Source organism: Echeneis naucrates, chromosome 8, assembly GCF_900963305.1.
Source record: "Echeneis naucrates chromosome 8, fEcheNa1.1, whole genome shotgun sequence".
NCBI lineage: Eukaryota > Metazoa > Chordata > Actinopteri > Carangiformes > Echeneidae > Echeneis > Echeneis naucrates.
Genome location: NC_042518.1, coordinates 8773754 through 8833793, shown reverse-complemented (window position 1 = coordinate 8833793; position 60040 = coordinate 8773754). Strand labels below are relative to the sequence as shown.

The 60040-nt window shown below is 40.3% G+C and overlaps 5 protein-coding genes across 11 annotated transcripts; 4 read left to right on the top strand and 1 right to left on the bottom strand.

Annotated features, from left to right (window-relative positions):
- Positions 1 to 4664: 4664 nt before the first annotated feature.
- LOC115047538 (ethanolamine-phosphate cytidylyltransferase-like) lies at positions 4665 to 12721 on the top strand. Of its 6 annotated transcripts, none has more exons than XM_029508534.1 (13): positions 4665 to 4895; positions 9264 to 9352; positions 9795 to 9956; positions 10132 to 10198; positions 10278 to 10362; positions 10439 to 10480; positions 11046 to 11175; positions 11337 to 11419; positions 11510 to 11587; positions 11682 to 11747; positions 11824 to 11889; positions 11971 to 12059; positions 12156 to 12721. In XM_029508534.1, the coding sequence occupies exons 1-13, from the start codon at positions 4765 to 4767 to the stop codon at positions 12268 to 12270; spliced, it is 1203 nt and encodes a 400-aa protein (XP_029364394.1). In that variant the 5' UTR covers positions 4665 to 4764; the 3' UTR covers positions 12271 to 12721. The 6 variants fall into 6 exon arrangements, with proteins under 6 accessions (XP_029364394.1, XP_029364393.1, XP_029364392.1 ...); XM_029508533.1 differs by having other exon boundaries at positions 11043 to 11175; XM_029508532.1 differs by having other exon boundaries at positions 11028 to 11175.
- A 1644-nt stretch (positions 12722 to 14365) lies between these two features.
- On the top strand, positions 14366 to 21495 carry LOC115047904 (guanine nucleotide-binding protein G(o) subunit alpha-like). The gene is made up of 10 exons (XM_029509122.1): positions 14366 to 14404; positions 14663 to 14798; positions 14896 to 14987; positions 15073 to 15165; positions 15358 to 15518; positions 16755 to 16883; positions 19419 to 19548; positions 19641 to 19712; positions 20654 to 20741; positions 21305 to 21495. The coding sequence occupies exons 1-10, from the start codon at positions 14366 to 14368 to the stop codon at positions 21493 to 21495; spliced, it is 1131 nt and encodes a 376-aa protein (XP_029364982.1).
- A 516-nt stretch (positions 21496 to 22011) lies between these two features.
- LOC115047673 (neuropeptide B-like) lies at positions 22012 to 24393 on the bottom strand. Its single transcript, XM_029508762.1, has 2 exons — positions 22850 to 24393; positions 22012 to 22283 (listed from the first exon to the last, which is right to left on the bottom strand). The coding sequence occupies exons 1-2, from the start codon at positions 23093 to 23095 to the stop codon at positions 22155 to 22157; spliced, it is 375 nt and encodes a 124-aa protein (XP_029364622.1). The 5' UTR covers positions 23096 to 24393; the 3' UTR covers positions 22012 to 22154.
- Positions 23862 to 28175, top strand: LOC115047672 (carcinoembryonic antigen-related cell adhesion molecule 6-like). Of its 2 annotated transcripts, none has more exons than XM_029508761.1 (9): positions 23862 to 23987; positions 24067 to 24408; positions 24495 to 24734; positions 24961 to 25227; positions 26764 to 26866; positions 26944 to 26995; positions 27649 to 27776; positions 27850 to 27909; positions 27985 to 28175. In XM_029508761.1, exons 1-9 carry the CDS (start codon positions 23939 to 23941, stop codon positions 27989 to 27991), a joined length of 1248 nt encoding a protein of 415 aa, XP_029364621.1. In that variant the 5' UTR covers positions 23862 to 23938; the 3' UTR covers positions 27992 to 28175. The 2 variants fall into 2 exon arrangements, with proteins under 2 accessions (XP_029364621.1, XP_029364620.1); XM_029508760.1 differs by having other exon boundaries at positions 27959 to 28175.
- A 1788-nt stretch (positions 28176 to 29963) lies between these two features.
- Positions 29964 to 59073, top strand: rnf213a (ring finger protein 213a). Its single transcript, XM_029507685.1, has 67 exons — positions 29964 to 30120; positions 31425 to 31538; positions 32184 to 32335; positions 32980 to 33681; positions 33811 to 33968; positions 34102 to 34269; positions 34560 to 34756; positions 34839 to 35128; positions 35222 to 35481; positions 35621 to 35836; positions 35949 to 36138; positions 36218 to 36273; positions 36411 to 36573; positions 36670 to 36822; positions 36928 to 37026; positions 37112 to 37234; positions 37467 to 37650; positions 37855 to 38028; positions 38155 to 38307; positions 38396 to 39015; positions 39252 to 39411; positions 39525 to 39742; positions 40525 to 40662; positions 40781 to 40945; positions 41135 to 42398; positions 42492 to 42673; positions 42772 to 42927; positions 43024 to 46626; positions 46721 to 46845; positions 46940 to 47056; positions 47137 to 47261; positions 47367 to 47489; positions 47593 to 47654; positions 47803 to 47956; positions 48319 to 48460; positions 48540 to 48731; positions 48839 to 48969; positions 49061 to 49218; positions 49314 to 49520; positions 49679 to 49866; positions 50023 to 50143; positions 50228 to 50328; positions 50405 to 50587; positions 51054 to 51220; positions 51333 to 51435; positions 51524 to 51638; positions 51722 to 51929; positions 52055 to 52251; positions 52338 to 52460; positions 52543 to 52653; positions 52811 to 53053; positions 53144 to 53219; positions 53337 to 53371; positions 53477 to 53577; positions 53674 to 53830; positions 54012 to 54186; positions 54625 to 54719; positions 54820 to 55071; positions 55570 to 55702; positions 55806 to 55889; positions 55984 to 56164; positions 56390 to 56591; positions 56688 to 56765; positions 56889 to 57080; positions 57317 to 57406; positions 57503 to 57681; positions 58340 to 59073. Exons 2-67 carry the CDS (start codon positions 31439 to 31441, stop codon positions 58494 to 58496), a joined length of 15627 nt encoding a protein of 5208 aa, XP_029363545.1. The 5' UTR covers positions 29964 to 30120; positions 31425 to 31438; the 3' UTR covers positions 58497 to 59073.
- Positions 59074 to 60040: the final 967 nt, after the last annotated feature.

The following is a 60040-nucleotide window of genomic DNA, read 5'->3' as shown; positions in this document are numbered from 1 at the left end:
TAAACAATGGTTGCACCTGGTGCTGGATGCCCTCTAAATACATCCTACGCAACCTGAAATCAAATGGCTTCATTAATGGAGAGATTTCATTATTGTATTCACTTCAGCCATGTAATTGGCCTGAATTAGATTGCGGGAATAGAATGAGTTACACCTCAAATTAAGCTTTCACAGAGTAAAAGAAATGTGAAGCTAACTAACAGCTTTATTGTTTACTCTGGGATGTTTTGGGGGTTTTTTTCCCCCTCCAAATCTTGATGAGAAACCTTGCAATTTCTCAAGACTATAACAGTAAAATTGCATCAATGAACTTAAAGGATAACCGCCAAATGGCGCAGCATCGCTTGTGTGTAGATTTTATCCACTGGTCTTCAGATTGTCAGATTCAAAGGGGTAGAGTTTGGCTGAGGGTTTGTATGCACTAAACTCCTGCTTGTTTTGCTCAGGACAAAACAGGTCACTAAAAATTAACAAACCATTCTAGATGGGAAGCAGGGACGGCAGCTCTGTTCATTTTTTTCCTTTTCTTTTTATAATAAACATGTCATAAAGGGCTTCGATCCACACTCAGAAAGAGACACAGCATGACCACATAGAATTACAATCAACAGCAGCTGCCAGCAGCGCTCCTCTGTGCCAAGTGTCACATCACTCTCCGGGTCCTCTAAAAGGAATTTAACAGTGAAGCAGTTTTACACCTCAAGGTGAAAGTCGTTGTGTAATGACATTAACAGAATGCTCTTCATCCAGCTCTCACTCTCACTCTCACTCCTGCTGGTCAGAACGTCTTATAGTGTTGGCGAGGTGTTAATCTACAGTCACTATCAAAACTTTGCCTCAGCAAAACTCCATACCAGAGACCTGGGTGTCGGTTACGCTGTCTGTGCGCAAATATCCTATCCTCACTTTGTCAACATGCTCAGCTTTCTACATTGACTGGTTAACTGTGGGAAAAATATATCTTGACTCTTGACATAGCCCAGTCTTGATGTTGGCGTCCTTATTGCTGTGGCAGTCTTGTGGAGTGAATCTTTTTTCGTGTCAAGTGTCTTTTAAGGTGTTCGAGTGGCACCGTTGACCAATCTCTCAATCTCCACTAGAGATGACGACACCCTCTTTCTCACACATACAGGTGTATAGTATGTAGCTACAGTAGGTATTAATGACCATTGTGAAAAAGTGACCCTTATTATGCAACTCAGTGGAAAGGTGTGAAAGAGTAGATGTAAGAGTAATCAATATCGTCAAAGTGACTATGGTCTGTTATTTAATAATCCTTGCTGTTTTGTAGTTTGTTTGTTTGTTTGGTTGTTTATTTGTCCCGTCCCCCCCCACCCCGACTTTGCATATGACTTTCCCTCATGAAATAGCAGTTTGCCCTTGTTTATAGTAGCTAACATGTTAAAATTGTAATAGTGTATGTGTTTTGTTTTTTTTTTTGTTTGTTGTGTTTTGGTTTTTTTTTTAGAAATCATGGGACAGTTGCACTCAAGCCTTACTATCTAATGACTTGGTCATTATGCTCTTAAATTAGCTGAATAGCAGATGAATTGGACTTGGATATCTGAATGGAAGCATTGCTATGATTGCTATACAGTATGTTATGTTTTCTGCACTGAGTTAATCAGATTCTGTCACAAGGGCCACTTGCAATATCTTTTTTTTTTTTTTTTTTCCCCCCCTTTGGTATGCGTGTGTGCGTTTATATGTTTGTATGATTGCGGTTCCTCTGCTGCTACACCAGTCATTAATGCTCGTTGTTTGTTGTAGCACCATTCACAGGATTTCTGTGTTCATTTTGTGTTGAGTGTGTCTTTTGGAATTGATCTTAACACTGTAATTTGTTCTGCAGATTAAATTTTTAACTGGCTTTTTTTCTTGATTTTTCATTTGTTTTTAAAAGCAACGTGTTAGAGAGGATAAATAACAGCACTTGTGTGACAGTTGAATTTAATAGCTCTCAAGAAATCTGCTTTTTTTTTATTTCATGAAAATTATGCTTTGTAAACTGTTGACTGTGCAGGTTTTTCTTCTTACTCCATGGAGTGGGTCTGTGTTTCAAAGGCGTAAAAATCAGACTAAAGCGAGTAATACAAAGTTAATCTGTTTTTGTTATTTTTCTGTATGGGTTGTAATAAAATATTGCAGTACTTTGTATGAAAACAAACAATAGTTAATTGTAACTATTTATAAATTAAATTATTGTACTTTTTGCAATCTGTAGATAAGTACTATGTATTCATATATACAGTAACAACTGTGGATTTAAACGTGATTCTCTGAGGTGTCTAAGTTATTGATGTATATATTGTATGTTTGTTGATACAGCTTACTTTATTTTCTATAAGACCAATAAAATGTTTTGAAAAAGCATTCTTAGCATCACTCTTCTGTCTTCTGAGGCTTTTAAGCACTGTTGAAATTGGGTTTTGTCATGTTCTGTGGCGTCATTGACCCAGTTTGATACTTGTAAAAATAAACTGGCGGGGAAGGATTTTTGCCGTCCAGGGTGGGTTTTAGAAGACAGCGATCATTTAGATGGCACGATTTCTTTTTCTGTGATCCAAAAAAAGCTGCTGGGCGACCCACTTTGGCTAACCTCGGTGGACATATTTTTGGCCCGACACGAGTAAAACATTAGAGTCATGAAGGATGTCTAGGTGTGCGTGTCCTACATTAGGAGGAGTAGTGAGTTAGTCATCTCAGCTCTCCATGGGGCTCCTAAAGCCCGTCTGTCTCAGCTCACCTCATCAAACATCAGCCTCCTCAGCAGTGTTTCAACCCCAGCACACTCAAAACGCATCTCATGAGAGAACATGCAGAGACAAAGAGACAGATGGCTGAAGACAAGCTACGTCTTAAGCACTCCATCCTGCAGTCTGAACCTCAGTGTCTCAGCGCCGTTGTGGAGGAGGCTCCTACAGGTCTGCGTGACCTGTGCCTTAAAACAGGCTCCCTCCTCAGATGCCTGCCCCAGACAACCGGATGGCCTCCAAAGAGTTGATTAATTTGGTGGGTTGGGTTAAGGTGAGCTGGTGGGCAATCTAGGACAGCATTCTTCATCCTCACCCACTTCTGCAGCAGGTGCCTGCCCCAGTTCTGAGACCACAGCCTGCGTTACAATTAATGTTGCCATCCCCATCAGCGAAGCTGTTCATTTACAGCGTCTGCCCTGCCAAAGCTTGGCATGGGCCTCCACTTTGCAAATGTCACCTGGCAGAGGGCATGCCTGCATACCAGAGATACTGCACAGGGTGAGAGCTGTGTTTATTTTCCTTTGCATCAGAAATTATTTGGAGTCACTTAAAGGGGATGTATCCTCATCGAACGCCCCTATTTTTGGCTGGCCAGTGGGGAAAAGCAAGTGTGGACTTGTGTGCAGATAAAAGGCTTCTCAAGACCTGAAGATACGAAACATCTGTTCATAAAGTATGCAGTGTTGCTCTTTGTCAGGAGGTTTTGTACAGTTGCTCAACAAAATGTGGGCCTGGGTTTCCCTCTGCTGGCACCTGACCGTAAAAGCGCTCACAGGGTTTTTCCACAAGATGACGCCACACTCTCCAAACAGAAGGATTCCCTCTGAAGTGGATCCCTTTACTAAACAGCAAAGACATTCATTTCACCCCGCACATCCAGGCCTCACGCTGGGGAAATCTTTCCCAACACAAAACCAAGTCTTGCTTTCTTACTTTCCACTTGCAAGAAGCCACCCTTTATTTTACTTTATGTCATTGTCAGAAACACTGATCAGTTAAAGCAGCAGTTGTGAAGCAAATCTCGGGGTTTGTGTTGTAGTGCTTTGCTGACACTCAGCTCTCGAGGACAAAGGGAAGTTGTGTTGACTGCAGTGTATTACAACGCACCTAATGGTTGTGTAATATTCTGTGCCGCATTTATTGGCTTTAAATGCCAATGAACAAAACAGACGGCACAACTTATTACGAGCCACAGCTACCTTAAAATAACAAGTAATATTAATTATGAAAGAAATAACATGAATTAATATCTCAGATTGAAAGATTTGATAAGACTTTGGTGGCCAACACAAACTTTTAATGATAATTTAACAGATGGAGAGAATTCAGTATTTGTTTGGTTTAGTTTCTATTGGCCAGAGCTTCTCTCTGAGTCTGCATTTCTTTGACTATGAATCATTTTTCCTTTGTTGTTTTGTTGTTCATGCCATCGTAGGTTCTTTACAAAAGCAGAAAGGTGTTTTCATCACTACTCTGCTCAAAATTCATATATTTATCCCATATCTCTCAAACTAAATGAAGAGTGTAGTTTTCAACCGTCGTCTCCATCATTAATGCAGCTCTGGTCGGGTCTTATTTCTGTGGGATCCCTGATGTTCTCACATGACGCGGCTGTTATGTAACGATCACCGGCACCTGATCATCCGATTCAATCTCCGTCAACTCTTCCGCAATAAACTCCGAGCGTCACGTCGGACCTTTTCAAAATAAAACCCAACGTCTGCGGAGACGCGTAGGGTGGGCGGACGGACGGATCCGCTCTTCCGTCCCCGTTGATCTGCTTTCTTCGGCGGACTTGACGCACCGGTGCGTCGCTGCGTCGCTGCGTCGCCGGTGGAGGAGGAGGCGTTGGCGCATCGCGCTCCAACCGCTGCTGCTGACACAGAGAGCGGCTGTCCTGCACGGAAAAGAGCAGGACGCACAGCTGACCCGGTCCATCCGCCTCCCTCTCATCCCGCAGCTGGACGTCCTCCTCCTCCTCCTCCCTTTTTCACCAGCGTAAACAAAAATGATCAAGAACGGACACCACCACCACCAAGTGAACACGGCGGCCGGGAAAGACGCAGGGACGACCCCCGGCGCTGCAGCCTGCAGTCCCGAGAAGAGGAGGAGAAGAATCCGGGTGTGGTGCGATGGCTGGTGAGTGACCGACCGGATCACCGACTGTGTGGTCAAGATGCAGAGATATCTGTGTGGAGCACGGTTTGGCTGGACGGATCAGCCGGTCACGGTGAGGACGGGCCTGCTGCAGGTCTGACAGCGCCGCTGCCTGATCAGCGTGCACGAAACTTTCAGTCAGATATTCCGTTGTGTATTTAGCCCAATGAGTGGTTGATGACTTTTGTTTCACACTGTTACTGCAGCATCTTAGACTTTCTGTTAGTCCCCAGCAGACCTGATGACATAACAACATCAGAAGAGATTTATATTGATGTGCGTTGCATCAAAACATCAGTCAGTCCCTGAGGTTTTTATAAAAGCATTTATAATAATGAGAAAATTGGGTATTTTATTCCGAGCTAGCAGTTTTTTTGCTACATAGGAAAGAGCCATTGCTATTTTAATGTAATCAACAACTTGCACTTAATTAATCCTCAATTAAAACGCCCATTAACCCACACAGCTAACAGCTTTGGCAAAAAAAAAACAACAAAACAAAACACAACAAACATGTTTGAATGTATATATAGATAACACTTAAGGCACAGCCACTCCCACAGTGATGGGCAATGATCAGGGATATTGTTCAAGTGTAGTGATATCCACCAGGCAAATTATTGTTAACTGCTAATCTCACAACATTAAACAGAAGCCTATTGATGTCCTTACACAGCATTCAAATTAGACAATGAATGTGCATGAATTTACTGCAGAAACTCCTCCTTTCTGTCCATCAGTCAACACAATAAATTGTCTGTCTGGTCTCATGGTACACCTTCACCACGCTACTGCTGCGTCTCTAAGATGTTCAGTAGGTGTAAACAAACTTATTATGAAGTTCTAACAACGCCTCTACAGATAAGATGTTTTATTTAGACAGGATGAAATGTGATTAAAAACAGCAAGAATCATATGAGCAGGCCGTTCACATGGCGTGAAATACAGCACAGGTGATGGCTGACAGTGAACACATCGACTAGCCACAGGAAATTAGCACTTGTATTTTTTTTATATCAATATTATCTACAAACTTCTACAAATAACCCAACAATCAGCATTTCCAAGAAGTGAAAGTGAAATAGTTCTTTCCAGCATTCTTGTCGGGCAAAATAACCTTCCTTAACTGGTTTTAGTCCAGAGCCTCATGCTTTTACTCTTCGCTGTGTCCTCTTGGGCATGATTTTTAAAGCTTTTCGGGAAGGCAACAGCACCCATTTCAAAACATCCATTTAGAGCCACAGCGTCGTCTGTGTTTTGAGCTTTGATGGCCACTCATTGTGTGGCAGGAAGCCCTAATGCCGCTGAACACGCTGAACAAGTTTAATGAACTGCTGCGCGAGGAGCTCTTTTCTATAAACTAAATTTTACATTGATATTTGTCGTACTGTGCCATGTCAGACACATCTTATCTGTCTGCACTTCCTGCTGTGTTGTCTTGTATTCCTCAGAGGCAGGACACTTCCTTGCTGCCGCCTGCCAAACAGAATATGGAGGCCAAAACAATGACATGCTGACTTTTATGGGGTAATGCCATCCAATGATAATAAATATGCTTCAAATTTAGCCACTCTGATATCTTGCCATACAGAAGGTTGTCTTTTTTTCTTTTTTCTTTTTTTGAATATCGGCATCTTCGATGTTTACACCAACCCTCGAACAATGGGTGTAAACCGTCTTTTGGTTGCGTTTGTGGTGCACCATAGAGGGTCTTTCCAGAAACAACGTGTACAGATCCACAGAATTATTTTCCACTAAAGGTAGAAAAAGAAAAAAGTGAATTCCCCACCAGCATTGTATTGAGATGCAGGTACATTTTGAACAGCTGGCATTCGAAAAACTTGGGGGAACAGATGAGAGCTTTAACAATGACTGACAGGTCACTCAAAAACGTTTTAGGTCATTGTTTAGATTGTTTGGGTTTTTGTTTTTTTGGGTGCCAAATAGTTAACAACTCCACCTTCTCAAATATGAAGCTTTTATGCTGTTCAATTATTTGAATATTTTGCCATTAGCTTTTTGAACATTTGACAGCCATTTTTCATTGGTTTTTGACTTTTTTAGGGAAAGCGATTGATTTATGGACCCTTTAAGCCTTTAAGATGCCCCCTCATGGGGAAACACCAGATGCTGATGGACAGGAGCTGACTCCATCGTGCCACAGCAACAACAACAACAAAGAAAAAAAGGAATATTTGTGTATGAAGGCCAGGATTATGGTAGCTTTCTCTAGTAGAATTCCTGCCATTTAGGTGTGGCTGCCTATCTGGTTGATGGCATGTTGCAGAATATTTGGGATGCCAGAATATTAACCGGTGGGGTGAACACGCAAAGAGACCCAATGTCAACAGAGCTCATTTCATTAACCCCTCTAACCCCTCCAGCCCACACCTGCTATGACGGCTGTAGCTCGTACAGCCGTGCCCGTCACTGAGCACATTGTTTCCTGAAACCCTGCTGGCCATCGCCGTGCTCTTACTGACATCCAGCATTGTCAGCAACGTGAGAGGAAAATTCCAAGGAAAGAGTGCAGTCACTCCAGCGGCTGAGACGTCTCTGACCCTGCCCCTTCTTCCCCTCACAAAGCAGCAGTCTGTCCTTATTTGTGGCCTCGGAACATAATGACAATGGTTAATGACCAGCCGTCAGAGAGGCATCACCAAGAACGTGGTTAAAAGTCCAATTCCACTGAGTATTACAGGAGATATATGCAAACAAGACAAGAAAATGCTATTTACAGCGTCTGTGAAATAATGGAGTGTTGTTAATTCGTGGGCTTCTCTGAGACATTTGGTACTCTGAGAAGCAGCTTCTGAATTTTTCACAGAGCGGCCACCGGCCTGTTTTTTTTTTTTTTTGCACTGTTTATCGTGGTATTTTAATTTGATACTTTCCAATAGTGTAGCATGGCACTCATTGGACACCTGATTAAAATCTTAAGATGAAATCTTTCCTTTTCCCTATTGTCTTTGCCGGTATTTCACACCCATGCCTCATTATGTTTTGTTAGAATCTGCATTGAGATCTAACCATTTTTTCTCCTGAGAAACTTTGGTGTCGTTGAGGTGTCCGCTAACAGGCTGCACTAATTAATATTTCATCATCCCACGGTGTCACTGTCACGTTCCGTCCCTGCTTAAAGACACAGCAGGAACACGGTGACATGTTTGGCATCTTGATAGAGTAAGACCCCAAAAGCAGCCTCTCTGTGTTACGTAACTCTGTCTGGGTCTCAGCGTTTTCTTCTCTTTTCATTCACCTCCACAAACTCTCCCCCTTCCTGCATTCTTCTGTTGCTGCACCATCGTCTCAAACACACATGGATCTAATTTCAGCAGAGACGCAGTAAAAGTCTCGGCTTTAGACGCCCTTCTTCATGGCTCTTCATGTGTTTCACCTGTGTGTATTTAGACAAAATAGTGGAGTAGGTAGTAAACTCCAGTGTTTTTCAGTCAGGCTGTGTGTAGTGACAAAGCTACGAGGAAGGCACGCCACAGCCTAGCAGAGCTGAAAACAACATGTGATTGTGTTATCGTTTTGGCCTCGAACATACTGTAGCTTTGGCAGCGCTCGTCTGCTCTCTTATTGATTTTTTGGGGAATGTTAGTCATATTGTTGCTCTAGATCTGACTGTTGGGAGTACCGATGTGTAATTTATGGCACTAAAAAGAATGCAGCTACCAGTTTTAATGCTTTTTCCCCACTTTATCATCGCTCCCATGTCTTCACTCTCTAGCTAAAAAGCCGCATTGTTTGCGTAAATTATAGTAGATGTGGTCTCAAAATGACAGTCTTCATTTAATAAATCTTTGGGGATACCTGCCATCACCTTTGTGTCTATTCGATATCAATAGCGTGTTCAAAGAGCAAAAGAAGGAAAATATGATCAGACTGATGTTAGCTGATGTTAGCAGCTGGTGTAAATGGTAGCGATAGGAGGATAATGCCCATCTGCTCTCTGTTACTGTGCTAGATTACCATGTTGCAGTCTCAGTCTCCAATCTGTGCTAATCTAATTATCCACAGATGGTATGCTAGCCTGGGTGGAGAGAGGAGAGAGGGAAAGACACAATGAACGTTTTTTTTTTAATTTTTTTGCTTCAGGAACACTACGAATAGTTCTGCATGGTTTAACCTGCGCACTAAAACTCTGTCAATATCCCCCCAGCCTTTCATTTATTTCACTTATTTACTTAAGTGCATCCAAGAGCACTGACCGAGCAGAATTTAAGGGTGGCTGCCATTTTCATTTTCCTGTCATCAGCAATAAAGCATTGTGTTCTGGGGAAGAGTTGTGCACCTTTTCATTTTGATGCAACTTCTCTTGCTTCATATGTTTTTCCATACCAGCTATGACATGGTGCATTATGGCCACTCCAATCAGCTCCGACAGGCCAAGGCCATGGGAGATTACCTCATCGTTGGAGTGCACACAGACAGTAAGACCCTTATAGCATAATCGTTGTCCTTAGTACACGTACTGTACACCTTCGATGGAGACGCTCTCTCAGCCACTTTACCAGCATTTTTAAAGTCTAGCTCCTCTCTATCCACCTTTTTCATGTCTCTCTCTTCCTTTACAAAATACCAGGCATCGGCTGAGGCCTGTTGACTTAGGAGAGGTTGTTGTGACAGTCGGTGCAGCAACCCAACGAGTGTGTCTTACCCTAATGTAAGACACACTCGCACTCACATATCAGAAACCTTTCCCTCCATCGAAAACATCTCAGCGACAAAGGCAACGCTGCTCTCAGTCTTTGTGAAATGTCATGTAGATGTTTCAGAGGGGGACTCTCTCTCTGTTCTATTAATGTCAGTCTACATTATTAACCACGTGTCAACAGGATCATTTCAACATATTTTGTTGTTGTTGTCTTCAAGGTGAGATTGCAAAGCACAAGGGTCCACCAGTCTTCACTCAGGAAGAAAGGTACAAGATGGTGAGGGCCATAAAATGGGTGGATGAGATCGTGGAAGGAGCGCCTTATGTCACCACCCTCGGGACCCTTGACAAGTACAACTCCGACTTCTGTGTACACGGAGGTACAGAACGTTATTACACAATGTCTTTGGTTAGCCACACAAACAGATACATAATCATTAAAAATACTAAATGCAGTTCCACATTTGTAGCTAAATCATTGATTTTCAATCCAAAATTAATGGACATGACATTGCTTAGCTGATTTATGCAGACAGCATTTCGCTGTCATTTCAGATGATATAACACTAACAGTGGATGGTAAAGACACATACGAAGAGGTGAAGAAGTCAGGACGATACCGGTGAGCTTTCCTCGAGAACACACAAACGATAATAACGCCAGTCAGGATGGGACTGTTAATGTGTATCGTATTGTTACAGAGAGTGTAAGAGAACCCAGGGAGTGTCAACCACAGATCTGGTTGGCAGGATGTTGCTGATGACCAAAGCTCACCACAGCAACATTGTGAGTATGGCATCAATCTACCTGAATGATTTCAGTTTACACTGTGGGTCTAATTCATTCCTTCGGTTCTCTTTAGGATAGCTCAGACTATCAGCAACACACAGACAACTTTGGAAAGGTAGGTACCAAACATATATGCCATCACTTAGTCAAAATCAAATCCTCCATTTACTATCAAAACTCCGGATTCTTTCATGTTAAAGACCACATTCCTGCCTTAGTCAAGTCTTCAAATTTGCTGTGCGAGCCAAATGTCACCATTACTAAACAAAAGCCTTTACTGTGGTCCGACTTAATAATCACGTAATGGGCCTTGCCAATAAACTGTGAATACTAGTTCTGTTCCTGCCTAGGGAAACGAACCAAGAGTCACCATGCTGGGGATTTAAATAGCGTGAAAGCAGTGGAGGGTCTGTTCTCAGTTGAGTGTTTAAGGCTGGAAGCATAATGCTGTGGGTTTGGAAAGGGCTGAATAAATTCACTGAGGATGTGTGGGCCGAATTTCATTTAGCCACTGAAAAAAGGGGATGTTACTATTTACGCCACTGGATGGCAATGATGCGGCGCAGGTCCTTATTCGAGCCTGAACTGTTCAAGATATTGAAGTGTTAGCTATTGTCAGCAACTGTCAGTTTGTACTCATTATGTCTGTTTTTGGATTACGGGGGTCGCATGGTCAGAAGGGCCATAGTCCCTGGACAGGGGTGTCTCAGTTCCTGCAGACTTCACAGAAGATCATCCAGTTTGCTTCTGGCCAGGAGCCTCAACCCGGAGACACCATCATCTACGTGGCCGGAGCCTTTGACCTCTTCCGTATCTTTTGTTGACCACAACAGAAAATGAGATAATTTTTGGAAACAGCCATAGTTGTTGTGGTAACTGCAATCACTTGTGCAAGCCAGAGGAGTGTCAGGTTCAGAATGAACCAATAATCAATGACTCCCTGCTCTCTCCCTTGACTGCTCTCCTGTCAGACATTGGCCATGTTGACTTCCTGGAAGCTGTGCATAAGCTAGCACAAAAGCCATACATTATAGTGGGATTGCACTTCGATCAGGTGAGAATCCTGCTTTCCTTTATGTGAGACTTTGACTGCCTCCCTGAGTTCAGCACTGTCAGACGTTCCTACTTTGGTGGTATTTTTCAGGAGGTGAATCGTTACAAAGGGAAAAACTACCCCATCATGAATGTCCACGAAAGAACACTCAGTGTCCTGGCCTGTCGAGTGCGTTCTTCTTCCTTCTTCGCTCTCCATCAATGAAATCAATGCATCACTTCTTTATTAAATATTTATGTTATTCCTTTTGTGTGCCTTGCAGTATGTGTCAGAGGTGGTGATTGGTGCACCCTTTGCTGTCACAAAAGATTTGCTGGACCATTTCAAGGTAAATAAAGATAAACAGTTTCACTTTCAAATCTAGTTGATATGCATCAAGCTTTAACATGGCTCTGCATCCATAGGTGGATCTTGTTTGCCATGGAAAGACAGAAATATACCCTGACAAGGATGGGTCTGACCCCTATGCTGTAAGAAACACAATATGGATAGTATAAGGAATATTGACGTTGTCTCCAGTGCATCACTATTTTCTTCCCCTTCACGCCCAGGAGCCCAGAAGGAAAGGAATCCTGCGCACCGTTGATAGCGGGAACAGCCTCACCACAGATGCCATTGTGCAGAGGATAATCAAGAACAGGTATTCTATCAGCTGTGAAAGAATATTTTATTCAATTCCCTAAATGAGACGGGTTTAACTACGAGCTCTTTGTCCGATATCTGTTGTCTGACGTAGGTTACAGTTTGAAGCAAGGAACCAGAAGAAAGAGGCCAAAGAAATAGCAGTGATTCAGGCGATGAAGCGAAAAGAGGAGGAAAAGACTAAAGAAAGGGCCCAGGCTGTGCTGTAGGAAGGCCCCAAAAGAGGCTCCATCAACTAAGTCTCATCGTTACACTGACAAGCTCAATTAATCTTAACTCATGTACAGTTAAAACAACCCTTTTATAAGTGTTACGACACCTTCCACACACGATCTTGCCTAATAACAGCAGGTCTTTACAGCAGCCCATTTGTAGCCAGCCTGCTGTGGGATCATCAGGTATACAAATGTGTGCGTGCGTGTGTCTGTGTGTGTGCGCGTGTGTGTGTGTGTGTTTGTGTGTGCGGGGCTGGGTCCTCTATGTATTAATATATACCGCATATGCAAATACATGTTACATTTCAAGAAAAAAGATGAATAAACAATAAATAAATGACACATACAGATATATAACTAACTAGACAAAATAATTGAAAAGTTAGAAGAAGGAAGATGTCACCATATCTTCACCTCTCTATTTTAAGTCTTTTAATATTTTTAATTCCTCAAGTACTTTTATTTGATGTTTTGTTTTTTTTTTTTTTATTAAATATCAAATTTTTAAATATCAAAATATGGGATTTGGGCATGTAAGGAGTAAGTGTGGGGACTTGAAATGCTGGTCAGGCATTGAACTATAGCAATGGGGAGATTTGATTTGTTATTTCCACGGGGCTGTTGCTGCTTTCTGCCTATCAGTGGGCTTAGTCTTCTATCTTTGTATATAATGTATGTACTGTATGTAAAAAGTGATTACAGGCTCTCTGGAGGATTAGAGGAGTTTAAACTTGAGTTGCTTGGAAGTGGGAAGATGGGCTGTTGCGACCTCATGTATAACAAATACCAGATCCTGCTCCAGATTGCACTGACTTCGCAAAATCACCAGAAATGTTTTGTTTTTACGGTTACAGCATTTTTTTTTTGTTTGTTTGTTTGTTTTTTTACTCAGACATGACACCTTGATCAGACCTACACAACTGGCCTTTTGAGTGCAATTGTAATTTTCTTGTTTGTTTTATTTTTTGTAAACCAACTCTTCTTACATTATTCCTAATATAGAAAAACACTACAGAGTTTAACAGACTGTTTTTGACCTTTAGTTTTCATAGTGCAATGAGGGAACAATGACAGATGCTCTTGATCATGAAATAGACCTCTTACTGTCATTTTTGAGCCCTGAACAGTTTAACCTCTGCCTCTATATCAAATGGGATTAAATAATATATTTTTTGTAAATGTATATTTTACTCACCTTCTCTCCATTAACTACTGTATAGATTCATATTGTTTAAAAAGCATAATAATATATCTGTATGTCGAGTTGGAATATATTTAGTGTAGGCTAATCTATGTGTTGATGACTCCCAGTGGACAAATACTGTAGAAACCGACGATGGGACTACAGTATATTGAAAATAATGAGACTAAATCTGCAAAAGCTGCTTGCTGTCTTGTTTTCACTAAAACAAAGTGTGTGTGTGTTGGGGGTGATTATTGTTGTGTGTTGATTTATTTCCTCAATCGTTAGGTAGGCTAAATGAGCAGGCTGCACATTAATTAGTCTCATCATGAAAACCAGCTTCACACTTCGGACACGGGAATGACCTTTGCTCAGAAAAGACGAGCTTAAATCTGCAACACATGAGTCACACGGAGATTGTTAAATGTCAGAGCCGATTATTTTTGCAGCAGACTGATACCCAGCGAAGTTCTGTAGGCTTTTTATTGCAGAAGAAAGGTTAATAGGCTGTAAACTGTTCCCTAATGCGAGCATCCGTTTACACTGGAGTCATTTTTCTAATAAATACTTATAAAAGACCTACAACCTCAGGTGGGATTAAACATTAAAATTAAAATGAGAAAGTAAACGTGTTTAATATTGAACAATAATTGATAGGTAAAAGCAAAAAGTATTTCCATCACTTTCAAATGAGGTTGTTGTTCATCTTTATGTAACAGCTGAACGATACGTTTCCTCACACGGCACTCGACCTCGCCAGACGATTGTTTTTTTTCCCAGCTGACGCGAAGGCATCTCTGCTGCGCACACTTGCTTCTAATTTAAACGTAATTAGCTGTATTTTTTTTTTCTTTTGTTTGTTTGCTTGTTGAAACAAACGACACGTCGGTGTGCAGAGTAGCAATAATGTTTTGTTGTCTCAATATCCTGCCAACCCCACTGCAGGTACGAACCCCATCCATCACTTTTATACCAGACTATATTAGCTACCAATCCAATTCGGTGTGGCAGGAAGAAAAAAAAAGGACTAATGCCTGTTTAATAATTGCTGTTATTTTAAGTTTTAAGTGTCAAATGTGTTTTACCTTTAGTTTAAGTTTAGTCTTACTTTACTACACCCAAAATTAGATAGAAATAAATTTGTACTTGTTTTTACTAACTGCAGTCAGTAAAAAAAAAAAAAAAAAATCAATTCTTCCTTAGATCTGCATGGGACTGTGTTTTCACCAGGATATTACAGAAGAGGGTAAAAAGGCTAAGCTCCAAAGCTCCAAGATAGAACAAGAACTTGTTGAACATGCCAGGAATGAGACGAATGTGGTGAAAATCTTGATGCTTGGTAAGTCGAAGGCAAGTACAAATCTTCACTCCAAAGTGGTGGAGCATTATTTTTGTAACCTGTCAAAGTGAAATGCCTCCTCTGATTTGTGCATCAGGAGCTGCAGAGAGTGGAAAGAGTACTCTGATCAAACAGATAAAGATAATGCACAGTCAGGGCTTCTCAAGGGAAGAACTCATCAGCTTTAAGGTAGCAGGAGGTCGTGAAACCGAAGCATTACGTCTGCTCAGTTTCAGTTTTCAGCTCTGCTGATGCCACTTCGTTCGCCTTGCAGCCTGCAGTTTTAGACAACTTGCTGACCTCGATGAAGTTTGTGCTCCGTGGGATGGGGGTGCTGAGAATAAACCTTGCTAACAAGAAGAACAAGGTGATGTTGTGACACAAAACTTGAACCGATGTGCTGAATCTCCATTTAAACTGCAGAGTTCCATTTTGGTTGTAAACATTTCATTGTAAACCCTTTTTGTCACAGTAGATGTCAGTGTTTAACTGTGCAAATATCCCGAGTGTAAGTTTTTGTTTTTCTAAGCTATTTTTTTTTTTTTGTTGTTCCGTTTAGGAGCACGCCCACTCCATCCTCTCCTGCAGCCAGTGTCTGGGGGACAACCAGGAGTTGCTTCCTTTCGTGGCTCATGCTTTCTGCTCGCTTTGGGCAGACCAAGGTGTTCGTGCAACTGCAGCCAAAGGTTACGAGTTTGACCTGAATGACTCTGCACTCTAGTGAGTAGAATTGTCTCAAGTAATCAGCACTGCAGGATTGATAGAAATGCCAAAGGAAATTTCCCAGGAAGAATTCATTATCACGGAGCAAGAGTTGAGGCGTGTGCTGAGAATAATCTGTCCTTTGACATTTGTGGAATGAGAGGCTTATTGAGAGCAAATTAAAGAGAACAGGTGGAAAGGGAATTTGTTGTCTTTATCAATTTCACTGCAAGTTATGTCCATAGATTATGAAACAAAACTTATTACAAACTTAATACAACACAGCGTTCACTTTTCTGTTTATATAGGCAGAGCAGGTTTTTGTAGTTGCTCTCCTTCAGTTATGCAATTTTGCCCTTTTAAGTTGGTCACAAAAAGCAGCCAGTACGACGTCATGAAATCCTACCTTGGTGCTTTACAATGTTTGGAGCATGTTGAATCATCAGCTGAAGAGTGGAACACATTTTGAGCAAGGCCATTAATGCTTACGCTCCTTGTTTTGTGCTTTTTTTTTTTTTTTTTTTTCATGTAACTCTTCCTGATACAGCTGATAGTGATAGTTTTTTTTTTTTTATTATTATTATTATTTCTGCTGATTTATTTAATATTCCTGTGGGCAGCTTGCTAATTGAGGCTAATGTCATGGTTCAGAACTATTGATTCTGAACTCATGATTTAAAGGAAAATCTACATCTAAGTAGATAGAGAAGTGCTAAAACCTGAAACCACAAACCGACATTACACAGCCTTTTGACCCAAAATGTTGGTCTAGACAGTTCGGTCTGTCAACTTCCCTACTGTTTGGTCGTGTCTGCCCTCTGCATTGCAACTACAACTCCAGAAACCTCACACGTCTCTCTCTGCAGCTCACAGTGCACAATGGTTCAATGGTATAACTTTTTTTGATACTGCATATATCTAATGTAATTATGCTGTGTAGAATGACAGGGAGCAGATGCCACCCATACATGCTAATCCAGTAAGACATAAAGGGGTCATACAAAAATTTATTTAAAGAAAGGATATGTGAAAATGAGTTTTAAAGGATTTAGAAGTTGGTGGTTCTGCTAATATCAGGTTGCTTTGAATAGCCTGAAACATGTCAGAGGTAAAGATTCCTAAACTTTGGTTATGTTTGGCTAATGTGGCTAAGAAGAACTGATACGAGTGAATGAACATATCAGACAAAGGCAGCCAAATCTCTGACCACAGTTTACTTTTGGTGACACTTTCTCTCTTCCTGTTTCTCTCCAGTTTCTTTGAGAACATGAGTCGAATCCTTGCTCCGAACTATATCCCCACTGTGAAGGATGTTCTGAGAGTCAGAGTGAGGACCTGTGGAATCATTGAAACGCAGTTTCAAGTTAATGAAACAGTATTTCGGTAGGCTCAACTTTGATTTGCAACACGATATGCTGCCACTGGCATTACCAACACAACGCTTTATATTGAGTTCATACTGTAAGGATGAAAATGAAATGGTTCACATGGAGCTCATCGAACCTTTTTCAAAAAATAAATTGCCATCATGTTTTACATTTATTGTGAAAGGTAAGATTGAATTCCTGTGCATGCAGAAATATTAAAGCAATATTTCATCACCTTGTACTGGTGACAAATAAACTGATTATATCTTCTACCATTTTATATGAAGGTGGCATTTAAAACCAATTTGTTGTCATGCTAAAATCCCCCTCCAAAACATGGATTGGGTATATAAGTGCATTTTACTATGTTCTTTATGCATGAAAGGCAGAGAATTATACTTTTATAATAGCAACCAAGAGTTGTTGGTGGTTAGACTTACATCTAAAACTAATTGCTATTGTAAGTGAGGGAATGAAGTCAGTCCAAACACATTCTGGGTCTTTCTCATAACTTCTAGTGACCTCTGACACAACAGTACAGCAGTCCACTCAATCACTTTTTCTTCTTTACTCTGTGCCCTCCTACAAGCTGAAGGTACAGCACCCCCCAGGAAAGACAGAACATTGCCTTAACATCGCTGTTACTAACACCTCTGTGTGTAAATGTCTTTATAGCTATTACACAAAAAACTTTGAACATATCTGCGCAAAAAGCATTGTAAATGCATGTCCCAACCATTTCTGTACTTGTGCTTACACCTGTTCATGACATGTTATTTGCAGATCTAATTTTAACCTTTACACTATTACATTTTGGGAAAAGTTTTGGACGACCAGTAATTTAAAAGCCTGTGATAGACAGTGTTGTAACTGTTAGATTTTCTGCAAGGTTTGTTTTCCATAACTGTTGATCACTGATTCCATGAAACTGACCAACAATAACTGAGTGATTCAGTTTGGAAAATGCCTATCAGGTTCGTCAGTGTCCTTAACTTTTAGGCAGTGGATTAAGTTAAATACATCTACAGTCCTTGGAGGATTTAGAGGTTTCGATGCGTTTTGCCATAGTCGCTGTTCATGGACTCATATACACTCAGTTATATACTCTAACATACATATCTAAAGAAGCAGCTTGGTGAAACTCTGGAGACCAAGATTCAAATGTCTCTTGAAGGGACCCTGATGAAAACTGAACCTTGAAGATGGGGGAGGCAGCTGCCTGGGCATGACTCAGACATGAAATATTGATGACTTCACTCTACCTAGTTATTCCAGGAATAAAATGTGGAGGAAGCATTGCAATAAAACATTAATTCCCCCCCTCCCGTTTTGAACTTGTGTTCTCGAAGTAGGGAACCATTCACAGTGCTCCGACTGCTGAATATACCGAAGTTACCAAATCCGTACTGACCAGGTCTTCGTGAATATTACATCCATCTTACAAAAGTAGCTTTAAGCCTAGAATTGGATCAGTATGCTTAACAATGTGAAATGTATCAAATATTTTACTGAATATCTGTGACTCATACAGTTGTGGAGCATTTGGAAAAGTTTTGCTGTCTCTCGACAGTGACATGTAGTATTTTCACTTTTTTGTATGTACACCAAAAGGAGGTATTGTGTGCACAGATTGTTAATTCAGTGCCACCAGACCAAAAAATATACATTTTAGCAAAACTTGTAATAATGTTATTTCTAGCGCTTATTGGATGGTTCCCATGGTAGCCATTTTGACTGCCAACAGAGTAGATCTGTTGCTTCCTGAGATTATACGGCTTTGCTCATTATCTCCAAGTTATGGGCTCACAATTTTATTTTGTTGAAAATTTGCCTGCCGCCAATTCTGATGACATACCTAGAGCAGACACAGACAGTCTCACCAGTTTGGCAGATTCCACCAAATGGCTGAAATCACACGTTATTTCCTCAGTTGTCAGTCTATTAAATCTGAAGAACTGCTGTTTCTTCTCTACAGCTGTCAAGTACCATGGTGAACGCTTATTGTCCCCCGGCTTGTTAGAACTGACTCTTGACCGAGGGGGATAAATGGTTTAATCCCTCTGACATGACTGCTACAATCATGCACTTGGAGACTGTCTGGCCCAAATGGCAACTCATTACCTGTGTCACCAAGACCCGCAGATTCACTTACTGCCATATTGCATTATGAATTGGATTTTGCCAATATTTGAAAATGAAATGGGGTTAAACTTTTGAACTGTCTTACTCAGTGACTTTTTAAGTCAGAAATTTCCATAAACGGTGGTGAGGTGTCTCAGACCCTCGACAACTTCTCTGCCATCAGAAAAGTTGTTTATGCATTTTAGTATGGGTATTAATGAAATAATGGATCTTAAATAATATATTGCATCATGTTGTTCAGTTTCTTCAACTTATGAAATACTTGCGACCAAGAGTTCAGTCTGATTTAGTGTTTAAAGATGACATTTATGGGACATTGAGAAAATTGTGCCCAATGAACGACATTTTTCTCATATTTCATGTGATTCCCGCCTCAGACAGAATAAGGTTTTCTTCTGCTTGTTGACAGGTTGTATGATGTCGGGGGCCAGAGGACTGAGAGGAGGAAGTGGCTCAGTTGCTTTGACTGTATTCAGGTTGTACTGTTTGTTGTGGCCCTCAGCAGCTATGATATGATGCTGGTGGAGGATCCTTCAGCGGTATGAATAACTGCCTGGTTGTGATATCGTACAGTAAATCAAGTGATATTTTGCTGAAGAAACTTCATCTATTTCCGTTGGTTTCCTGATAGAACCGGCTGCAGGAAAGTCTTCAACTTCTGATGTCAATCTGCACCAGCATGGTCTTCAACAACACCTCACTGGTTAGTGTATTTACACATTTTAGAATACAATATTTAACTTTTTCATTATCCTGGCCTTTGCCTGAATGATCGCACAGTCTGCCTGCCCAGGCTGTTTAAAGCTCATCACATTTGGGGGGTGAGCACATCTCTGAGTGGCTTTTTGTTTGATCATTCAGAACTCATCCTTTTTACCATTACGTGTAATATACATAATCGGCATGCAAATTCTAATTAAGATGTGAAGCAGGTGATTTCTTGCTTGGCTGTTTTAACGCTGTTGTAATTAGTTTGTTTGATTTCTTGCATGCTGAGACTTTGTGGGGCGGTTAGTAATGGGCATGAATGACTCATGTTTAGCAGTAGTATTTACCATAGGTCTTATTTAACTGTAAGTGCTTCTGGGCGAGGGTTATCTTCCAACACATTCTTTTTTTAATACGTTTTAAATTCCAGCATAGCAGTGTGTTTATTTGTTTGGGTTTTTTTTTTTTTTTTTAAATCTAGTGCTGAGATTGTTTTCACGTATGAAATCGAAGAATTGCGAAGTGATGGCAAATGCCTCGAAATTTATGTGAAACAGATTGTTGTTGAGGGTCAATGGAAAGTATTCACATTACAGTAAACACACATAAGAGAAACCCCTCAAACTATTAAATGTAAAATCAACAGATTTTCAATGGAACACAATTGACTTTCTCGAAATGAATCACAATGGGGCTTTACAGCCCTAACTAGTTATTAATCTGGTACACGTGCCATATCAGTGTCACTTTCTGCAGTTAAATTCACTAATTTGTGAAAACACAGAGCTGCCTGGTTTTGGCTCAGGGGATGCTCTTGCAATAAGCCAATTGGGGCAGTTGGATTACCTTTTTATATTCAAGGGTTTATACAGTTAACAGTATAAAGACTTGAAATTTCCAGTCTTAAATCAGATTCTTTGCATGCCTTTTCTATAGATCCTGTTCATGAACAAAACTGACCTTTTTCGTGACAAGATCCTTCTTTCTGGGAGACACCTGCGATTTTACCTTCCTAGTTATAAAGGTACTTTTTCTAACTTCTGTCTTTCTCTAACTCTATCACACATGTATCAGGCATGTGAATTGAATACAGATTTTGTGTTTGAGCAAGTGTGAAACATTAATGAAACAGGAAACCGATCAGATAGTCGAATGATTTTGAGGAATCTACTGCAACATTGATGTCTACATTCCCTTCCATCTTTCTTAGCTGTGGCTCAACTGCTTCTCAAGAGATGACATAAGACTTGGAGGTCTTTGTTTAGGACCTTGAATTCCTCGTGGAATTGCTTACATTTCTTTTTATTGTTTTGGGGGATGCATCCCTGTGTCCTCCATGTCTGCTGGGAAATTAGAATTCCCTCTGTGCAGGGTCACTAGTCATACGTGTGTTTTTGCATCTCTTATTCTGGACAGACCATGCTTGTACATATTTCACACTCATTCCCACGCAGCATCTTTTTTTTTTTTTTTTTTTTTTTTTTTAAAGATAAATGTTAAAATGAGCTCATACTAGTGCTTTTTTTGTTTTATCTATATATAATTTCTCTGAAAATATTCAATCTTTTCTTCCTTTTCCACACCCAGGAGCAGATGGCGACGTGAATGCGGCAGCCCACCACATCACTGCCATGTTTTCATCATGTAACACCAGGCCTGACAAGCCCACGTACCACCACTTCACTACGGCCACTGACACCACCAACATACAGGTGGTGTTCCACATGGTCATAGATCAGATTATCAAGGATAACCTCTCTGCTGTCGAGCTGCTGTGAAGGCCTGAAGACTGCTGGTGTTTTTAGTCAGATACGATTTATGTGCATCTCTTACGTTTTTAAGATATTTAAGTTATTTAAGTGGTGGTTAAGATCACTTTATTTAGGCTGCAAAGTATTTTTATTTTAAAACATTTTTAAATAAATTATTTATTTCAGCATGTCTGAACAGTTTAATGCAGTTTATTTCCTCTATTGTTTTCACACACAAATCCCAATAAGCATGGGAGGGATACAAGTATTAAATCAAATCATGACTATCCATCCATCCATCCATCTTCATCTGCTCATCCAGGGTCGGGTCGTGGGGATAGCAACTTCAGCATACGTGTTTGATTAAAATTTGGAAAAATTTATACATTGAGAGTCTCCAATACCCAATTACTGAAGTGTTCATCTCTGTATGACGAAAGGACGAAATTCTGTTTTCAGAAAGATGCGCATGGAGCTCCAGCATGATTCATTTATTAATGAAACCTCAAATCAAATGTACACATTCATAATTTCAGAGTTTAATGAGAAAGTCAATTAAATGATAATGAAAAGTAGAAGATCTTGCATCTACTTTCACACAAGTGTTACACTTAGAGTTCAAACAATGTACAATTTATCAAGTAGAAGTATGCTTCATCATCCAGCTCAGCTGTCAGATTTTCTGCTCAGTCTCCTGCACAGTCCGAAGAGTCGAGAGCGAGGAAGACATCTGCTTTACACTTCAAGGAACCTTTGATTTCCTGGAAGACTTCACAGCTCTGCAGGTTTGGTGTAACATGTTTGATACAAACAGGCTGTTGGGAGAGAAAAGGACAAAAGATGCAGTCAGACTGACTGATCTGAAATGACTTGACCTTTACACTTGAAGCAGACGATGTGATGATACAGCAACTGGATCCTTTAAGCACATTTACCGAAGTGCAGCACAAATGAGTATTGTTTGATGACTTTGAAGTATTTATTTTCGTCTGTTATATTTCAGAGAGTGATTAAGGCAGTTTTAAGGTATAGACTGGTATTTTGGATTAAACTGCCCAAAATATATAAATGTTTAAATACGCTTGACCTCCAGGCATACATGACCCGGGGACCATTCAGCTGCACCGTGAGCTCACACTACTTGTTGCTGCTAGTTTTAAGTTGAACACTTTAATTTAAACTGTATTAACAATGGACCCTTCAGAAAGGCACTATAGTTTATGCCTTCTGAAAATCGAGTCATGCAGTGCTATAAAGGTAACAAGAGTGCCACAAATTCATTTGAGCTTGTTTCCATTTTTCCTTCTCTCACTGAAAGCAGAAAAGGACCCTGAAGCTGAACAGACGGACTGACTGGTAACGATGATGGATGAAAACTGACCGTGGTCATCAGGATGAGGTTGCTCATCCCGGAGAAGACGCTGTTGGCCGCGGACTCTCCGCTGTCCGCCGGGTCCAGCTCGGCTCTGCGGACGTACGGGGACCTCCGGATGCCGGACAGTAAGCCGGACGCTCTGCCCACGGAGTAGTAGCTGGGACCGGCCACCTGCTTGTACCAGGCTGCCGCCGGGCTGACGGACAGCAGCACGGACAGCAGCACGATGGGGAAGAGGAGTTTAGCGGACATCTCCGTCTGATCGCCGATCACAGCTCACTGCTCAGCCCGGCTCTTTACACACTACTTATACAGACCCCGTCATCCTGCCGCGCCTGAGAGGACCGACCGATCATTCACCCCCACCCCAGAGAAGCCCCCCGAGCCTGCGCAACACTGCAACATCATTTCCATGAAACCTCACAAAGTCAACGACTGCTGAACAAGGCAGGCGACAAATCTGATACCAAGTCACTGTTGCTGGCTCAAAAATGAAATAAAAATGATCGTAAGAAAACTGTTCAAACTAATATCTAACCGGTGTTGGACCCTGTTAAACCAGCCACAACAAAGCTGCCCAGGTCATGGCGCCTGGAGGGCAGTGTGTCAGCCCCACAGAGGGGTTGTGCCGGTTTGCTTCAGCTCTGAAGTATTGTCATTTTAGTCAGTTTGTGCAGCTCCTCTCTGAAACCACAAAAGTCTTTCAACAGTTTATTTCACAACTGCACATAACTTCATTAGGCCGACAAATAGCTCACTCTTTATCTGAGTACAATATATTTAGCATTAAGCAAACATCGAAATTAGACAAAAAAACTGGTTATTGTTATCTGTGTATTTAAAAACATGTTTGTTTGTTTGTTTGTTTGTTTTGCAGTATCTGTGGTAAAGTCTGCCTTTACCACAATAAAGCAACATCTCTCGTCGGTTGCATATTTCCTCTAAGCGGATTGTCGTTCCCTATATCTGCTCAAACGTAATATGTGGTGTCTTCGACCTAAATTCAGGGTGATGTGAAACTTTACTTTACATTTATGAAGTACACAGTCACACCTATTTTGAGGAGAAGCCACTTGGCTTTGTGAGTTTTTTAACATGCGCATTGAATCCAGAAACCTGACCTGGACGCTGATGCTGCTGTCCGGTAAAGTACAGCTCTTGTGTCTCATTTAAGCTCATGTTAAAATAGTTAAATAGAGCATAATTCAATGCATTTCCTGCAGGTGTTTTCTGCAGCAGTGGGTGGGATGTGATCTACGGACAGCAGCGTATCTGCGCAGTGAAAGGCTCGTCTGTTGTCATAGTATGTTCGTTCAGCTATCCTGTCGGAGAAAAAGTAACGACGATCATGTGGGGGCACGACACAAACTTTTTTGAAGGTCCCTTCGTATATGAGAGCAAGTCAGAGAAGAGCTCCAAGTTTCAGTATATTGGTGATTACGTTAAAAATTGTTCTTTTCAAATAAACAAAGTAAACCATACTGACCAAGGCAACTACAAGTTCAGGTTTATCACTGTGACGAACAAGTGGACAAGTACAGCTGCAGCAACATTAGAAATCCATGGTAGGTTTCAGCTATTTCTATTTAACAAAACAGAGTTTTGAGTCCTCTCTGCTTCTGAATCTACAGTGAAACTTTGCTCTTTGTAGATCTGAAGGCGGAGAAATCAAATGGAAACGGACCAATGAAGGAAGGTGATTCATTGAATCTAACCTGCGTAAACAACTGTAACAACTCTGCTGTCAGCTGGTATAAGGATGGAAACGCCATTGTCGAAGGATCTACGCTTCATTTGTTAAACATTTCCTCCATAAACTCCGGAACTTACTCCTGTTCCTTAACAGGACTCAGTGAAACCACTTCGGGAGGCATAAATATAGACGTTGAATGTGAGCACAGAATCCCCACTTTACATGATGAACAAAGAAAAAACTGTGTGACAATGAAAACCTATTCTGTACTTATAATGTTTCTGAATGACCTAAACTCCTGCCTTGGTGAATTATGAAATATCTCTTTTATAACTTCTCCTTTGATTTGTGAAGTACATCAATTTACATCAAGTTTGTGGCGTGATTTGTCTGACTGCAGTGAATTAATCCAGTTTTCTCTCAGATGGCCCTAAAAACACATCAGTATCGGTCAGACCATCCATGGAGGTAGAGCCAGGCAGCAACGTTACACTCAGCTGCAGCAGCGATGGAAACCCACCGGTGAACAACTATACCTGGTTTAAAATGGGTGACAGTTCAACTTCTGTTGGAGCTGAGCATGAACTGCACTTCATGAAGGTTTCTGCTGCTGGTGTGGAGGGATACTACTGCAGAGCCGCCAACAAACATGGAAGTCAAAACTCGTCGACAGTTACTCTTACTGTCAAAGGTAAGTTCGTTATCATGCACATTTCAACGAACCCATTCTGCCCTTTTCTGTTTAACATATGACTAACAGCTGCATGCTAAGTTGGTTTTATAGTTAATGCTTCAAGTACACCTGAACAATCTATTATAATTCAAGAGATCCCAAAGATTTTGTTTTACTTTGTTTGGATGTTTTTACTGCAGCCAAAGCAGGAGGAGTATTGGCCGGGAATACTGTACATACTGACAGGTGTTTGTGTGTTCTCACAAGAGACAGCAGAATAAACAGCTCTGAATAAAACAATAGAGTCTAGCAGCAAAGAAAAATGAATAGAAGCAAAAGTAAGCTTTATGGCAAAATGTGAATTGGATTGCCGGGTAATAATTCAGTGTTGTTTGGGATACTGCCCATGTTGGGAGCCGTCAGATATTCAGTGTAACAGTTAGTCAACAGCTGGTTAGGTCACTTAGATTCAGTTGCTGGTTTATCCGTTTTTATGCTCAGCCGTTGTTACTCTTTCTGTGCCCAACATGCAGGATTTTATGGTGAGGAATAGGAATAGGTATCTGACCTATATTCCATATTTTTCAAGCTCTTAGGCGACTGGCAGAGTGAGGTCGGTGTGTGATGGGGACTGACAGTCATCGTTACTATGACAATAACCGACTTTGCTGCTACTTTACCTACCAGCATTAATTGAAAGCAATATCCAGTTCAAATGAAATCATAGCAATAAAACATGAATTGCTATTAATTTGGTCATCAAAAATCAATTGAAAGTTTGACCATTAAATATTGCATTTTCTTCACATTTAATATTATACAAATCAAAGCGTGACGTTCCAAAATGGCTTAATGTTGCCAGTGTTGATACAATGTGATAAAAATACCAATAACTTTTACTGCAAATTTCACCATCATCTATACCTTTCTTGTAATAACTGGTATTTTCCATCGCAATAGCAGCTAATAGGTCCCAGCACAAATTAAATCTTAATATGGTTAACAATGATTTGAAAAAAAAAAAAAAAAAGCAAACATGGGTTAGGGTCAGCAAAAAACTTTCAACCATTTGATGGTGGAGAAAACTGAAGCACATCAGTGGCTTTATCTGCTAATTTGTAGAATACAAAGCTATAAGAATTCGTTGTTTGTAGAAAAAGTTTGGACACTCTGAGGAACCGTATAAGATCCAAAAATCTGTTAGAATATTCAGTAAATGCATACATAAAATTGAAATAGCAGTGTGTATTCAATTGTGTTTTTAATGTTTTAAATTCTATATTCAAAATGTCATAATATATACATTATGGAAATGAAGTACAGAGCGGCAATGGTTATTTTGTTGTTGTATCATTCTGGATTAAATGGTTAAATGGGTCAAACAGTGCATGTTTTCTCCCACAGTGAGCTCAGTGGCAGCGTTAAGGTTTCGTCTTTTAGTGTACATAAACAGGTAGACGGTTGTTCTTGATGGTTTAATGTATTTGATACTTATCTATATGTTTTGAGTTGTTGTGCCTTCACCAAACATATAAACTGGCAATTTCCTTACAGACAATTCTTCTCACGGCACATCCAGAAGAAATACATACATCGTTTCTACTTTTGTCGCCATTTTCGTGCTTCTGATTGTGACCATTGCTATTGCTGTTAGAAGGTAAGCTCTGTTCACACAATATCACAATTTTATTTCATATACAAAGATGATGTTATAAAGCCTGTGTGCTTTCACAGACTCAACAAAAAAAAGAGAACACCGGAGACTGATTATGAAGACTGCAATCAGGTGGTTATATCCCGCATTAAATATGTAAAGTTTTGATTCAGCTTTGGGTGAAAATTGGAGCTTACTCACTGAACACTCTGAACATAAGAGGGGCTCACTTTGCTCTCAAACACTTTCAGTCCTGCTCCATGTGACATCACATAGATACTACAGACTTGTCAACTTCACATTCATGTTAGCAATTTCCTCCACCTCATCCAAAAGTTGTTCTACTGGATTCAGAACAGGCTGGAGTGACTGAAATTCACTGAACTCATTTTACGTCTTTCACACCTGTTCGGGGTGGCTTATGCTTTGGGATGTGGTGCAATATCCTGCTGTTAAAGTTAGTAAATTGTGGCCACTACTGTAAGAGCTAAAATACTCATATGGACATTCAAACGATGACGGCATCAAAGGGAATAAAATTCTGCTAAGAAAGCATTATCTACACAACACCACCGGTGTTATTGTCATAACATGTGACAGCTGTGACACATGATTGGCTGGCCGGATAACTGCGTGAATGGGGAGGTTTGCAAGTGTCTGTAAACTAATTGTCAAAAGTTAAGCTGTGAGCTTATTTGTCTATAATCATGTTTGCACTGAGGCATTGCTGTGAAGGACAGCGTTGGACATTCATTATGTCATGTATTAATTCTGATTGGACATAGAGGATAGTCTATTCCAACTGGCCCATGTTGGACAACAACCAACCACAAGAAGGAGCTCAGTGTGGGGAAGAGAGAAGAGAAATCGTCTATGCAGCTATTGATTTCACCAAAAAGAGAGAGCCAAACATGTGAGATATTTTTAACTATTACCTGTCTGCATGTTGCATTAAAGATGTGAGTACTCAACTATATCACCTACAGGGAGCAGCAGATGGACCCTCATAATTACGATGATGATGTGGTTTACAGAACAGTGAACAGGTAAAGGTCAATAAGCGATTCCACATTTCTGAAATCTACATAAAGTCAGAGCAAACGTGTTCTCCTTTCTTTCAGGCACTGATTCTTGAACCCTTCATATGAGGAACATCTCTAATGTTGACAGCAGGCTCATGATGTTCTGCAGTAACACAAGGAAGAGAAAGGAGGTCAACAGCAAAATTAAAACAGGAACAACAATAAATCTTGTCTTTCATAAAAATGAAGGCAGTAAAATCCCATGAACTATTATCTACAGAATGAATACAATTACACCAGCTGTTTCTAAATCAATATTAGTGTATGTTTTTTGTTTTGTTTTTTTTTTTTTTTTTTAGAGCATTGTGCCTCTGAGTCTCACTAAATGTCAAGGAGCTTTCAGTTGTTTGGTGTTTTTCTAAACAAAGATCCTTTTGTTTTGTGTGTGTGTTTTTGGCACCGGGAAAGTGAATTTGCTTCCCGTAGCCTAGGCTCTAAAGAGGAATTTGCCAAATTATATCACTCCAACACAATAAACATTCAAGGCAATAGGCAGTACGAGTTGGAAGTATGTCAAAGAAATGAACTAGATGTTTATTTGAGGTACGAACTACCATACTATCAAACAATACAGCAAAACTGAAAAAGGGAATGCATTTGTTTATGTTGTATAACTTTGATATGTGTTAATTAGTGTAACACTGTGTCATTTGAAGGATGTCCTGTCACACCATTTGTCTAGTGATTCTCCACAGCTGATGATGGTGTGAAATGATAATCCTGCATTTTTAGTATTCAAGCATTCATCATTTATAGCTATGCACACATCCTGCCACAGCACCTGAAAATAAATAACTCTGTGGGTATTGTTTCCTCCCAATGAAACACAAATTTTGGGTGTTTCTGCAAGATGATTCCAGGCGACTTTGGAGTATCCATAAATTCCTGGTTGCTCTGCCATCTGCTGGTAATTTAAGAGCATAACACACGCTGAAGTATGTTGAGTGCACATGGCTCCAACAGATGCAAAACACAGCTCTCCTTGGTGGGTGAGTGGGTGCCGTGTGAGAGCTTTAGAGAGGAGCCGCTCAATAACAGGAGAAAATGTCATTGCCAGTCATCACAGCTTGCTCGGTGCAACAATACACGTGCATGTTGAGCATGTTACCCTTTACTGAGAGTTTGAGAACAGTATAGTGTGAAATGACCAACACGGTGGACGGTGTACGCTACATTCATTTAGAGAGAGGAGAAAAGTTCAAAGTTAGAGCTCAGCCTGTAGCTGATGTTGGGTTAGGGTTAGGGCCTGGTCACTGCTTCCATCCACCACTAAGGCCAAATCCATGTATGTACCTTTGCAAAGGGAAATTAAACAAATCTGACTCCCACAGTGAGGGGAGCGGCACCATGCTTTTAAAATGTATACATTATATTGTAAATGTTCTGCCATGATTTGTAAGAGGCACCATCCATGTCTTAGCTTGGGCTATTTTTAAGTGATGCAGGTGAATATTCCAGTGGTGAGTTTCACCCAGTGAAGTGTAGCTATAGTCTGACACTTAAATACTTCCAGCAGTTTGTAATAAAAATAATCTGATGCAGAGCAGATCACTTTCATCTCAAGATCAAAACCCCTTATGGCCACTAAATGTCTGCTGACAAGCTGCTTGTCACTCACTAAGTGAAAGTAACAGTAAAAATGCCACTTTTAGGAAGTTCCCTCTGCTAAGCTGGGCTGAATCTGTGACGATCTGTTAGAGAGAGAAAGCTGCAATGAATTTCTGCATGCATGACTGTGTAATCTCTTACTTAGATATCATGTTTTACTCCTCTGTCCCACAAACCTAACGATACAAGATATAAATAAATAAATAGATAAAAAGAAGAAACATTTTTAAATCATTTTAATTCCACTTAATTTCATGCCAACTCGTCATCCTTCTCTGTTTCTCTCTATTAGACTTTGATTTATTTATTACTGAGTGTCATGATCTCACAGGAACCGGGAATACCTCATTACCCCGCACACCTGTTGGCGAGAACTGCAGTGTAAAATATACAGCTATTAAAAAAAAAAGGTCCATCACTCGACCTCGGTTTCTCATTAAACGAAACTTACAGAGGAAACGTGTAAAAGAAGCGAAAGTAGTGTTGTGCAGATGTGACTTCGCTCCGGTGGACGCAGGTCGAACAGAGATGACTTGCGGACTTTTCTTTCTCTCGGAACAGCTGAAGGTAGAAACTCAATTTCACTGGTTTGGTTTATCTTTTTAAGTAAACAGAGCTGGAGCTGAGAGCGCCATAACACACAGCCGGAGTGATTTCCTCCTTTTAGCGGACGCGGCTACCAGTGACTTCGGCTAAAGCGGGCTTAAAATGCGATGTGGTTCGGCACACAGCTGTCTCTTCTCCATCGCGTTTGTGTCGGCGCTGCCTGTTTATTGTTGTTGTTATTATTATTGCTGTTTATTGTGCGTCAGGAGCGACTAATGGTAGCTACGCGGCTAATGACACCGGCTGCTGCAGAGCAACTCGGTCTGAAAGTTATTTATTTAGCGTGACACGGGCTGTATTATTGTAGCCCAATCAAGTGTTAATACTCGAACAATAATAAGGATAATAATGTTAATGGGCGTCACTTTGTTTAGTTAGCATGGTATCTGGTATTTATCGGAATTGCGACAGGAAGTGACTCGAATCACGAGGTGTGACACGAAGAACCTGATTGGCTGCTCTGCAGAGCCAAAGATTTAATTAGTTGGGAACATGAGTCACTCTGTACAATAAAAGTTTGTTCCTGCCTTTATAAGAGTTATTTTCCGAAGTTTTCTTTGTCGTTTCTCTCTCGGCAATATAACTGTTTCAGAATTTTTTATTTATTTATTTATTGTTTATTTAGCAGCAAGAATTGGCTCTCGGGTATAGAAACGTTTCTTGTGGTCAGGGTGTTGTGTCATGTCCGAAAAAGAGAGAATACGGTTATATAAAATCGTTTTGTTTCAAGAATATCAACAAACACAAAAATATTTATATACTGTTCACACAAAGCCCAAATAAAAACACATAGTTAATTGTCTTTTTGATGTGATACAAAATGTTGTTTTGCAGTGATTGAGGCTGAGCAAGAAAGTGATTTAGACATCTAATTTTCAACAAGATCATCCGTTAAATTGTTGTCTTTTTTATATTGCGAGGAAGCATTTCTTTTTTTTTTTTATGGTGTGCAGTGAGACCTCCTTTGTTCTTTCTGATATGATCTTTCTGAGCAGAAGTTTATCGGCAGTGCGGCTGCCCAGTTGAGTTCATGCGAAGTTTTTTTTTTTCTTTTAATTTCAATCAAGTTGCAAGATGATTTTAGCTCAGTATATTTGGTTAGACTGTCCAAAATCCAAATTAGGGAAACAACCGTGCGACGTCTTTGTCATTCCGCAGAATTTGGAGACAGTGCGATGAGGCCTCAGTAATTGAAAGTGAAAGAAATACGTTATATGGTGGCAAACGTAGGTACTTATCAGTCGAAACTCCCTATTCCTTTGCAGACTACGCCGAGAAAATGAAGTGTCCAAACTGTCACTATAATATTTTGGAGAAGACAGCCAAGTTCTGCAGTGACTGTGGCCACAAACTGACTGTCCAGCCTGCCAACACACAGGGTGAGCTTTGGTTTATATTTACACTGACAGGATTAGTGCTGTCCCTATAATTTTTTTGGGGGGACAGCACTAATTGTTACTTTTTGTTAGTACAGCATCCTGAAAATAATTTATATGACACGCATTCTTTACAACATTGACAGTCTACAAAATAAGGTGTGGCTTGTGTGGGTGGCACAATTAGCTGCAGCTCCACACACCGAATTCCTCTTAACTGGGACCGGTACAAGATTTAAGTTAAGTGTAATTATGGCTTTATGTTGCATATGTAGTTCTAATCATTTTTAGACAAGAGTACGATTATGGCCTAGCTTCATATGCAAGCAAAATAGACCTGATCTCAGAGTTTCTTTTGTTACAGGAAAAATACAAGGTCAAAATAAGTATAACAGAAAATGAAAGATCCCAATGGGTCAATCACATATTTTTCTTTGGCATGATTTTAAGACAGGATGTGTCTCCCTACAAATCTTTCACTATCCACCAGCTGTGATTTAAATTTGGGTAAAATGCAAATTTGTCTCTGTGTAATATGTGATAGCTCCTGTTGTGTAGTTAGCCCTCTTTCTAATATTCACAGCAGTTTATGATATTTGATTTGTACTGCATATATATATTTATTTATTTTCTGTAATCCAAATGTAGATAGTCAGCCTAAATCCTTGAGTGCAGAATTGAAAGACACAACTGAAGAATCAGTGTCACAGAAAAACATACCTCCTGCGGACAGCCAAGAGTCCAGTATTAAATCCGCTAAACGACCAAATGAAGAGATAGTCACAAATGGCAAGAAGAAGGTGAGTGTAATTGTCATTTTGTTGCCTTGCTTTTCCAATATTAGCATGGAGATTATTATGCATCCCATTTAACTCCATCATTGTGTGCCAGCTGAACAACAGAACTGTATTGACAAGTATCCTGAGAAATTCAATACAGCACTAAACCTTTCCAGATGAAAGCAGATGCAGTCTTTTATGGGTGCTTTTGCTACTCTGCAGGTTAACTTAGGTTAGCTAAAGCTGATTGGACAAGGCAGAATGGTTAGGGTCAGGGTCAGCACATAATATTACAATCAAGCCCTTTCTGTTACTTTCTAAGAAAAGGGAATTGTTTCAAGTTTGTTCTGCAAATGGAGCTGTCATACAGTAGAATGAAGTCAGCTGTGAATTCATTGACAGTTTGATAAAAACAAATATTGAATACGATTTATATTACATCATCTGATATATGATTTCTGCGCTGCTCATCATTCAAAGGGCACAAGGGTGTTTGAGCCAAACCAGCTAACAGTGGGCAAGGGTGGGGTAATACAGGGTCTATTTCAGGGCTGACACATAGAAACAAGCAACTTCATACTCTCACTCACATTCACAGTGCATTGGTACACAGTAGCAGTAAGGTGGACGTTTAAAACTGATCTACTACTTTCTTCTCTTCTTAGAAAAAAAAGAAAAAGAAGAACAAAAAGAAAAAAGATGGCAACCTGTCATCAGACCAAGATCAAACCCCCTCCATCCTGTCCTTGAGTGACTCCCAGGGGGAGAAGACAGAGGATGGGAGAGACTCTTCTGACAGTGAAAGCTCAAACAATGCAATGGACGAAACACCAGACTCACTCCAAGATGAGGTCTCCTCAATGGAGATTAGCCAGATTAGCACTGTAGTTGCTGATGATACTGCTGAACCACCTAAAGGTGCCAAAGACATTCAGAATGAAAAGGCTGCTGCCACAGAAGAGACAAACACAGCACAGCAGCAGCAGGTGGAGGAAGCTCCAGATAACTTTAATAAAGGGCAGGGCCACGCACAGGAATCAATGCAGGATCAGAAATTAACGACATCACAAGCTGAAGGTAAAACTCAATGTCCCTCATTAGAGGACAGCAAAGGTACAGAGCCTCAGACACATTTGAGTAAAGGAAAGATGGCCACAAACACAAAAGATGAAGAAACCAACAAGAAAAAGTCAAAGAAAGACACAGTTGGCAGTAAACAAACTACTTTGGACCAGAACACCAACGTGGAACCAAATGTGAAAAAGACACAACAAACCAAACAGACAAGAAACAGTCAGCAGGAGCAGAGACAGAAGTCTGTGGCCAATGAACAGAAGATGGTTTTTGGCTCTCAAAAACCAACAAAGGTAATGCTGACTGAAATGTATTCAATATACTATTAATGTCAAACAAAAACCTAGAGTGAATTCTTTTTGTGTACACATCACGTTCATATCAAGTGTATTTAGTTTACATATTTAATTTTCCTTTTCCAGACTGACAGCAGAGGCTCCTCTGTGGACCCAGAGATGCCAGTTGAGTCCATGGAGGTTCAGCAGTCTGCAAGTGGGAAATCTTCCACTCAACAAACCCCAGGCAGTGGCAGTAAAGAAAGCACAGCAGTCAGTGACCCTGCTACCCAAGAACCAAAAATGTAATCAAGTTCTCTCAGATGGTTTTACACACTTCCTTAAGATCACCATAACCAGATTCATGTTTATTTATTACATTGACTGCAGTATTTTTCTTATTATTAATTATTAATTCTATTTTTTTTTATTATTAAGGCTAAACAGGAGCCAGACCATCCCTGCACAAGACAGACTTACAATTTACTTCCATGCAGTACTGTCAAAGGACTTTAACTTTGATCAAAACAAAGATCATGTATTCATCATGGCTGGGGCTCACATAGGTTCATGGACGGAACCTGCAGCAAAACTGTTTGTGACCAGGTACTTATTCTTGAATGAATACACAGCAAAGCTTACATTCATCTTCCATGTTTTACTTTGTTGTTGTGTTTTACAATGTGTGTTTTACAATTTTAACATTTTCCTGTGTCTGTCTTTAGTGAACGTGACATGATTTTCGTACTTGTTTCAGATAATATCCATGGTTACCTTTCTGCTCCCCCTTGTGACAGAGGGGGAAATGTCTGTAGCTCCTCATCTGTGATGGGCTGCTCTTGATACCTCCCTGACTTTATGCAACTTACAATAAAATTGTTTTCCTTATCACACAGGGACCTCGGAGAACATGGTTTTCTGGTTGAGGGCACACTCACAACAAGCAAAAAAAAGGCTGAAGCTGTGTCAATACCATACAAATATGCCGTCTTTAAGAGAGAAAAGTTGTATTATGAGTACATATACAAACTGGATTCTGAGAGCATTACTAACAGATGTTTGTTTGTGAAGCCCAAGCTCATCAGTAATGACGGTAAATGTAACCACATCTGGATACTGTATTATGATGTATATCCTTGAAACACAATTAAATTTCACTTTCTTTTTTGCAAAAGGGGAGTGGCATCAATATGATGACATCATCTGTACAGAGCCATCAAAGAAGATATTGGCTCGGTGGAAAGAAAAAATTTGGCCTGAACACAAGAAGAAACTGATCCAAGGCAGAGAGATTGCTGGGCATATAATGCTGGAGAGGATATTTGATCTTCTAGGCAGCTGGACTGATACCAATTTGAGAAGTTTTTTCAGTCAGCTGAATCAATTCTTCCAAGTTTATGCAGAACCTTTTGTGTATGAAGACAAACAAAGAAGATGGCAATCCTTGAATTATGGGGAAGAAGATGTAAGCTAACAGTCTTTGTGTAGAAAGTGTAGGTCCTCCCAGGTACAACTCAGTTTAACTTCCTTTCTCTGTGTCTCTGGGTTGATATCCTAGGTGAGAACGATGCTGAAAGGATTCATGCTGAGAAATGTGACCCCTGAGTTGCTGAAGGATGGAGATGGGAGGGCTCTCATTCAGGACCCAATGAGAGCAGCTCTGATCATGCTCTGTGTATGGAGACAGCATCAATTGAAACTGAGTTCCTCTGAGTGTCATCAACTCTGTACTCTGCTTTGTCTACCAAAACTAGGCAAAGAGGATTTCCTTCAGTACTGGAAAGATTTATCAAAAGATATTTCTCCTGTCAAAAATAGGTAACTAATCTTTTCAAAAATTCAACAATTGTCAATAAATTGAATTTAAAAAGAATTATCTGCCCACCAAAGAATAATAATAACATACTGTTTGAATTTAGTTTCTGTTCTGATGTTCATGAAATGATCTTTGTTTTAGCATCCAAGAAAAATTGTTGTTTCTGATAAACACTTTGAAAAATGAAAAAATGCCCCGATGGATACTGGCACTACCACTCCTCCACCTTCTCAGAGGCACCGTACAGCCTTTTGAAGTACCGACATCTGGAAACCTGAAGTATGGCCCATCCTGGGCAGGTTTGCAAGACATTGAAAGTGGGAGATCGGTAATATACATGAACAGTCAAGATAAGAAGTAAGAGTGCCCTTAACTTGGCCAAAGTGTAACTTACACGAGAATCTTAACTCAATTTATTTAGATATAAAAATATATTACTGTACACTTTTTATTTCTTTATTGTTTCCAGGGCATTACTGAATTTGATGAAAAACCAGAGTTACTTGATGGAGGTGGATCCACTTTTGGCGCGATCCTTCTTGTACTTGATGTCCATTGATGAGTTGATGGAGTGTACCAACCACATTCATGTTGAGCTTTTGGACATGCTTCAAGTTTTCGTACATAAAGCTGAGCGGATTACTTACAGTAACTTTGAGGTAAAGTAATTCTTCATAAACAGGTTTTTATAGCATGTATCAGTAAATTAAGTAATCCTCTTGAATTTATGTTTCACAGACAGTGTCTCACATTCTCTCACATATACAAGAGAACCTCATTCAGGAAAAATACAGGTGGGTTTTCCTATTAAAAAAGTTCTATTAAATGTTAACTGAAGTTACATTTTGTCAATTCATTCATTGACCATGAAATGAATTTTCTCCATGTTGGTCCAATTTGGTTTTTGATATTTCTTTGTTTCTCATTACAGTCACTTGACAGAGGCTTATGGAAGAACATGTTTGGCAACAGCAGTAAGGCTATTAGAGAATATCTGTAAAGCATCATACAGTCAGAGCCTCTCTCATATTCCTGTAGCCTGCATGAATGTGGTTGCATCAGTGTCAAACTTTGTTTATTGTAAGAAGCAACAGGTATGTGATGAAATTACCATTTCATTACCATTCTTACCAGATCAACTAGAATTATGCCTTGCTGAACCCAAATATCGTGCTAATACCCTGATATAGGAGACTCAACAAGTGGACAAAGAACAGCAATATGTAAAAGGCCTGATCTCTCAGGCAATGAAGATCATGAGAGGATGGATCAGTCGGTCCTTCAAAGGGAATTTGCTCACCAAGAGTTTACTCTCTGATGTTGAGGCAACAGAAGAGATTAAAGTGAGTTATTTCAGATCTCATAAATAGAACTACAAAGAAATGTTCACCATTCATTATTGGCAAAGTATTGTCATACAAAACTCCATTGTTGGCTATTTCTTACAGATGTGGAACAACATTATCTCCATCTCCTTCAATGATGAAGAAAGCAAAACAGAATGGAAGCAGACATTCACAATGGACTTTGAAGGGAAGTACAAAAAGGTATGAGATTCATGGCAGATATCAGTTGATTTTATATTTGTTCACCTGCAGAATGCGGATATATTTTCTTGTTTGTTTTTTTTAGGAAACTCCCCTTTATCAAATTGAATTCTACTGCAGAAAGATAGAGGACCTCAGTCGTTCCCTTCCATTTGTTGCAGATAGTGTTGAAAGGTGTGCTCTTGATGCTGTTACACCTCTGTGCCAGGTATGAAGACAAATCATTCACTCCTCGTCATATTCAAGAACAATACTAGCACCATATTATTGTGAAAGAATTCTAGATTAAATGATGAAGAAATGAAGAACAGAAAAAGTTACCAAGAATTTTCTTCAATTGAAATACTGAAAGTGTACTGAAAAGTGTAGCTTAGAGGATCACCAAATGTATCTGAAATATGCTTATTAATGCTCCTTCTTGCTTTTTAATTCATATCCAGTCCAGGTCTGAGGGAAAACTGATGGAGCGGTGGGAAATAAATTGGAAATTTGAGAAATTAATTTCCGCCATTATCCAGAAATCTTGGCCAAGGGACAATCAAGGAAACTACATAGAGGATGAAAAACTGGTCCTACAGCATCTCCTCTCCTGGACTGCCACCAAAAAGATTTTCCAGCTAAATGGTATCTCCTAAATAAAAGAAACAGTCATAACATTCTAGCTCTAAAGAGAACGAGTCAGTTGCATAGGGAGGATAAAGGTGAAAAGACAAAGAAGCAACCTACCATGATTTCAAACAAAGAACAGACACCAGAGACAAACCAAGCTAAAATAAACACAGCTGTTGCTTTATATAAAACACTAACTAAACATTTCTGTCATCACAGGTGCAGGCGAGAAGCTGATTGAAAAGCTCTCTGAAGATGCCATGGACAGATTTAACATTGCCATATCGTCCTTAAGTACCATCACCAATCAACTGGTCAATGGAAACATTAAGATCAGTCTGCTCAGTATCATTTTAAAGCACACAGATGCTTTCTTAGAACTGCTGAAAACTGGTAATGACTGTCTCATTCAACAAGAAGTCTATTCATTTCAAAAAACTAACATCAAGCATGTTTATTTTATATGATTGTTGTCTGGCAGAAATATTTAGATTTGTGTGTGTGATTTCATACTGACAGACTGCCTCTTCAAGAGTGAACATTACAGAAGCACTGACAAAATCAAGAGTCTGCTGCAGTGGAGACAAGATGAAGTGAAGGCTGTGCACTATGAGAAGGAGCTTGTGGATGTCTTCTTAGCAATGAGTCTCAAACTTGAGGAACATGTCCCAGGTGTGGTGGTTGTATAAACATGTTCAACTAGTTTGGTTTAGTCCTAATTTGACAAATTTAACATGTGCTCGTTTAATCTCCATAACAGTGGATGTTGCTGACCTGGAGGCAAGACAGCAGGTGAACATTGAGGACATGCCCCTAAACCATTTTATGGAGGTGCACCTGTTAGATAAGATTTCTTCTGGCATGGCTGGTGTTGTCACCTTCTTTGGGCTGGATGAAGAAATCAGAGAAATGGCGGAGCACCTGTGCACTTTGAGAGACAGTCATATTTTCCTCACGTGTTGGGCTAAACATGCCAAACACCTGCAAAGAAATGAAATGGAAGGTGATGATCCTGAAGAACCTGAAGTAGCGGGCATTATGGCAACACCAAAAATTATACACGATGCCATTTTCAAGCCTTGCTGTGAGGACTACAATGACATCTACACTCGTCTGAAGGACGGCACTTTAAGGCTTGAGGAGGTCAACCAGCTCTTTGGTATATTCAAGGGCAGGTACAAAGAGCTTGGAGACGACCTGGACGTCATGTGCAGAGTTGATAAAGCACCTAACAAAACATGGATCCACAACAGGGTTCAACAGATTGAGCAGTATCACGAGCTTCATCTTGCTGTGGATTCAGCTCAGATCATCATGAATATCAAAGAGATACTTTGTCTTCAGGGGGACTTTAGTGTTCTGGAGACTCTTGAAGAAGCTGTAAGTGGCTATGTTGTTCCACCAAAATCTTTACACTCAAATGAAACCTTACCAACCTAACCCCTTATTTCACTTCACATTTGCACATATGAATAATTCATATAGTGATGCCCAAAACAACAGCACAGGAATGTCGTTATCTCTGTCTTAGAAACAATTAGTAGATGATTAGTGTCTCTGAGATATTCAGAAACACCTGATGTCTGCATTGTTACCTTTTCAACTCCTTCTCTCAGAGTAAACCAGCCTTCCAGAAAGAGAGCCTGAGTCGGATTGACAATGACTTGATGCAGGCAAAGAAGGCTCTGGTGGACATTACTGAACCCCGCAGACTGTGCCTAAAGGAACTGGAATTAAGAGGACACTTTGTAAAATGGGTGAAGAATGCACTGGAGGGTAAGAATAGCTTTATCTATATTAGCTACAAAATAAAAATCATATAATTTGAATTCTAATTCAAATGATATAACTTTCAAATAACTTTCAAAATGTTGCATGTTGCTTTTTAGATATCAATGAGTTGAAGGTGTTCGTGGACCTGGCGTCCATCTCTGCCGGAGAGAATGACATGGATGTGGATCGTGTTGCTTGCTTCCATGACGCTGTCCTTGGTTACTCTTCAATGCTTTATGAGCTCAAATCAGATTCTGGTTTTTCTACCTTCAAAGAAATTCTGGAAAAACTCTGGAGAGCTTTGGAGAATGACCGCAAGCTCCCAGAAAAACTGGTGAGCAAACATCATGCTACTGCTAATAACCTGCATTATCATTATTATAAAATGATCACAGTTCTCGTCATAACATGAAATCTTGAAACATTTTGAAAACAATTAGACTAATACATTGAGTTGGAGAAGAATACATTTGAGTAGTTAGGAAAAGATTGCACATTAAAATTACTTGCTTCAGATGGGTGATATATATCTGCAGGCTGACGTATCGGTGAAGAATTTTAAGAAACGGGTTAAAAGCCTAGATAAAACTGAAATGATCTGAAGTGAGAAGCTATTTTCTGCTGCCCATCATTCCCATCTGCTGCAAAATGGGAATGAATTACAATAGATCTCATACAGTAATTAGGTTAATAAATCTTCAGATAACAGGGTGAGTTACTATTATTATTATTACTACTACTACTACTATTATTGTTATTAGTATAGACAATATTTCCTTGTACTGAATACAAAGGAAGATTCATTTATTCATATGAACAATATTTTAGACAGTGTTGTGTGTGTTTCTTTCTTTCCTTTTTTGCTTTTTGAGGCTATTGAAAACATTGGAGATTATGACTTCATTTGTGAAAATAGGTAATATTTCAGCTTTCATATTAGAGAGATGTATCCCGGTATCATTCTGATGCAGAAGACAGTTGGTAACTTTTGGGTTCTTGTATTCCACCCAATTCATCAAAATAACATGGATATATACAAAGAAATTACTAATTCATTAATTTCTCCAGAAATGAATATTGCATTTCACATGCAAAAAATAGTATCTTCTCTTGTAGCGAGACAGCGCACGCCATCTGGAATGGTTGAAGACTGTGAAGGACAGTCATGGATCAGTGGAGCTGTCATCTCTCTCATTAGCCTCAGCTATCAACAGCAAGGGCATCTACCTGATCAGTGCACAAAGTGCAAAAACGGTAAATGACAATATCAGAGATAATAGCATAACCAACCATTATACGCATGCATACAACTCGGAGATCAAAGATCTTCCAAAATTAGGTCTGAGAGTGTATTTCTGTTTTTCCAATCTAGTTGAGTCTGCACACCGCCCTGAAGCTGCAGATTCCAGAGGAGGATGAGGAAGGTCAACAAATGCGGAACTATTCTCTGGAGGACCTACGAGAGCTGCAAAACAAGCTCATGCTCATGTCTGGAAAAGGGCATCAAGGACAGAATGAAGTTGATCACTTTGCAGAGGTATGTTTTATTTTAGTATAAAAACTAAAGTGCTAATATTAATACTATCAATACTTAAGCTACTACTTAAATTTACCTCTTCATGAAGTAGAAGTATTTTTATTTATATTGTCTCATTAATATACTATATGGATTACAAAAATTGATCTGAAAATACATGAGATTGTAGATTTGTTGAATTTTTTTCAGATTTTTGCCAGTGTTCAAAGACTAGCTGAAGCATTCATTGCCCTCTACACTGCTGGGAATCCCCTGTTCAGACACTGGGAAGTGCAAATCAACTGCGGCAATGAGCCCAGCATAAAGATGGACTTCAACCTCAGCAAAGTTCTCAGTGCTGTCATCTTGGAGGGAAGCGTAGAGGAGCAGCTTCCTGAACTTTGTAAGAAAATCGAGAAATGCCTTGACTTCTGGATGGATTTTATAGACAAACAGAGATCTCAACATTACTATCTGAACTACTACACAGCTGAACAGATCATTTACCTGTGCAGCAAGCTGACGCAACAAAATGTGAGCAGTGTAGAGAACAAAGTTCTCATGATGCTCTCCTTCATCAAGCCAAATTGCACATCCAGAAATTTGAGGCAAGTATGGCATGAACTGAACCATGAAATCCTCAACGAACCACAAGAGGAAAATGAAGACATTGAGTTCCAAACTTTTGTTGAAGTGTCACAAAGTGAAATGGGGGACCCAAACTTCACCAGTGAACTGGATCCTCCACCAAGTCATGTTGAACAAGCAACTGGTTTGCAAAAATTTGACCAAATATGGAATGCTTATATGAAAAATATGAAGACTTTTCTCCCGCACATTCTTGACATGGGAAATCTTGGTCGACTGTTGGAAATACTTTCTAGCAGAGAAGATGATCGTGAAGAAGACTTTTCAGATGACCGCAGTGGGAATTTCTTACAGAGGCAGCTGCCCAACGGCCTGGTGACTGGAAATCCTAACCTCATTGTTTGCCCGTACAATGACGTCCTGACATCTTGCATCTCCATATACATGAGTAGTGAAAAAGAGACACTCCCCACGTATGATGAAGTACTCCTTTGCAACTCCTCTACACCATACGAACAGGTGGAGTTATTCCTCAGACGCTGCCTCAGCAAAGGCTACAGGGGACAAAAGATATACTCTCTCTTGTATGGAGATCTGCTCACTTATGACGTGAGCTCAAAACTTGAGCACTTTTTTCAGAGAATGAAAGTGAAGAGCAGAAGGGACTATAGGCTTGTTATTATCTGCAGCTCAGAAAAAGAGCATGCCTACCTTCCATCAGCATTCAGCCAGTACAGATTGCACATGGTTCCCCAGGAGCCACTGGTAAAGATCCAGAGGTATCTCCACGAGCACTATGTTGTCCCAGCAGACCAATGCAGTGCTGCAGCTGCATTCAAAGACCGGCTGTGCGTTGGAGTCGTCTCATCCAAAAGGGCTGGTGTAGGTGTGTATATATACGTAATAAGCTATTCCACATACACACACTCTTGAGAATAGTAATAGCTGTCATGATGACTGATGATTTTTTTAATTGCAGGTAAATCACTCTTCATCAAGAGGCTGTATGAAAAACTGAAGCGCTCAACTGACAAGCCATCAATGGTGAAATGTATTCGCTTGATTGAACCTAAAGTTGATGAGAGTGTTGTCCTTCAGTCTTTGTTGGACATCACTGAGAGGAAGGAACTCACAATGTTCCATTTTGACATCACATCATCGGTAATAATGAATCTTGAATTAATAGTTAGTGTTTTAATAGGATATGTCTGAACAGTGTAAAATAATGCTCATGCCTTCTGTTTTTCCTTTGCGAAAAGGTGAAGAAAGGCCTCAATGAGTTTCTCTTCAAATTGTTGGTTCTACGTTATTTGATGGATTCTGAGGGAAAGATGTGGAAGTGCAATGACAATCAGCTGTATGTTGTGGAGATTTTAGAGCCGACAGTCAAATCAAGCAGATATTCTTCACAGCAGGTAAGAGTTTTTATAAATTTGGCAACAACACTACTCAGCTGGTTTTAAATTGTTTGCTGATCTTGTGATGTATTTTCATCTCTGTTTTGTACACAGGCTCAATCTGCGAACAGCACATTCACAGATATGTTCCCAAATATTTTCTGCCGACCACCCAAAGAAGTGCTAATGCTGGAGATGCGCAAGCAAGAAGATCCTAACATTGTGAGCCCTGATGACCCATTGATGGATGATGAAGAATTCAGGAGTGCAGCCTTTCAGAGACCATATCAGTACCTCACACGGTTTCATAACCACAGTGATCTGGATGTATTCACATATCAGGGTGCTGAAGGGTCACATGTCGAATGTCTTCAGATGCTTCTAATGTACTGTGGCATTATGGATCCGTCCTGGGCAGAACTGAGAAATTTCGCATGGTTCCTTAACCTTCAGCTGCAGGACTGTGAGACGTCTGTTTTTTGTGATGCTACCTTCACTGGAGACACGCTAGCTGGATTCAAAACCTTTGTTGTGGACTTCATGATTCTGATGGCTAAGGACTTTGCCACTCCATCACTCAGCATCTCTGACCAGAGTCCTGGCAGGCTGCAGGTTGACCTAACGGGTGTCAAAGATGAAGACTTGGCTCCTTTTCTCATTAGGAAGAGATGGGAAACCGAACCACATCCATACATATTCTTTAATGATGACCATGTGTCCATGACCTTCATTGGTTTCCATCTTCAACCCAATGAAAGGAAGTATGTTGATGCCATTGAGCCAGCCTCTGGAAAGGTGATAAAAAAGGATGTCATGACAAGGGCATTATATGATGGCTTAATGCTACAGAGAGTCCCATTCAACATCGACTTTGATAGCCTACCAAGAGGGGAGAAAATAGAGCGAATCTGCAGAGTGCTTGGTATCCAGTGGCCTCTTGATCCTGATGAAACGTATGAACTTACCACTGACAACATACTGAAGATGCTCGCAATCCATATGCGTTTCAGGTGCGGAATCCCTGTCATCATCATGGGCGAGACTGGATGTGGTAAGACGAGACTCATCAAATTCCTTTGTGAGTTGCGGAGGAGTGGTGCAGCCTCTGAGAACATGAAGCTGGTCAAGGTACACGGAGGGACAACTTCAGAGATGATTTACACAAAAGTCAGAGAAGCAGAACAAATTGCTTCTATCAACAAGGAAGACCATGGGTTTAACTCCGTTCTCTTCTTCGATGAAGCCAACACCACAGAGGCTATCAGCAGTATTAAGGAGGTCCTCTGTGACAAGACAGTCAAGGGAAAATGTTTGAAAACCGACTGTGGCCTGCAGATTATTGCAGCATGTAACCCTTACAGAAAGCACACTGATGAGATGATTCAGAGGCTAGAAACCGCTGGCCTTGGGTACAGAGTTCGAGCTGAAGAGACCGACCAAAAGCTTGGCTCAATCCCTCTTCGTCAGCTAGTGTATAGAGTTCACGCATTACCACCAAGCATGATCCCTCTGGTGTGGGACTTTGGACAGTTGAATGATCACACTGAGAAAATATACATCCAGCAGATTGTGCAAAGAGTGGTTGAAAGCAAAGTTATCAGTCACAGTTACATGAAGTGGATCACTGACGTCCTTTCAGCCTCACAGAAATATATGAGGACAAGAATGGATGAGTGCAGTTTTGTCAGCCTGAGAGATGTTGAACGGTGCATGCAGGCATTCGTTTGGTTCTATGATAACCATAAGATGCTTTTTGCAAAGCTTGAAGAATTTGAGAAGCTAAATGCTGAGAAATGTGAGAGGTACAAAAGACAGTCTGAGGTCAGGGACCCTGTTTTCTGGTCTCTTGTCATGGCCATTGGAGTGTGCTACCATGCTTGCCTCGAAAATAAGGATAAATACAGACAGAAAATCAGCAACTGCCTACCAAGGGAATACACTCCTGGAAGGGTAACGCAGGAAATCTCACTTATGCAGGACTTATTGTTGAGTGGAGTTCCAATGGGAGATACTATTGCAAGAAACAGTGCTCTCAAAGAGAATGTCTTCATGATGGTTCTTTGCATTGAGCTAAGAATCCCGCTCTTCTTAGTTGGGAAACCTGGAAGTTCAAAATCTTTGTCAAAAACTCTGGTGGCAGATGCAATGCAGGGCCAAGCTGCTCATTCTGACCTCTATAAAAAGCTCAAACAGATCCATTTGGTGTCTTTCCAGTGCAGTCCACACTCAACACCAGAAGGCATCATTAATACATTCAAGCAATGTGGACGCTTTCAGGAAGGGAAGAACCTGAATGAGTACATTTCCGTTGTGGTTCTTGATGAAATTGGACTGGCTGAAGACTCCCCAAAGATGCCACTAAAAACCCTTCACCCCCTGCTTGAAGAGGGATGCATTGACGATGAGCCACTACCACACAAAAAGGTTGGATTCATTGGCATCTCTAACTGGGCTTTGGACCCTGCAAAGATGAACAGAGGCATTTTTGTCTCCCGTGGTGACCCTGATGAGAAGGAGCTTGTGGAGAGTGCTAAAGGCATATGCTCCTCCGACACAATGGTTTTGGAGAAGGTCAGAGATTTCTTCCAGCCCTTTGCAAAAGCCTACTTGAAAATCTGCGGCAAGGACGGCAACGGATTCTTTGGCCTGCGTGACTATTACAGCTTGATTAAAATGATTTTTGCAGTTGCTAAGGCTTCTCAGAGAAGGCCTTCTGCAGAAGAGACTGTGAAGGCAGTGTTGAGAAATTTCAGTGGCAGGGATGATGTGGATGCAGTGACAGTCTTTACCAAAAAACTCCAGATGAAGCCCAACCTGAATGACATCAACGCCATTGAGTTTGTGAGAGAAAACATTCAAGCAGTTGGACAGGAAGAAGACTGTCGGTACTTGCTAGTGCTAACAAAAAACTATGCAGCCCTTCAGATCCTACAGCAAACTTTCTTCTCAGAAAGTGTTCAGCCAGAAATAATCTTTGGATCCAGCTTCCCAAAAGACCAAGAGTACACGCAAATTTGCCGCAACATCAACCGGGTAAAGATCTGCATGGAAACTGGTCAAACTGTTGTGCTCCTAAACTTGCAGAACCTTTATGAAAGTCTCTATGATGCTCTCAATCAATACTATGTTTGCTTGGGAGGACAGAAATATGTTGACCTTGGGCTGGGAACCCACCGTGTGAAATGCAGAGTCCACAAAGACTTTAGGCTGATCGTCATTGAGGAGAGAGATGTGGTCTACAAACAGTTCCCAATACCTCTCATCAACAGGCTTGAGAAACACTACCTGGACATCCACACTGTCCTCAGAAATGAGCAGAAGAGGATGGTGGATAACCTGGAGGAGTGGGTGAAAAGTTTTGTGTCTGTGAGCAGTAAAAACCTGACAGACGCTCAGACAAACTACCAGCCCCAGGATGTCTTCATTGGCTACCACTCAGACACATGTGCCTCTGTCATTCTCCAAGTAATAGAGAAACAGAAAGATCATTTGGAAATGTCCGATCCTGAGAGGCAAATACTTGATGAGGCTAAACTTGTACTGCTCAGATGTGCCACACCAGACTCAGTGGTGCGGTTGGACTGCACAGGTCTTCCCAAAGTGGAGAGTGAATATCTGGACAGGGTCTACTTTAAAGAGCAGCAGAACAGCTGTTTTGCTGACTACATACTTGCTGACACAAAACAGGAGGTTCATTGTTCCTCGGCCTTCACAGAGGTAACGCTAAACTTGTCACATGATTCTAGTTTCAAATATGTAATCAGGTTATAGGTTCTTATTGGGTCTCATTTAATGTGATTTTAAACCATAGGTGACAACATTCTCCAGACTTTTGACGGTGTCTGACTTGGAACCACTCAAGCACATGTTGCATAGTGTGGAACTTCTCTCCCTCCAGCAGTTTGACACAGAGCACTCCTTCCTGAAGAAGATCAGGTTTCTTGATGTGTTGTGGAATATAAAATTCTACATCTCATCGAGGTTCTGGGCCTTTCATCTCAAACCTTTTGTATTCCTTGGTTTCTTGTAGGAGCTTCCTCACTGGTCAAAATGGAAATAGCAATCCTGGACCTTGTAACAAGATCCTAATCATTCAGTGTGATTTTGATGAAGCCTCTCATAGTGCTAATCTCATTGCATCTGCAAAGTAAGTGCAAAATTGATCTGTCTTTTGCTTATGCATGACATTTTGGTTTTGCCATGTTGAGCTTTGCTGTTTATTTTCAGGTATTCGTGCTTAAACGAAATCAACAAAATAACTCAGGAGACCACGGGGAGCAAGGTGTTTGTGTACTTTATCACCAGACTACCACGAATGGAAGGAGGGACTTTATATGTTGGCTTTCATGGAGGTAAAGCTGAAAAACCTTTTTTTTTTTTTTTGTAGATATCTTTGTTATGTATTATTAATTTATCTGAGGAGTAGAAGGTAAACTAAGACATGTCGACATGTACAGGACCCTGGAGATCCGTCCACATTGATGACCTCAGACAGTCAAAAGACATTGTTTCAGACATCAAAGCCTTGCAAAACATGACAATCAGTCAAATGTTTGAAGCGATGACAAATCAGTCTGAACGTAAGTATTTGATGAATTATCAATGGCAAGTAATATTTTCTACACACAATTTCTTCATGTTAAAATCACATGGGTCATGAAATTACACATTCATTTTGCACAGCCATGGAGGTGGATGATATGGACACAGAGAACGAACAGGAGGAATCACAGTTTGAGGAAAACGTGAGTCAATTGACAGCACAAATACATTTTTTACCTGATCGTCTACATTAATATCATTTTTCAGTTTTCAAGCAAAGCAATGAAATATTATTATATCCTGAATTAATTTGTTGAAGAAATTTTTAAACAGTGTGCTCTCCACGCGCAGGACGGGGCCAGTGTTGTGGACACTACGGCATTGCTGCGGAGCTGCGTGCAGGGTGCAGTGGGAATGTTGAGGGACCAGGTGGAAAATGGCTGCCGGAGTACTCGTAGAGTTCAGATTCTACTGTCCCTCCTTACTGATGATGATGAAATTAAAGGTAACAACAGAAACTTTTTTTTGTTACTTTTGGTTGGTCCATACATATGTTGGTCTGTCCTAGTCTTGTGGATACAATATATCAGCATCTTCAAGGAACATGAAGGTACAGGCATTTAGCAGCCATGAATAAATTGATTTGATTTTGGTGGTAGAAGGTCAAGGCAGTGTGACCATGCAAAGCATTTTGAAAAACTTCATACAAAATATACAACCAAATTTAACACCAATTGTTAAACAGGGAGGTAATCTGAAACCAGTTTGAGTGGGAGAGATATACAACTACAAGCAATAATTCCAGTTTTCAGTGCAATTTCTTTGTTGTTGCATTTACATCGGTAATAATCCTATCAAATGTTTCAGGTCAATTTCTGCAGACTGTGAAAAAGCGTCTTCATTCGATGCTCACCATTTATGATGGCAACACTTTCTCATCCATCAACAGCAACTGGGTCATCAAAGAGGCTTCGAACATTGATGCCTTGCAAGAAGGAGGCACCTTCAGGTGGGTGCTTCAGCTGCAGAATATTGTGTAATTCCATCTGTTGGATAGTACTGTTGACTTTTTTGGGGCGTTATTACAGGCACACCTTATGGAAACGCATTCAGGCTGTTGTTGTCCCCCTGTTGGCACAACTGGTTTCAATCTTTGACCGTGACCAAAACTTGGACATCTTGCAAGATAGAAACTGCGATGAATCTGTTAAAAGGCTTTGGTTAGATATCTTTGACAATGATAAGCTTCTTGAAATCCCACATCTAACATTGGACAACAAGTAAGTGATAGAGCTGTGCAAAATGTATACAAAGCAAACTAATAAATTTGAACTTAATGCTCTTGACATTGCCTATTCAACTGCTGTGTTACCTTTCCTTTGTATAGCTCCGACACAAGAACAATCCTGGTACAGAACTTCATTTCCCAAGATAAGAACTTGAGCTGCAGCATGCCCTTCAGTTGGAGGATCAAGGACTACCTGGATGAACTCTGGGTTTATTCACTTCATCATGAAGGTAATTGCCTTTTCAGGTATTTTTTATGACTGACATGGCAATATTCAGTATTGTTTTGCCTTCTATTACTTTCAATTCATATATCTTTTAGGCCGATCTCAACAAGAGTTTGATGAGTTCTTTTGGAAGACGCCACTAGGACGCTACATTGCGAAAGCAGATCTAGCGATGAGGGAAGAATTTTTTCACCGCTATGTTCAGGATTTCATCTCTATGATGATGACCGTGACTTGTGAGGAAGATCTGCAGGTTGAGTTTTTAAGTACTACTTGAAACCTTAAATTTTAAAACCTGTCTAGAGGTTTATACATGTCTATACTAATACCCATCATCTGGATTTCCAGCTCCTGTGCTGTGCCTTAAACTGTTGTGTCAATGAGTTACGACTGCAGTTCACTGACATTGAAACAGCAACATCTCTTCCATGGGTCCATGCTGCTTATCATGGGTTTAAAAGTCGTCTGCAGAATCTCTCCAGAATGATGTGCATTCAGCCCCAGGTGACCAAGGTTCTCTTGACAAATCCCAGTGCCAGAGATGAGGAAGAAATGGTGAGCCTTTCCCGATTAATTTACTATTTCGAGCAAGACACGTTTCTTTTTCCAAGGTTTTTGAATCGGCGTACATGGTTTGTTTTCACGTTTCACGTTATGTATGCCGTCCCTTTAGTGGCCTGTTGTGTAGTGATCGTCTTTCTTTTGTCTCCAAGGTACTCGATGTGTATGCTGCTTTTGCATGTGTAGAGTATCTGGAGCCTAGAGACCTGCGTACGGATGCCAAAAGACTAGCCTGGCTCAGGGAGGTCAAAAAACTCCAGGTTCCTATTGAGCTAATCTGCTCAGAGGACAGTGTAAGGCGTTACGGAGAGAAGAGCAAGGCAATCGTCTGTAGAGTCCAGTGAGTGAAGTCTGTCAAACTACTCCCAGATTTTCACATTTATGCTTGTTGTGTATGCTGTGGATAAGATATGTGGGAATTCTTTTCAATTTCCATAAAAACTAATTTGGCTGGTTTCTGTTCTTTTTTTGTTTGCTTGTTTGTTTTTGTTTTTAGAGCTGGATGGAATCGGATATTTTCTCTTTCTCTCTTTGTGGAGCACATGTTGGTGCGCATTGAGCATGTGGAGGAGAAGCTGTCACCTCTAGTTTTGGAGTGTACAAAAGGACTTTCCCAGGTTGGTTCTGGTTCTTTTAATGCTGTGAATTCAGTAAAAGCTCATGCATTCTTTATTAATATATTGCCTCTGCTCCCATACAAGATGCTGGAAAAAAATTCAGACCTCAAAACTCAGCAGTCATTTGAGGTGGTCATTGGTTTGCTCAAGACCTGCAAAGACAGAGCTGTTCAACAAATCTTTGGGTAAAATTTTGTTTTGCACCTTATCATATCCTGCTCTACTGGACTTGTCCTCACCAGTTGTTTATGTTCCATTCAGGTTTAACTATACGATGTGCCCAACATGTTTGGAAGATCCCCAAGATCCGCTTTGCCTCCCATGTAAACACATCTTCTGTGTGGCATGTATGAAGAAGTGGCTCATCCCTGGTCAGATGTACTGCCCTTTCTGCAAGGAGCAAGTTGATAATGAATTTCTCATAGTTCCATCAAATGCTATAAGGTTGGTAATAACATTTGTAGTTAAAGAAAATTAACCAATTTTAATAAAATTAAAATGATTTTATTTACCAGAAAAAGGGAAATTATTTTGTTTTTTCTACACACACTACACTACACAACAAGCTCACACATACTCTAAATGCAATGCTTAGGTACTCCTGCTCCTCCTGTGTCGCTCTCTGTGATTATAATGTCATGGCCTTCTGTAAAATAATGCACCGGTTCATTGCAATTACAAATGTTTTGATATTTACATTTATTTTTTTGGTTAATATTGAAGTAACACCAAAAAGCAGACAAAGGGCTTGAATATACAGTTCAGGCCAAAGGTTTGGACACACCTTCTCATTCAAATGAATAGTGTGTCCAAACTTTTGGCCTGTACTGTATATGGATTGAACAAGTGGCTTCCCAAAATATGTATAAACAAATAAAACTCAAAACTCATATGTTTCCTGGTTTTGTAGGGTACTGATCAAGCAGCATGCTCAGTTCAGGAAGCAGTGCAATGCTTTTTTCATCGACCTGGTGTCGACTGTATGCTTCAAGGACAACTCTCCCCCCTGTTCAGTTGTCATACTGCATTTGTTGTCCTTTCTCATGGTGGAGACCAATGCTGTTCCCATTCTCGGAGGTAGTACATTCCTCTAACCCTTGTCATGAGTATAAATGCAACCAAATATCTGCATATATGTATTTGGTCAGTTCTGGATTATTAATCAATTTATTTATTTATTTATTGGCAGTTAGTCGACAAATTCTAACAAAGGAGCTTTCTCCGTTTGATGACGCTGTGGATAAAAATCCAGTTGTTCGGTCTGTAGTGCTCAAACTCCTGCTGAAGTACAGGTGAGGTTTTTTTGGTTGTACTATGTGGATGTGTTTAACATTTTCAGCCATACTTATCAGTTGATTAAAAATGTTGCTGTTTTTGAAGCTTTGATGAAGTCAAAGATTACCTGCAGAAGCATCTAACAGCAGTTGAGCAGAGCAACATCTTGGATAAGGCGGACAAAACTGAACTCTACTGCTTGTACATTAACTGTCTGGAGGTACATGGAATATGAAATTAGTTGGATGGTGATACAGCTTGCATTCATTGGCGAAATTAATTTTTACCTCTTACTTTCTATAGGATTCCATGTTTGAGAGGTTGCAGTTCAGGTCAGTTGCAGACCAGCAGGTGTGTCTGCAAGATGAAAGTGCCTTTCTGACTGACTATCTGCATTCGCATGGTCAGTCTACTGGAACAACCACTGTAGAGAACATGCAGCATATAGCCAGAGTGCGTATGGCGCTGGATATGGCTGCTGGCCTCGTTGTGGAAAAGCTGAGAGCCAATGGTGTGTAACTGAGATGAAATATAGTGTTTAATTCTAAAATAAACTGAGCCTGCCACGTGCTTGTCTGTAAGAATTTGTTTATTGTTACCATAAATCCTCTCTTTTTCTCTTAAATCTTAAATCAGAGTCCTGGGAAGGAGGTCAAAGTGGAACCAGAGCCTTTCTGACCAGTGTGGTCAACCTCTGTACACGCAGTGAAAATGACTGGTATCGTGTCTACCTGATCCGTAAGATCTGCAGCCAAAATGGAGTGGACTTTGTACTGAAACTCCTCAAAGTGAATCAAATGCACTGGCTCTTCCCTCAGGAAGCTCTGCAAAAGGTCTAGTTATCCAGTGATTGTAGCCAATGAAGGGATTCTCCAAATGTAATAAGTACCTAAATATTCTATTACAATTTAATTTCCAGAGTGAAGAGGCCACCCCAATAGACCAGTACCTTGTGTGTGGGGAAGACTACAAGACAATCAGAAATGCAGTTGCAAAGGTGGTGATGGAAGGCAAAGTGGATGGACTGGAAGAGGCTTGTGAGGTAATGTTGCATCACTTTGCTTTTTGTATAAACCCACATGTGTTTATGTGGGTGTCTTGTCATTCTTTTTCTTTGTGTTCAGGGGTGCAGATGCTTACCACAGTGGAAAACAGTTTTTCTTCTGATGGCACTCTATAGAGAGGTTACCACTCTGTACAGAGAGACCAATGTGAGCTTCCATCCTAAACCTGAGGTAAGACCGATGGAGCTATAGCTGGGTTAGGGTTGGGTAAGGTAAATTACCTTCTTGTTCTCAATTTTTATAATTGTGTTCATAGATGTTTTCATTTCATCTACATAAATTTGTATTAGTTGTACGTTATATTTTTCATGTATCTTGGTGCCCACAGCAATTGGACGTCTTGACAACCTATATTCAGACCTCCAAAGTCCTGGCCAGCCCAGAAGTGAAGCACTTCGCTAGGGCTCTGGTGGCCAACCAACTTGGACCATTGGCTGTTCGCCAAGGAGCTTCTGGTGCTCACTGTGTGCTGATGGAATTAACTATTCACTTGGCTGCTGTTTTGCACTGTGGCAACCACCAAATCTTATTTCCCCTCCAAGAACTGGCAAGGGCACCTGCTAATATGCGCGTAAGTACACTGTAAACTGCTTTTAGTGTTGCCATTTTTTCCCTCTTTGATGGGGAATTGAGAATTGAATGTTTTTCTATGTTGGCTTAGGCGGCCTTTTTACCCACCATGCCTGAGGACATGTTAGCACTGGCTCAACAAGCTATGGGGCCTTTGCGGTGGTACAGTAAGTAATAGACAAAATAATTATACGTGCAAGTTGAAGATTCTACACCGTGTGGGTCAACATTTTTATCCCATAGTTGATGTTTTTTGTTTTTTTTCCCCCTCTCTCTTACCATAGCTTGTCCGAATGGTCACCCCTGCACAATTGGAGAAGTACGTTATGTTCATTCATAATAAGTTGGAGTGTCTTATTTTTTATCTTTTTGTAATATTTTATGTCTTTGTGTCCTGCTTCTTTTTTTTTTCTTTTTTTTTTAGTGCGGCCAGCCCATGGAGAAAAGCCGTTGTGTTGACTGTGATGCTGAGATTGGAGGATTAAACCACACGGCTGTGCAGGGATTTCATCAAATTGCTCCCCAGTATGTGGCCTTGTGGAAGAAAATGTAGTACAAGAGACAGCTAATTACTGTTTTTTCAAATGGTTCTTTATTGATTCATTTATCGTCTTTGGACAGGGCTGACCGTACTGAGAAAGGCCACATCCTCGGTGACCCAGGTCGAAGGGACAATCCAGATATGCAAGATACAAAGAGCATTTCGTTTTTTCCCTTTAACATTGTTCGCATGCTCACTCACATGGCCATGCTTCTCGGTGCCTGCAGGGACCCACAGGTAGTTTGGACAAAATGTGTACAGTTTTAATGGAGCTTATTCCTATTGTATTCTTCATCACTGTTTAAAGGTGCATATAAAAGACAAACAAATGCTTAATTGTGTCCTCAAAACAAACCTCACCACTGCAATGTAACAATGCTGATGTCATTAATGTCATCCAATGTGTTTCCATTTTCAGGCTATCTCTGCAACCATCAAGCCTCAAGTCCCTGATCCGGCGCCTTTTCTGCTAGCTCACCTGCAAAAGGATGTAGAGATTCTTATCAAATATCTGGGAAAGGGGACAGATGACACAGTTAGTGCTGTTCACCTGCTCATCAGCAGCCTCCTGGAACCTCCCCAGCACCAAAAATGTAAGGAACAAAATACAACTTACTTAAAGCTGCACTTTTTTAAATGATTCTTTAATAAACATGAAAGACCAAATAAAAAGTATCTGAATTTGAATGATGGCCCGTCTGTGTGCTTCAGCTAATTTCCTTGATAAGTGCTTGCTTCTTTCCTTGCCTTGTATTTTACAGTATATTCTGGCCCTGTGTTCATAAATCTTAGGCCATTTTGCAATATCTGAGTAATGATAGCAGTTATCGGGTAAATATAATTTTAGATTACACATGTCAACAAATCCAGTGTTGTCCTACACAATAGTATTGACAAGTCTACACGGAGAAAGTGGATATGGTGACGTAACTATACTTGTAACATACTATAATATGACTGTAACATGATGTTAATGCTAGATTATTTGACTTACTTTACACTGTAACACCCTGCTGGTCTTCGTTTTTTAGGGCCTGTTCCGTACGACAATCATCTCTCTACCAAAGAGGCTAGAAATGGATGGGAGAGAGAAGTGAGCGATGGCATCATTTCACCAAAGATTAAGGTAAAACAGAACCATTTGCGCAATGGACCAAGCGTATTAAAATAATCCTTTATGTTCTGCCTATAACATTTGCTTTCTTTTGTCACCTTCTCCTCCACAGCAATTGGATAGGCAGTTAAAGGAAGTGAACTCATTCATCCGTGCTGACTCTCAAATCTCTGCCAATCCAATCATGAAGCTCGTATTTGGTGATCCTCGTCTCTTCTTGGCCTCACTGCCTCAAAACTCTCTAATTCATGGTTCTGCTGTGTGGAGCTGCAGGGACAAAGTGTCTGTGCTGACGCTCACTCATGTGGTAGAGCAAAATGATGGCAAAGATACTCTGCCTGTACTCTGGAGGTTTCTGCATAAGGTAAAACACTGAGCAAAGTCCGGTTATTTTGAAACACTTTTAGATGTTCGTGGAATAATATGGCTGACAATAAGTGCCAGGGTTTTATTATTTTCAGTAGCCAGTATACATTCTAGCAGCAGAATAAAACATCTCAGTGTTACATATAACATGTCAATAGTCAACAAAAACAAACACATTTTGATATTGTGCCTGGAAGTGCTTAAGCTAAAAGGTTTTAAAGAAATCTCATTGCATAATTAATTATGGATTAATCTATTTGCTTAATCAAAATGCTGGTTTTAAAATTACATAATGAAACAGTTTTATCCAAACATACTTGGTTGAGTTTAAAAAAACAAAACAAAACATAGAAACTACCCACAGACTAACCCTAACCTTAAAAAAATGTGTTTTATTTGTTTATTTAAGGTTACACAATTTCAAGAAATAGTACAGCTACACAACACATTTTTGAACAAATCGTGTCTCTTCACATGCTTTTGTTTTGTTTTTTAGGAAGCGGAGCTACGACTGGTTAAACACCTTCCTGACATCCTCACTCTCCAGAGGGATCTAGTGAAGAAGTTTCAAAATGCCACAGAGCTAACATATAAGACCATTGATGAATTCCTCCACGGTCAAAAAGCAGGTAATGAAACCAACTGTCTGCACACATGCTTTTTTAGTGTATGACTCACTTACGCTACAGATGCACAGTTCGAAGGAAATTTATGGATTCTTCTTGTGTGCAGGGTCGCTGAGAGCCTGGTATGAGAAATACATCCAAATCTTCCTGACAATTTGGAATCAGCTCAGATTGTCTTTGGCAACCAACGGTAATTACAGATACTTACAACACAACCTGTCACTCCAACACTGCATATAAAACTTTTTGATTTCCTTAAACTTGGACTACATGTTGTTGTTCAGGTGAGATAAAGATCCCAGCAGAGTTCTGTCAGGACGACCTGGACCTCAACAGTGACTTCAAGGTGCTATTGCCACGGCGACAGGGCCTAGGCCTGTGCTCTACAGCACTCGTAAGCTACCTCATCGCCCTCCACAATGACTTGGTCTACTGTGTGGATAAACACACTGGAGAGGAGACCAGGTGAGGGCGCTCATGCCACATTTTTCCCACATATTGCATGTTTTGTTTTGTTTTTTTCTTTCGTGAGAATTCAGTTTTTCAACCTCTCCCATAAATGCATAGGACATTTGTGCAATGGTTTAAATTAGAAATAACCAAAGTGCTTATGAGATTTAAATCACATAGTTATAATAGGGTGACAAGGAAAAACATTTTGATTGACTGGTCTGTTTATCCCTTCTCCAGCTACAAAGTGAACCCTGCAGACCTGACTGACTTGCATGTGATTCGATATGAAGTAGAGAGGGACCTGATGCCACTGGTTCTCTCCAACACTCAGTACAGCGTCAAGAAAGGCCAGGAGACGCTTCATGAGTATGACTTGCCCAAGATCCAGCAGCACATCATTTCCCGTTTCCTGCAGGGCAAACCACTAATCACTGTCAATGTGAGCAAAACGAAAAACAAATCCAAAGAAGCTTTTCCCAAAAAGATGAGAAAAATAGCTATTTTCGTGATGTCTCTGTCTTTACTTTTACCTCAGGGCATTCCAACACTTGTGAACAGACAAGACCGGAACTATGAGATTATACTAAAGGATCTAAAAGCAAAAGTAAAGCAAGTAAGTACTGTACAATAGGCAGCCTGCTGGAACTGGCATTCATTTACCACATATCAAACATGTTCCCATAGATGCACCCCTCCCCCACACAAGTGTCCGCAACCTGTGTCTGTGTGCCAACAGGAGCCTCTGCCGACTGGTTTTGCCATTGCTGGTGAGCTGCACTCCTACAGTGAGGTGTGTGAGGCCTTGTCTATACTGGAAGTGGCCCTTGGTTTCCTTGCCATGACTGGGGGAGAACCTCACATGCAGCTGTCCTTGTACCTGGAGGAGGTTCTGCGGATGGGAAACCAGATGGCTCCACATTTCCTCAAGGTCAGTCTATCTATCTCCATTTTTATTTTATCCTGTTGCCCACTCACTTCCCCTGAATAAACTGTCTTGACAGTTTTTTTTTTGTTGTTGTTGTTGTTATAATGCCAATGTACCTAAGAGCAACTTTTTTATCTTAGTTTTACTGCTACCAGTTCATTTTACGGCTTGAATTCTGAATTAAAATGAACATGTCTTTGTTATGCAAGATAAAAGCTTTTTTTTTCTCCCCCCAACAGACCCTGAACAAGTGTTATTTGAAGCATTGTGTGGCACTATGGCAGCTGCTGGCTTCACATAAATCAGAAAACATGCTGCGGCTCAAGAGGGTAGGGCACCACACACCAATACCAAAATGTTATTCCTTTTTTTTTCTTTTTCCATATTTCTCTTTGTCTCTTCCGTACATTCCCTGTGTACTTCAGGATCCATTTGTGGGAGTCTCAGAGCAGTACAGACAGGCTCTGGGTGAGGATGAGCACAGGCTCCTTGCTGGCTTCTTCTCTCAGTGCAGTGCTGACACTTTCCTGATGGAGATGCACGAGTTCCTGGTGCTGGTCCTCAGAAAGCCCAACGCTCCCGATACCTACAGGCCCGACTGGGGGTAAAAAAAAAATAATAACATTGTTTGATTTATGTTGAAGTTAATAACCTCTGACCACATTTTCAGTTGAGGTTAAGTCTGTTACTGTTACTCTAAGACTTTTAAGATAGGTAATTAGTAAGTACATTTTTAATTTTTCTTTTTCATAATCACCCTAGACATTTTTTAAATGAAAGAGATAAGAAAATGCTTTTGTGCAAAATAAAGTTTGAAGGGCAGAAATTACGGCAAACAAGTAGCATTTTAGTTCATAACAAAAACAAAAAAAAGTGGCTGTCCATTCCCACTTCAAGTCAGCTTGGAAGGACTGATTGTTGCACAAAAGCAAGTTTTCTTTTGTAAGTGTTGGCTTTCTGTTTTGGGTGGCAAAACCACAGAGTACATTTTATACCTATATCTGACTTGGGAACAAAGTTTTTCAATAAATGATGTGATGCTAAATAACATGAACATCAGCTCAGCATTTATCCAATCAGATATCTTAAGTGCTTTGTGTTTTATTAGGATATTTTTCATATTTATGGAAGTCATTTAGAGTAATTAATTAATAAAAATCTAAACTAACATGTATGGTCGTGTGTGTGTGTGTGTGTGTGTGTGAGAGAGAAAGTATCATGACTTGCATTGTCACTGACTTAAAATTCATTGTCTCTTAAAGCTTGAAAATCACACTGGTGTCTTACATGGAGCGGAAAAACCTGGACATTCCGAATGATGTGGAGGAACTCTTTCCAGAAGATATCAATCTCTCCCATTATGTAGAAGCCTGGAAGTTTATTGTCACCTTCAAGCAGGAGCGCAATCAGAGGCAGTAAGGAAGTGATGCCTTGTTTTTTGATGCCATTAAGCCTCAGCGATGAAGTTTACAATCATAAAAAACATTGAAGTGTTCTGAATGTCTGATTTATTCCGTGTTCTTGACAGTTCTTGACTTGATTATGAGGAGATGTACTTCTGTATGAGCACTGACATTAGGCTTAATGGTGCTGTGATATATGAAGATGTTTTTTATTTTATAATTTATTTTTTACTGTCTGTTTCTGCAATGTTCTTGCACTTTGCACACTTGTAATGTGAGGCAAAAAAATCAGGTGTTCTCCTCAGGAAGAGAATGTGGAGTAACTGACTTAAATCACTAAATCTCTCTACTTTACTTAATTCAACAGTGTTTGTTATATTTTTCTTATATTGATTAATTAGTTATTTGTAACCTTTGTTAACGGATGTCTCAAATGGTTGCACTATTCTTCCACAATTTAAATTTACTTTAGAAGTATCCTCCCCAAAAAAAATTTGTCTTAATTTTTTTTCTTACATTTTCTTTTCACTTTATTAATCATATGCATATTTACAGATATGATGAAGGTCTGTTTATAAAACATTCCTGTCAACTGCAAATACTTGTTTGTGTTTAGTGCTTTATTAGATATGTATGTACAGTAAGCAAAGACATTTACTCAGTAGATTTCTACTTTAGGTCACAAGTAAGTGATTTGATATTTATGTGAAATTTCTCTGCCAAAACCCCACGGAGGCAGTCCATGATGGAGTGCTCAGGAAATGGCTGCCTGCCTAAGGTTACGTGACTTTCTGACCCTCTGCTGGTGGGAGCTCAATGTGTTTCAGATCAGACTGATGGAAATGATAAGGACAAGACAGCCGTAAGACTGCTGCTGCATGGCTCCTTAATTCAATTTCCTCTTTACCAAAGCGGTGTTTAGCATAACAATGACAAATGGAAGCATGCGCCTGTGAAAGTAAACCATGCCAGCGACCGCCCCCTGGGAGTCTGCAGACTGTATAAATGATATCCAAAGGAGTAATCATAGACGCCTTTACTGTTCCCTTCAAAACTCCATGAGCTTTACTTTGACTCAGTGTCATAGTGACACATCTTATTATTATCATTAGAATCATTGAACTGAAAACTCAATCTGCTACTTACAGTCATACATACAATTTCAAAGTGGCAGCCGAAGCTTCCCATGCACAGATTCCACAGGGCTAAAGTGATGCTGACGTGCTGTCTTCGCCGCTCATTAACAAACCCAAATGTGGAAGTACTGTACATACACACGCAGACACACAGCTAATGGGTCATGAGGCGTGATTTGCACAACTAGCTCCTGTACTATAAGCCTCAATGAGCAATTTGAAACACTTTTGCTTCCACTTCTGTAGGCTTCAAAGGGCACCACACCAATGGCACAAAGGAAAAGACACAAAGAGGCCAAATCCCCCCACCCAGCCCCTCCCTCGCTGTTTGATTGTTTTTCGGTCTTTGTGTCTTGATGAAGGGAGAATCAGGGGCAAAATTACTTTGCATCATGGCTCACGCTTAATGATATTCACTGATGGT

Excerpts from the sequence above, each read along its gene's own strand:
- LOC115047538 (XM_029508532.1), top strand. The coding sequence starts at position 4,765 with ATGATCAAGAACGGACACCACCACCACCAAGTGAACACGGCGGCCGGG. Across the intron at positions 11,176-11,336 it reads CGGAGCCTTTGACCTCTTCC|ACATTGGCCATGTTGACTTC; the intron begins GTATCTTTTGTT and ends CTCTCCTGTCAG. Across the intron at positions 11,588-11,681 it reads TCAGTGTCCTGGCCTGTCGA|TATGTGTCAGAGGTGGTGAT; the intron begins GTGCGTTCTTCT and ends TGTGCCTTGCAG.
- LOC115047904 (XM_029509122.1), top strand. The coding sequence starts at position 14,366 with ATGTTTTGTTGTCTCAATATCCTGCCAACCCCACTGCAG. Across the intron at positions 14,405-14,662 it reads TCCTGCCAACCCCACTGCAG|ATCTGCATGGGACTGTGTTT; the intron begins GTACGAACCCCA and ends ATTCTTCCTTAG. Across the intron at positions 14,988-15,072 it reads AAGAACTCATCAGCTTTAAG|CCTGCAGTTTTAGACAACTT; the intron begins GTAGCAGGAGGT and ends TTCGCCTTGCAG.
- LOC115047673 (XM_029508762.1), bottom strand. The coding sequence starts at position 23,095 with ATGTCCGCTAAACTCCTCTTCCCCATCGTGCTGCTGTCCGTGCTGCTG. Across the intron at positions 22,284-22,849 it reads ACCTCATCCTGATGACCACG|CCTGTTTGTATCAAACATGT; the intron begins GTCAGTTTTCAT and ends CTCTCCCAACAG.
- LOC115047672 (XM_029508760.1), top strand. The coding sequence starts at position 23,939 with ATGCGCATTGAATCCAGAAACCTGACCTGGACGCTGATGCTGCTGTCC. Across the intron at positions 26,996-27,648 it reads ATTATGAAGACTGCAATCAG|AGGATAGTCTATTCCAACTG; the intron begins GTGGTTATATCC and ends GATTGGACATAG. Across the intron at positions 27,777-27,849 it reads AAAAAGAGAGAGCCAAACAT|GGAGCAGCAGATGGACCCTC; the intron begins GTGAGATATTTT and ends TATCACCTACAG.
- rnf213a (XM_029507685.1), top strand. The coding sequence starts at position 31,439 with ATGAAGTGTCCAAACTGTCACTATAATATTTTGGAGAAGACAGCCAAG. Across the intron at positions 49,521-49,678 it reads CCAGAGATGAGGAAGAAATG|GTACTCGATGTGTATGCTGC; the intron begins GTGAGCCTTTCC and ends TTTGTCTCCAAG. Across the intron at positions 57,682-58,339 it reads ACCTACAGGCCCGACTGGGG|CTTGAAAATCACACTGGTGT; the intron begins GTAAAAAAAAAA and ends TGTCTCTTAAAG.